At 47.0% G+C, this 71,849-nt stretch overlaps 3 long non-coding RNA genes across 4 annotated transcripts in view; 2 read left to right on the plus strand and 1 right to left on the minus strand.

Moving 5' to 3' along the window:
• LOC144221374 (uncharacterized) overlaps positions 1 to 1,880 on the plus strand; it is a 3,236-nt gene extending 1,356 nt beyond the window's left edge. Inside the window, exon 2 of one of the 2 annotated variants that reach the window (XR_013332053.1) lies at positions 1,706 to 1,880. This is a non-coding gene — a long non-coding RNA (uncharacterized LOC144221374). The remainder of the gene's footprint in view (positions 1 to 1,705) is intronic. The other variant, XR_013332054.1, reaches the window with a different exon arrangement.
• A 20,053-nt stretch (positions 1,881 to 21,933) lies between these two features.
• Positions 21,934 to 27,688, minus strand: LOC144221375 (uncharacterized). Its single transcript, XR_013332055.1, has 2 exons — positions 27,576 to 27,688; positions 21,934 to 22,690 (listed from the first exon to the last, which is right to left on the minus strand). It is a non-coding gene; the product is annotated as an uncharacterized LOC144221375 (long non-coding RNA).
• A 1,933-nt stretch (positions 27,689 to 29,621) lies between these two features.
• Positions 29,622 to 52,087, plus strand: LOC144221376 (uncharacterized). Its single transcript, XR_013332056.1, has 3 exons — positions 29,622 to 29,898; positions 49,085 to 49,140; positions 51,907 to 52,087. It is a non-coding gene; the product is annotated as an uncharacterized LOC144221376 (long non-coding RNA).
• The last annotated feature ends 19,762 nt before the right edge of the window (positions 52,088 to 71,849 follow it).

Below are 71,849 nucleotides of genomic sequence, written 5' to 3' on the forward strand. Positions count from 1 at the left end.
AGAGAGGCAGGAGGCATGTCAGAGTCCGCCATATCCCATTGGGAATGAAGTGGCACCGTGGGCCGGAGAGCCTGGGTGTTTTCTAAGAAGGGGGATATGTGTTGAGTACAAGCTTATTTGAGGGAAATCAATACCCAACCAACCTTTGATGGGCATCATACATTAGGTGTTTATTGCTTGGGAGATAACCTTTGCCTGCCTCATGCTTAGAGTAGTTTCTCTCAAAATGTAAAGCTAGGAAGATGTGACCAATGTAAAAGGTATTTCATTGTGATTGAGATCTTTTTCTCGTGTGTATGGGATATAATAGCCCCTATGGCTCAGCTCTGATCCTCGCCTGTAAACCTCTGCAGATGTCACAGCTTTGTCAACATGGAGGGTGATTATGAATTTTTATCCAGATAAACTTAGGGATCCTTGACTGATGTGTCAGAAATCTTTTCAATTTTTGGTCCTGTTTTGGATCAACTTATTGCCCTTTCAGCTGCAGAGAAATGAATGTTCTCTGGGGAGAGTGATCCTTACACACCTCTTGCATTTGCCACTGACTGCTACATGGAGATAGCCACTGGGCACCGATCCATCAATCCATCCCATTCTCCTGGAGCCCTCTGGGTATCTCCCATTCCTTGCGACTGCTTGAGAGTCCTTCCCCACAAGCTTGGCCATTGATTACATGCTGCCTTTGGAAGAGATGTGTCAAGATTACAGCATGATCATAGAAACCATGTGTGCTCACTGGAACAGAAATAGAAAAGCTCATGCTGGGGTGGCTTAGTTGGTTAAGTATCCCCTCTTGGTTTTGATTCAAGTCACCATCTCACGTTTCATGAGTTTGAGCCCTGCATCAGGCTCTGTGCGGACAGTATGGAGCCTGAATGGGATTCTATTTCTACCTCCCTCTCTGCCCCTCCCCTGCTCGCTCTCTCTCAAAATAAATAAATAAACTTTAAAAACTTTTTTAAAGAAATAGAAAGCATTTTAAAAAGGGAGAGAATCATTTCTATTTCCTAAGTGTGCCCATCCCTCAGATTCTGTAAGATCAGATAGCTCTTTAGAAGCCTTCTCTGTTGAGCCAAACTGGTAGTAAATTTTTCTTTCTCTGAATTCCTACGGGTTTTATTCATTTAACAATTGTTAAATGCTTACTAAGTGTCAGGCACTTTACATGCATATTTATTTTTACCAACAACCCTGCAAGGTGACCATTATTATCCATCCATTCCCATCCCTAGCCTACACTACCATTAAAAAAATTTTTTTTAACGTTCATTTACTTTTGAGAGAGAGAGAGAGAGAGACAGAGCGCCAGACGGGGAGGGGCAGAGACACACAGAATCCAAAACAGGCTCCAGGCTCCATGCTGTCAGCCCAGAGCCCAACACGGAGCCCCAACTCACGAACCGTGAGATCATGACCTGAACCAAAGTCGGATGCCTAACCAGCTGAGCCACCAAGGCACCCCCTTACACCACTATTTTAAAGATGGAAAAATCGAGGTCAAATAAGCTAAATAACTTGATAATGATCATGCTGCTAGCAAAGAGTTCAAGTTCAAACACAGGTCAAAATCAGACAGAAGATCTCACTCTTTCTATAGAAAAAGGCTGGCTGAGCTTTCTGAGCCAGAGACCTCCCCGTCTAATGGAGGAGATAGAATTTATTTGTATATTTTATTCTTAACTACCACTTTTTAACATATTAGGTCCCATATTAGACAATTGGCTCACGAAAACCCAACTCTGTACCAGGTAATGCCTGTCTTCTTCGAGACTCTACAGCCATGCACCGCAAGCACCTTGCAAGCACTCAGGAAGGAGTGATGGATAGATCTGTGAATACGGAAGGAATGAGTGAATAAATAAATATACTTCACGAAGGATCATTGCCCACTTCTGTTTGCTAGTTTCTTTACAAACATAGCGAATGATCAATGTGTTTAAAGTACTGTCGTTGTTTTAGAAGCTATTAGAAAAAGCCAGGGAAAGGAAATCTGAAACCCTATGGTTTATATACCTACAATTACTAACAGGTCACACCCCTGACTATGGTAATTTCCATGAGCACAGAGACTATGATAAGTGCAAGCAGTCTAGAAAATAGCAATGTATTGTACAACTTGTCTAATATTCAAGGAGACTGTAAAATGTTTTTTCCTGAAGCGGAGGACATATATCTGATTCTGCCTGAACTTGACAACCAAGTAACTAACAAAGGAACTGAAACTTACATGGATTGTACTCAGAAACTTTTACTTCCAGGTGAAGCCCAATGATATATTTTTTTATCATAAACATAATAAATGTAAAAATCAGATGAAAGGAATTCTACTCAGAAGAAGGTCTTAAAAACTACCTTATCAATATTATCAATAAATGATAGCCAAATACCAAAAAATGTATAAACTTCACTGAAAGAAAGCCTTATCATTGCCATTGTTCTTTATTATTCCTTTTCACTATGCTTGGTTTTCCTAGAGATTTGAGATATTTGACCTAAGGACAATAGTTAAGCAGTTCTATTTGGAAGAGAGTTTGTTTGCTACCAAATATATACTTATGGTGCTTAGTGTCATTTTATTTCATGTTATGATGTGAGCTGGGAAGTGTGATTTTATTCATTGCATGAGCACCATAATTAAAACCCCTTTGGTGCTATATATGGAAAGCAATGAATGGGCCCATTAAACATGTTTAAATCTCCATTCTAAACTTCAATACACTGAATCAAGTTTTTGCAAATTTAATTTGTCACCATTTTGAATGGATCTTTCTGGGCCTTTTTTTAAAAAAGTGAATTAGATAACCTGATTACATTAAGTGAGGTTTGTTTTTTATATATGTTTATAAAAAGAGCATTACCAAACCAAATATTCAACCCAGGTGGATCATTAAAATACAGAACCCCTACAAATTAAAACATATCTTTAAAACATCATAAACCAAGAGAGATAGTACAGGTACTTGAGAAACTACCAAAGAGGCACTTTATTTCCTTCTGGTATTTTACATGAGAAACGTGGGTCTGGAATTTACCCCCACGGAGGAGGGCTGAAGTAGCAGGAGTAGACAAGATTACCAAAGAAGAAAGTATGAAGGAGGGAGGGGGACAAAGGATAAAAGCTCAATGGAAATTTCCCCAGCTGGGTGTTGAAGGCAGTGGGCAGAGGCGAGAACACCAAAGGACAAGCCAGAGAAGTTGGAGGTGATTTGGGGGGTGCAGTCAGTAGAACAGGCAGCGAGGCACACCGGTCACTCTGGGCGCTGGAATTTAGTAGACTAGAGAGAAGGCGGCGCCGATTGCTGGCATCTGGGCAAGCCAGCCCAACAGCTGCCCACAGACAACACATCTCCCGTGACACATTCACATGTCTTCCTATGGGCTCTCTCTCAACAGGCTGGAAGAGGAGATAATATTAGCATGATGGTGTTTTCTGTGGAGTTAAACACAAACACCAACAAGGTAGAAACCATACCCTCTAGATGGGTTTTCCTTCTTAAAGATGTGTCAGTATACCTTAACGGTTATCAAATATATAGTAAAATAATATGAATGACAAATAACTTAGTATCTATTCATATACATATACGTATCTATGAAAATGCCTTAGTAAGTAATATTCTTTGGCCAAAAAAAAAAAAAAAAAATGCAAGGAAGTGACACAAAGATATGTGAGTAGCCCGAGGGCAGGTGAAATCCAGTGTGAACATTGTAGTACGCTACGTACTGTCCCCGCAAAGGATCCATGTTCTAATGCTTGGAATCTGTGAATGTTACCTTATATGTAAAAGGACGTCGCAGACGTGATTAAATTAAGGATCTTGAAATGGAGAGATTAGCCTGCATTATCTAGTGGACCCTAAATGTAATCACAAGGGGCCTTATGAGAGCGGGGAGGAAGATTTGAGTAAAGAAGGAGAGGAGGGCGTGAGGGATGCACCAATGGAAGCAAGAAGGTTGGGGGTGAGGCGAGGAAGGGTCCACAAGCCAAGGAACACAGGTAGCCTCCAGACTCTGGAGAAGTCAAGGAAGCAGATTCTCCCTTAGATCTTCCAGAAGGAACAGAAGGAACTGGCTCTGTGGCCTGGCTAACCTTGATGTTAGCCCTGTTTCCAGACTTCTGACTTCCATGCCTGCAAGAAGATAAAAATTTGTGTTCTTTTAAAGTCACCAAGTGTGGGACCATTTGTTATCGCAGCAGCAGGACACTCATGCAGATGCTTCTTTGGAAAAATACTCACACGTATAGCCCGACATACCATCAGATGTTTTTCTCTAGGGGGAAAACCACAGGCACACCTGTCAGCCTCTTTAATGGATGTTCCTTGAGCGGAAGCCTTTCTCTTTTTCCTGCCTGTTCCGCTGCACACAAGCTGGGGTTGGAGTCTGGTCCCAGGTCAGCAGCCGGACCGGGTACTGTGGGATGGGGAGAGGGAGGGGTGAGGGGACCCGATGAAGCTGGGTGAGAAAGAGGGGGCGGGAAGCTGCCCTGCGCAGATCAAAGCAGAAGGGGCCCCAGCAACAGGCCACTTTTTGTTTGGGGCTCAGAAGCTCCAAACAGGAGCTTCAGGCTCCAGCTCCGGGAGCAGAGGCTGAGGTCAGCAAGCACCGCACTGGACGGTGGGAAAAGCCCCAGAAATGCTGGAAGCCTTGAGAAAACGTGCTGCTTCGTCTTGAATCGTCATCAAAGTGCTTGTCGGCCTCAGGAATAGTATTGACAATAAAACAAAAAGAACGTTAGGAAACTCACGGTATAATTCTTCTCGAAATAACACCCCCAGCCCAGGACGCAAGCCTCCACAATGACCCGCTGATGTCTGGGCCTCTCCAAGGCCCAGAGGAGGACCCTGGCATTATAAGAGTCGCGTGGACACAATGTGGTGTGTGTGTTATGACCACACAGTGTGAAGGATGCACGAAAAGCAGGTGAGAGGGTAAAACCACCCACAGAAAGCTGAGAGAATTGGAGGGGAAGTGGCAGGCAACGGGAGGGCACAGCGTTCAAGGGCAGCAGAACAAAAGACACTCAAGGAGGAGAAAGGAGGCTTCGAGAGAGCCCGGAGGGAAGAGAGGGGTGCGGTGGGAAGTCTGAAGGCCAGGGGACGGCTGCTGGCAGAAGCAGAAGACCAGAACAGAGCAATGACAGCAGCAATGAGGGAGTCACGAGGGTGCTGGGAGCAGAGCCGGGGGCAGGGGTGGGGGAGGGAGAAGCAAGCTGGGAGAAAAGAAAGGAGGTGCCCGCCCAGCTGGTGAGGAGCAGAGGGAAGACCAGTCCCCGCGGCGAGTCAAGGTGTCCCACGCCCGGGGTGCCCCGTGTTGTGAAAGGCACCCCGAGAAACGTGTTCGTATTCATGAATACACACGTGTGCAAATGAGTTCCTTTCAGAGGGAGGAAGGGATGGACACGTTAGAGGGGATTAACTGTCACTCGTACTTATTTACATTCTGAAATGATTTCTGGAAATAGTGGAAAGTCAGAGCTGATGCAGTGGGAATTGCCCATGATCCTCCTTTTAGAGGAATCCTTCTGGTGGAAGAGGGAAAACGGAAATGCAAGACGGGTTAGGAGGCTGTTGCAGGTAATCCAGGAGGGTGATGAAAGGGAGCCTCTTCACAGGCTGAGGAGAGAGGGCACCAGGGATTTACCAGGCTCTGGGAGGGGCTGCGGTGAGAGGATGAAGGGAGCACCCAGGCCGCAGGGCGGAGGACGCGGACTCAGGGAGGGGCTTGGCCGCCAGGCTCCACCGGGTAGACGCAGACTGTAGGTCGAAATGGGAAGTGACAGAAAGCACCGGATGACCTCAGTTTTCTCGGTGAGTCACCAGGTGAGGCTGTCTGCTGAGGGTGAGGGGGCAGGAGTTAAGAACGGGTGTTCAGAGGAGTGCTGAGGTCTATAAATAGTCTTCTGATTCGCGCTGAGGAGTGAGAGTGTGAGTCTGTCTGGGGCCTTAGAAGCCTGACTGCAACCGCTCGCTGGGTACCAGACACCCACTCAGTGTCCGCTGCTGGCGGGGTGAGCTGCCACAGAGGCAGGAGGGACAGGCTCAGCTCAAGTGCCTGACTCACAGAGCTGTGCAACCACGGAAGCCTTAGCCATCGTTAAATAGTGGTAAGACCTCGAAGAAGCTGTTTATTCCAAAGTGGTTTGGATCGTAGCTGTGGATTTTTTGCTTGTGTTTTCAAAACATATGGCTTGTACACGTATACAGACTATACATATACTATACACATATACAGACTATATATACGCATATATAGAATGAATCGTTGCTATAAATACACACATAAAGGCACACATAAATAATTACAGAAACCATTGGTTCAACAGGTACTTGCTGAACGCATTCCATGTGCCAAGAACTATGCTAGACACTGGACAGACAGTAATGAGCAAGGAAAGATGGCTGCCGTTATGGAGGGAACAGCCTGAGGCTCACTACAAGGGGGCACTCAGACTGATGGAAAAGTATAATGTGATTAGCGCTGTAAAGAGCCATGCACAGCACAATGAGAAGGTACGATCGGCACAGTTCAGGGGTTGAGGAAGGGCTGATTCTACCCTGCCTTAGGTCACGGACTGGCATGCCCATGTTCTTCTCCCTAACCATTATGATCCCTTTGAAGGTTGTGAGGACCACTACCTACTCTTTTTTATTTGTGACACCTGACACATGACCATGCACACAGCAGGTGCTCAATCAATGCGTGTTTGAGGACTAAGCTGATGCCATGGGTTATTCATCAGCAATGTTAGTGGCCTTCCTTTTCCAGGAAAACTACAGATGGACATCTTAGTAATAACGGAACATCCCCATTATCTTGAGGACGTGACAGGAACTACACATTCACGTGCCACTAGGTGGGCTGGCTCATCCCTACAATGTAGTGTCGTTGACACTTTTCCTTTTAAAAGAGCACAAACCCCAGTGTTCTTTGCACTAATGTACATTGAGGATCTGTGTACTTGTTTCTCCTTATTTTTCAAGGCAGCTTCCTTTGACTGACACAGGTTATAGGGGAACAGGGGAATACATGTTTAAGGGGTACAGAATTTCTGTCTGGGCTGATGAAATGTTCTGGAAATCGATAGAAGAAATGGTTGTACGAGATTGTGAACATACCTACTGCTGCTGAATATACAATTAAAATCGTTAAAATGGTAAATTTTATGTTGTGTGTAGTTTACATAATTTTTTAAAATCCAAGAATAATTAAAGCTTGGAAATTTAAGAAACAGAAAAATATACTGGTTATGAATAAGTGTCCCCCTTTTCTTAAAGCTCTTCGTGTTGATCTGATTAAATCCCTGTCACTATAACCAAGCTCCTGAACTGGGTCCCGCTCCTCCTGTGTCCATTCTTCTTATGTTCCAGTCATGGATTCTCCCATCATTCATTTCTTTCAGATGCCTCAGCGTTTTACTCGCACACATTCCAATCTCTGGGATGCTATTCGCAGCCCTAACCTTCCCGCTGGAAAGCACCTTCTCCGGTACCTGAGCTTAGCCTCCTCTGGAGAACTTGTCCCAATGTCCATTTCAAACCCTCTCCACTCCCACAGGGAAATGACTGCTCTCTGTCTCTGTCTGTCTGTCTGTCTGTCTGTCTCTCTCATCCTCTCTTACCCCTGTGTAGATCATTATCATGGCAAATATTACATCTAATGCAGTAGTTTATTTATAGGTCTGTCTTCCTGTGCTGTACCATGGGGCGTGGGGGCAAAACCTTTGTCTTATTTATGTAGCATGATTTTAAGATCTCTGACTCAAGCTGCATGACCTTGAGCAAGATATTTAATCTCTTCTAGATCAGTTTCATCTTCCATACAATGGGAATAATAATAGCCTCTATGCCATAGAGAGGTTATGAGGACAGAGTGAAATAATGCTTGTGAAGGGCTCAGAGATGGCCTGACACACAATCAACAATGAAGTGTTTGAAGAAAGGACATACGTAAGCAGTGACAGTTGTTCAGTGGTTAAAAGGTTGAACAGTGGAGGTCAAAAGTTGACAAGAATAAGAAAAATCCTAATCCCAAACATTTATTTGGAAAGATGCATGAAGAAGTTGAATTATTTGGAAAAAAAACAACACGAAGAATTTCTTTTGGTGTGGGCACCAAACAATATGTAGTCAAAATACTTCCTGGGGTTTCCCAAGTTGTTCCATCGTAAACTCTTCCATTCCCTCCAGGGCCAGGCTGATCAGGCTACAGAGGTCCTTAAAACTAAAATACCATAGTCATCTTAGGAAACAAAAACAAAAACTCAAAAAAAAAAAAAAAAACTCAAGAAAACCAATAAGAAAGCCTTATTGTAATAAGCTTCAACACCAAACCAGTGGAGGATCTTCATGATTTAAAGAATTTAAAGTGGTCCAGGAGCACCTGGGTGGTTCTGTTGGGTAAGTGTCTGACTCTTGGTTACAACTCGGGCCATGATCTCGCAGTTTGGGAGTTTAAGCCCTGCATTGGGCTCCACACTGACAGCATGGAGCCTGCCTGGGATTCTCTCTCTCTCCCTCTCTCTCTGCCCCTCATCCCCTCTGTCTCTTAAAATAAATAAACTTAAAAAAAAAAAAAAAGTAAAGTGCTCCTGCTACAGACTTTGAGATACTTTTGAGTAAGTTTTCTATACCAACTTACTTACACCAAAACTTTGGCACACTAGCCTCAGTGCTGGAAGTTAAATCAGAAAGTAACCATTTCCCTAAGTCAGCCTGACCTTGGAGGTGAATTCTTACTTTACATGAATAGATGCTGGCTATTTTTAAGGTGTGCAGCTGACTTGTTCAGCGGAGACAAACATTATGTGACACATACACATCATATCTTATAAAGCAACACTGACTGCAGTGATCATTGCCAGAGTCCTCTAGGTCCGTACCTGACTCTTATGCGCTCCCATTAAAGCTGACTCCACACCGGCCTCAGGGGCGGAGCTTGTGACCCTAAACCATCAGCATGTCTCACTTCCTGTCCACTGACTTTCATGTATCATGCGTGGCCTCATCAGAGCCAAATGAGATGCAGTGATATTTTCCCTGAGTCTTTTGGGAAAGAGACTCTCACTCATAACCTCTGACCTAAAACATAGGAGAATGAATCAAGCTAGCAGGCACCTTTCTGGTACCCATAAAACTTAAAGCTGAAGTCAACCTAAAAGAAGCCAGAACAAAGAAATGGAGTTTAAAAAAATAAGCAGGTGTTACCGATCTGCTTGAGTCCTGAATAGAGTTAAACCCGAAGTTAGCTCTTGCAGCTTCTGAGTCACCAAATTCCCTTTTTGACTAAGCTAGTTTGGGTTGGGCTTTTCTGTAACTGCAACCAAATAATCCCAGCCGGCATTCATCAAAGCCACTCTTTCCAAACAGGAGCTCCATACTGTGATTCCCTAAAAAAGATAACTGGTTTCTCTAGAGAACTCAGATATGAATGAATCAGGGCATATTCAAGAGAGTAAGCATCTGGGTAAGAAAATCTCCCCTTTGGGGATGCCTGTGGTTCGCGTTTCTGTGTGGGCCAGGAAACCCCTATAAATTTCACCTGTTGACACATTTTCTTTGCAAGCATTTTGCTATTTCAGGGGGAGGAGCCGGAAATAGAGGTGGAGAAGGGAAGCATGAGGCAAAATATGAATGATTATGCAGGAAGCAATATAACTGATGGCCTTTCAGCAAAGGGCTGGCATGTGGGTACATGCGGTGTGAATTCATGGTGGAGGAACTAATCAGGCAACGTTATCTGATCTGGAACGACAAGAAAAAGAAAGAGCCTCTTTCCTTTCCCCCTGGTTTGATGTGTCTGAAAGCCTTTACCCAGGTGACAGGCTGGTAATGGACGTATCCAACCAGAAACTTTGCCTTTGGACTGTACCGAAGTGGGGGCCTGGGATCTGGGTTGTTTCATTTCATTTTCAGAACGAAGCTGGATTTTTGTTCTATAAAAACAGGGCAGGTTCTGGATTGAAAACAAGAGTCAAACATGCTGATGCTTGAAGATGAAGAAGTACGGAGTTGCACAAATTCTTCTGAGTAATAGAGGCTGGTCTCAAGACTGAGGCTGAGGAGGCTGTGGGAGCAAAACCAGAGTCCGTGAGGTTATGTATTCCACGAAAAAAGAAAAACCCAGAGCAATCATCTGAGTAATCTAAGATCAAAGCTGCTCCCATGGAAGGCAGCAGAGCTTTTCAGGAAGGGCTTAAGACTTCGGTAGTGGGACTAGTTGCATAATTTGTTCCCAAACCCTAACTGGCTCTGTGGCCATAGACAAGTTAGTTTTCCTTTCAGAATCTGTTTCCTCATCTATAAACGTCAATTAGGTTCTTGAGAGAAGCAAGTTAGTGGAATTACATCAAAAGTCCTTGGGCGGGGGTGGGGGGGAGCTCAGTCTGTTGAACATCCAACTACGGCTCAGGCTCAGGTCATGATCTCAGGGGTTTGTGAGTTCAAGCCCCACATCGGGCTCTCAACTCTCAGGGAGGAGCCTGTTTCGGAACTTCTGTGTCCTCTCTCTGCTCCCTCCCCTATTCAGTCTCTCTCTCTCTCTCTCTCTCTCAAAAACAAACATTAAAAAAAATTTTTGTTAAGAGTCCATGGGCCATAAAAACTCAAATAAATGGTAATTGTTCAATGTCACTGAACCCAGGGAGACTTACACTGAATACGGGGGTACAGGCACCTGGATGTGGAGACCTTGTTCTCATTTGGCAGGCAGAGGGGCCACAGTTCAGTCTCATTTTAATGCAATTTTTTCGCAGAATATCAACAGAAAAACATCGATTTGAAGCCAAATGTCTGCATTTCTGTAGATTCGTCTAAGCTCAGCAACACTTTGTTCCTAAACTGCTGAAAAGCCAACCCTATAACTTCAGAGTGGTTAGGCATAAACTTAAAAGATTTTCATCAGATGATCTATTTCTCAAGAGCAAGATTTTGAACCGTATTCCTCTTTTAGACAAGACCCACCACACGGTGCCTTATTTATTGCTAAAAAAATTTTGTTCTCTTGTCTAGAAAAATGAATTCACCCTCAGGACAGCCAAACTGAACTTCTGTTGGAATGTGCTTGAAGTTGGAAAGAAAGAAGAAGATATTAGTTAGGGTAAGTATAGCTGCTAAAGAACCCCCCAAATTCAATGGCTTAAAAGAAGAGAGACATTCCTTTCTCTACCATGCAACACTTCAAAGGTGAGTGGGCTTACTGCACAAGGTCTTTCTGAAAACCCAGGGCACTGCCCTCACCGGCGTGACCAAAGCTAGATCAGTGGCTGGAGAACATAAAAGAGAGCTGGAGAACCACACACTTCTACCCATGTTCCATGAGCAAGAACTCAAGTCATAGGCCATTTCCAGCAAGAAGAGAGGCTGTAGAATGGTTGCACATTCGTTGCTAAGACGAGCCAATGATATTTGCAAAAGCATATATCTGATAAAGGTCTTGCATAAGCATATACAAAGAACTCTCCACACTCAGTAATTAGAAAACTAACAGCTCAAAAACAATGAACGAAAGATTTGAACAGCCACTAAAGGATATAAACAGATGGCAAATGGGCACATAAAAACACGTTCAACATCAAGCGTCATTAGGAACACACAGGATACCATGACACATCTATTAGATGGGCTGAACTTACAAAGATAGACTTTGTCAACTGTTGGTGAAGACACAGAGAAACTAGACACCTCATACATTGCTAGCGTATGAATCCAAAATGATACAGCCACATGGAAGCAGTTTGCCAGGTTCTTCCAGCATTAAATGTGTATCTACTGTATGACCCTGTCTTTCTGTCCCCAGATATTTACCTAACAACAGCAGCAACAACAATAAAAGCATATGTCCGTACTCAACCTTATACGTAAATGTTCATTGCAGCTTTATTTGTAATATCCAAACCTGGGAACCACCAAATGCCCATCAAAAGTTGAACAGATAAACAAATCTTGTAATATTCATCTGATGGAACACAACTCAACAATAAAAAGGAATAAACTCTCTAAATACACAAGCGGCATGGGTGAATCTCAAAATAGTTATACTGAGTGAAGAGAGGCAAACCAAAAAAATAAAAATTACAAAAAGCGTATATGCTACATGATTCCATTTATATAAAATTCTAAAAGATGCAAGCTAATATAATAAAAAGGAGACCAGTGGTCATCTGGGGAAGAGGAGGTAAGGGAGAAAGGGACAGAGATGGGGGAATCACAAAGTGGCACAAAAAATTTTTTTGGAGTGATGGATATATTCTCTATCGTGACTGTGATGATGTTTTCATGGGTGAGAGATATGTCAAAAGTACTAACTTGTACATTTGCAAAATGCGCAACTTACTATAGGTCAATTCTACCACAATTTAAAAAGTACATGTCCTTCATTTTTAAGGATAATTAGAAAAATGGAATTTGGTGGTCAATCCGAAGTCTCCTCCACCTATAGTTTCCTTGTGTTACTTTGACATTAAATTCTGGGAGATTTGGATGATGAGAAGAACAGAGACGCTGAAAGGAAGATTCCTGTTGAGAAATAAGACTTAGGAGAATGGTCTACAGCTCTAGCCCCGGCTTCTGGCTCACATGCTTCTCAAGCACCAGCCAAGCTCCCAACTCTGGCCCCAGTTCCTTGCAGTGAACACACCCCATTCCCAACAGTTCCATTAAAATCCCCACCCACTACCAATCCACAGCACCAACTGCGGGGGACTTTGCACTCCAGCCTCGGCTCTGCCTGCCACACCGCACCTTGTACTTAAGCCCTGCCGGCATGTCGGTTCAAGTCCACCGGCCAAGTTTCTAGCTAGGTCGATGCTGACCTGGCCCACTGGGTCATTTCACTTTCCCCGACCTTTCCGACAGAAGAAAGCTACTGTATCTGCATCACACTGAAAACTTGCTGAAGACATTTCCCCCAACTTTAGGTAGCATCAATGAGACTTTCTCTCCCCACACCCCTCCAAAAAATGTTTTCAAGTCGAATCCCTTTGGCAGTGGTGTGCTTCTTGCCCACAGCACTGCACATTCATTGGAGCACATTCATTGGAATCTTCCTACATGAAAGACTGAAATATATAAATGCATCATAAAGGAATTCTAGAGGGCTTGGGCAGGATTATTCTACGAATTTTATCCATCCACTCCAAGAAATGTCTTCTGTTGATCTTTAGGATTACTATTGAAACAACCAAGGCTTTTGCTGATTCATCCCAGAATATCATCCTTGTTGGTGCAGTGGTATTGCCAATGCAAAAGGTTGGGTTGTTGTTTTTTTTTTTCTCCCTTCTGACTGGCTCAAAGTGGGATACCAGAGCTAAGTTAGAAATAAGCCTGTATAAGGTTGAGCAGATTTAAGGATTATAACTGGTCTCATAAACTCAGTTCAGGAGACCTGGGGGAAGTGATCCTCATCTTCCAACACATACTAAGCCATAGTCTGAGAGAGCAAGAGAGAGAGAGAAGGGGTTGGTTGAGTTGATCAATGGAAACAGTGCCCACTGGAGTAGATAGATCCTGATGAATCAAGGAAATGTGTGAGAGAAGAGACAAAGCACAGACAATGCCAGACGTTAGCTAAGTTGAATTCTGGGACAATAAGATCAGGGCTCTCCTGTTGACCGAAAGCCTTACCTCTTGGGTTTGTGGAGCAGAATGGGCAAAAACAAACTGCAGAAAAGCCTTTTCTTTAGCCAGAATTCTTAGTAGGCAGTCATGTGGGGGTAATTGCTCCTTTGTCTGGCTCCCACGCCCTCCTCGCGTTCAGCCCCTCTGACTTCTGCCTGAATGGAGAAAACTGTTGCTGCAGCTGGAGCTCAGTGAAGTCAGTGGGGTCGGGGAGAGGGAGCCTCACTCGTAGAGGCACCTCCTTTCTGACAAAGGCCCCGGTGTCTTACCTTTCCCTGCGTGGAAAAAGGCAGGAAGGAGACTGGGAGTGATTGATATCTCGCTGATGTCAGGCTCTGTGCTAGGTGATTTCTCCTTCAACAGCTGCCTTAACTCTTGTGATGCCCCCATGAGATGGGAATTATCAACCCCACTTTCACAGAATAAGGGGCCAAGGAGAATAATTTACACGATATCAAGCCTCAGGAAGGTTGAGGAAGCTGTAGTTCATAGCTACTCTACGGTGTGCTGGAAATTTGTTTCCCCATCTGCCCCAGTGTGGGGGCTGACTCATCAGTGGTAGGGAGATCTATTTGCGCAAGGCCCAGTGTCCTAATTCTGACAGTCAGGTACTGAGTGATAAATGATACCCAGGACTCACAGGAAGGAGAAGGAAGGAGAGATCTTGGTTCTGTCTGCCCCAGGCCACTAGAATATTTTGGTGTGGAGCCTTTCATTTTCAGGTGATTTACCAGAAAACAAGGTCAGGTCAACTTCTCTTGCTATAGATTCTTTTCTTTTTGTAGTGTTTGGAGATGTTGTCGTGGATCAAGATTTTCAGATGTTTAATCCCAGTCTAGAAGCCAATGAAATAAAAACAGCAAAGCAAAACTGAGTAGCAAATAAAGGACATTAATTTAATAACAGAGTTTGCTCAGTCTCTTGGGGGCCTGCCCCAACGAGTAGTCCCAAATACTTTTGGAGTCAGAGCATGGCCACTGCCTGAGTAAAAAGGCTCTTGATTATGGCTACAGAAGGCGGAAACCATATGTGTGCCCAGCGCTGGCACACAGCTAAACGACACTTCCCAGCCTCCCTTGCAGGGAATTCCATCATCAGTCCCGCTCTGGTCGGTGGGAAATGAGCAGAATTGACATGCACCCATCCCAGGTCATAAAACCACGTGCAAGTTTCCATGTGCTTCTCTCTCCCCAGCTGGCTGGAATGTGTCAGCTCTGGGGACCACCTTGGGAGCCACGAGACGGCAGGAGCCCAGGCGCTGGAATCACATTGTGGAGGAGAGCTATCCAGAGAGACGTGCCCGCCTTGGACTGTTACAGATCATGATAGAAACTCTGGGTATGTGAAGCTGCTAAATGTGGGGATCGATGTGCGAGAGCCGCCAGCACTCTCAGAGCCAATATTCCAGAGCCTTGATTCTGCTCACCTTCCCAGAGACCATGATGCGAACCCAAAAGCACCAGACCCCGGAAAATGATAAGGACTCCTCCAGAGAGGCAGGCCTGCCTACTTCTGAGCCTCCGGGACTTTTCTTTCCTGCAGCTTGCATTCCACCTTCAGGAAGTGTGGAGGGATTTTGCAAAACATTTTCTTTATGTGACTTAGAAAGCAGAACTCCATTGAGGCACCAAGAATATACCTCCTTGAAGGGTCAAGTCATAAAGTAAAACATTTGTTTTCAGACCAATTGTGGGAAGAGACCAAAGTAAATTAGCTAAAAAAAAAAAAAAAAAAAAAAAAAAAAAAAAAAAAAAAAAAAAAANAACAGTGAGAAGAAACAAAAGAAAGAAAGTAAAAAAAAAAAAAAAAAAAAAAAAAAAATGAATGATAGGATTTTTATGTGGTTGTATTGCTGTAGATAAGAAGTGGGCAAAACAATCATTGCCTGCCAGAAATCCCCAAAAACTCGATTTCGTGAATACAGAAGAGGTACGTGTACCCAGACGTGTATCAATTGTTTGGGTACAACATGACTTTTTTTTGAGGGGGGGTGGGCAGGCAGAGAGGGAGAAAGAGAATCGCAAGCAGGCCCCACACTCAGCTTGGAGCCCAACACGGGGCCAATCCCAGGCCAGGACCCTGGGATCATGACCTGAGCCAAAATCAAGATCCACCGACTGAGCCACCCAGGCGCCCCAACAATGTGACATTTTAAAGTGCTTGACAGTGTTTAAAACAATTTTTCCTTTAAACACATTGAAACTCACCCTTCCCTTAAATGGGCTTAGTCTGGTAAACACTCCCTGTAATTATCTGAGCAACAAGTCAGGTTCATTTCGGCTTCTGTCAAACACTACAAATTTCCAATGTGCGGCACCACACTTAACGAGGTTTATGAAATTGGTGTCCTTCATCGTGCGAGACGGGGGTGAGGTATGCGATGGGAAGGAGGTCTCAACCACAGTCAGGTGATGAAAGGTGGGCCTTCTCCAAGGATGGAAGAAATCCTGAAAGGGAAGCAAGCAATGGGGTGCCAGCTTGAGACGAAGGGATTTCTAGCCTTCGCTGCGCGGCTGCGGGGGGCTCTCTGAACGTTTGGCCGGTTTGCCCAGCGTAGGCAACCACGGATTACCCCCGAAGCATAATTTCTCTTTGTCGGGATGCAGAAAGGGGAGACTGGGGCTCCCCCCAGGCAAACGCATGCACCTGCCCAAAGACAGGGAAGCCATGAGATGATCTGAGTACCCGGTCTGCACACAGACCCAGGAGACGTGTGAAAACAAATTGCTTTCCCTCTCAGTACACCGAGAAGACACCCAAAGGTGGCATGCTGGACCTTCACACAACACAGGCATAAAAGGACCTGTGTTCTGCTCCAGGTGCCTTTAACACGCTGCCATTTGTGTGTAGCTGGCCCTTTAAAAACAGCTCTAGGCCAGAGAAATTCACCCAGCAGAAATATTCCGTTTGTTTTAGCAACTGCTTCCCGAGCCCTGGTCTCCCATTACTTCATCTGCATTCCCCAGATGCTGACCCATCCCGTCTAAGCCCACAGCGTTCCCCCACCCCCGCCCCACCCGCGGGGACTCCCAGTACCCGGCCCTGGCAGCCGCGAGGGACGCCACCTCTGAGGTCACCGGTGGAACCCGACGCCCTTCCCCAGCCTCGCTCGTGCAATCCTACCTGCCCCAGATTTCGGGCCTGCGTCAGAGCCTGCCACAGGAGGAGGGACGGAGGTGGCCCCGTTTTGTCCTGCCCCGGGCCGTTTCAGACAGCTAAGAAGAGTCCTGAATCCAGGTGTTGCTTCGTAAGCGTTGTTTAAGGGACCGGCCCGCAAGGATGGCCAGGGTCTCTGACCAGTGGCTCAAAGCCCTGTGTCGTCAGTCTTTGCTTGACCAGCGAGTCAGCAGCGTGCCCTTCTTCACACTCTGCCCCCACCCCGTTGAGCAGCGCATTTCAGAGACACCTTCTCGGATTAGTTAGAGCACCTCTGATGCAAGAGACAGGGGCCGATTCAAACTAGCTTAAAATAGTTTATTGGCTAACGAATGAAATGGAGTCCAAAGGAGTAGCCGGACTTGAGCAGAGCTACAGCCAGGCCTGGTTCAAATGCAGTCCTTGGGGATCTCTCTCTGTCTCTGTCTCTGTCTCTGTCTCTGTCTCTGTCTCCACCTTACACGGAGTGAATCCACTCGACAAGCAGGGTATCTGTGACAGGTCAAGACTTACATCACAGCACTCAGCAACCCAGAGGGGGGAGCCAACCTGTCGTGACAGCTCGGGGAGAAAGTGTCTGCAGAGAAGTCTCCTTGGCCCCCTTCTGGGTCACATGCTCATCTCTGACCCAGTCACTGCGATTAGCCAGACCCGCTGCAAGCCCACCCCTGTGGCTAAGGTAGGGGCCAGGAGCTGCTGTCACAGCACATTGAGGGGGTTTCTCCGCAGAAAATGGGGCTCAGCGGTAGCCTCTACTGCGCCATGACCAGTCACGTTCACACCTTGCCTCGGTCGCCATGGATAACCACTCCTTCCTCCTGGACACGCCGTGTCTGGTGTCCAGCACACCCGCCCTCCTCGTTGCCTTCTCGCAGGGCCTTTCCCTGGCTTTCCTCATCTCCTCCTGCTGCACCCCTGAACCTCAAGACGGACCTCTCTCTCTCTGCTGCCTTCCGTGTGCGCTCCGAACGTAATCTCCTTCAAGCCTGTGACCTTATGTGACACCTACTCACTGCGGGCACCAAGTTCATATCTGACTGCTGTCCTCCTGTGAGCTCCAGACTCCATTTGGAGTCCTCCCCACGTGGGTGACCAACAGGCATCTCAAGGAAAGACTCCAGCACTGAGTCCTAGTTGGCACCCCCAAAGTGCTCTCCGACCCCTTCTCCTTGCCGTGAATGATTGCAGTCGCTCAGACCAAACATCTCAAAAACGTCTTCGTCTCCATTCACGCCCATACGCCACATCCAGGTGACCAGCAAGCCATGGCATCCCCCAAGGATGGACTCTATTACTCACGGCCTCCACCATTGCCTGTCCGGGCCAAGTCATAGCGAGCCTCACCACGGGTGTGATCCCAATCACCTCCTAACCAGGCGCCTGTCCCTGCCTTGTTCCCGCAGTGTTCGTGAAAGTCAGCAGTCAGAGTGAACCTGGGAACATAATCAGACAATGGCCTCCTCCAGCTAAGACCTGAAGCGACTCTCAGCTCACCCAAAATAAAACTCTTCAGAGCAGCCTGCAAAGCCCTACCTCCCCACACACCCCTCCCACTTCCTTCCTGACAGTTGACTGCCTTACCCCACTCCATCAGCTCCAGCCTCATCAACTTCCTTGCCATCTCTCTCATTCACCAAGCACAATTATACCTCAGTGCCTTTGCACTTGCCCTTCCCTCTGTCTGGATCCCTCTTGCCCCAGACTTCCTTCTTCATGAAGCCATGAAGATGGCTTCCTTCTTCATGCCCATCATTAAATATCATTCATTAATATATCCCTCATTAATATAATAATATATAATATATACAATAATAATATATAATATAATAATATATCCCTTCATTAAATATCCCTCTCCATGCACCCTTCACTGGCCACCCCGATCAAGAACTGCAAACCCCCTCCGGACTCTGGCACTTCTTGTCTTCTCTAACTGCTTTGTTTTTTTCTCCATTGTAATGATTATATTCTAACACACTTATTTTTTAGATATATTTTAACTTATTTATGTAGTTTAGTTGGTTACTTATTTATTTTAGTCTTTGTCTGTTCCCCCCGCTCTAGACTCTGCTGGGGAAGGTGATCTTGTCTGGGTGTCCAGTGCAGTATCCCCACCACCTCGGGCTGGTATGATGAGCCTTCAACAATTTGGTGAGTGAATGAGACGGAGTGACTTTCTCAGTCCTCCGATCTAGTCCCCGCGGGGGCCACCTTCTTGCCTCACGCTCTTGGTCTCCTTGGCCAACAGTGTGCACGTGGGGCCAGGAGGCAGCACAGAACTACTACCCAGGTGGAGGTAAGATGGCAGCATGCGGCCAAGAAGGGTGAGGCCAGACCCAGGGGGCAGGTAGGAGGGTTGGACAACAGGGAAATGTGGGTGGCCTGTGACATTCCCTCATGGATGGGGCCCAGTGGGCGTCATCAGGTGGGCACAGGGCAGCNTAGCCAAGAAGGGTGAGGCCAGACCCAGGGGCAGGTAGGAGGGTTGGACAACAGGGAAATGTGGGTGGCCTGTGACATTCCCTCATGGATGGGGCCCAGTGGGCGTCATCAGGTGGGCACAGGGCAGCTGCCGGGTCCAGGCAGGGCAGACCAGGGGACCGAAATCATGAGACCCGCTGAGGTCAAAATGGATCGGGGCCAGAACACAATGTCTGGCAAATCCAGCCATGGAAGCAGGCGATCGGTCATCCTTTCTGGTCGGGGCTGATGTGAGATCTTAAAGGATGCCAGGCTCTCCCTGCAGGGCAGTGCCTTCTCTTCCCTTAAAGGCTCAGCTCCTTATTTCTTTCACTTGACAGGCTGCACCTCTCCAGGCAGAATCCCTGGTCTGGAAACCCCAGGGTGAGGGGTCGCCTCCACTGGCCTGGCCCATGGGGGGGGAATGCACCACCCTACCTCCCCCACCTACAGCCAGGCCACCAGCTTCCCAACTCCCCAGCACGCAAAGCAAAGTTTTTAGCATTATAGAGTGTAAAGGTACCTTAGAGACCTTCCAAGCCCAATAGCCTCATTTTATCAGTTGGAAACCAGAGGCCCAGAGCCCAGGGGGTTGAGGCAGCTGCATGGATAGCACCCAGGGACAATGCCTGGCCGCGGGCTCCTTACCCAAGACCGAGCCGTTGCAAGTAGCCTCCATCCCAGCGGATGGGCTGAGCACAGGCCCAGCCTGGCTGCTTTACCTGTGAATTAGAAGCTCGCTAATGCTCCAGGAATTTGCAGCGTGATGGATGAAATTGTGCAGCTGACTGCAGAGGAGTGTGTTTACCCCACTCTCTCGCTCTTCTCTCCATTCCCCATTTTGTGATGGGATCGGATGAGGTCACTCTTCTGCCTGATGAAACCCTCGGCCCTCGCCAAGCTGCTGCTCTCTCTAAGCTCATTATCTGACTGGCTCATACTTTCCCAGGGGTTGCAAGGAGGAGGAAAGGTAATTAAGTGTTTTGCTTAAATGGCCTTTTCAGTTGACAGAAATAGCTGCCCAGGGATGTGGTGGACGCTCCTTCCCAATTCCCTCCCTGCAGCTGCCGGGCGGCGGGCCGAGTGCAGGCACCAAAGGCCAGGGAGGAAGCCAATGACGGTGCAAAGGCCAAATGGACCAAGGCCGCTGCCTTCCCCCACTAATTACTAAAGTGGATCATCTGCAGGCAGATAATGGAGAAGAGTAAAACAAGCCCAGGTTGGCCTTCTCCCCTCGTGCTCAGAAAGCCTCCGATTCCTGTGCATGTGTGACCTTGGGTGGCATGTGTGATCAGGCCAACACGAAACAGGGTTCTCTCTGGCCTCCCATGGCCCTCTGTTGGACCAGCATCCTGTGTCTAAGTCTATTTGGTGATTTTAATGTCCCTTTACAGCACAGAGCAGTCGCTACTATGTAGAGAATGTGTTATTTCGGTAGAAACGATCCTGCCAATATGGAGCCCTTGTAGGTGGGGGATGGGACGGGAGACGCAGACAAAGTTCAAGGGTGCATTTCCCCCAGACTCCGTGAATAAAGACATCAGTCAGCAATGACCTCAGACAAACAGGCAAAATCACATTTCCACATAAAGAAGAATTGGATGCAAAAAGAGTCACTATAAAAACACACAAGGAAAGAAAGAAATCGAGGGTGGACACAGAAAAAATAAAATAAAAACAAGAATGTGACTTTCTGGTGTCGGAAACCACTGCTAGGGCTGTAAGGAGCCGCTGAACTCAGACCACAAGGAGTTAAGTCTTAGCGAGCAGCACTGACTGATAAGTCCAGGGCACATTCAGCATTATTGTGTTAAAGAGAATAGCAGTCTTATTACAACAGAGAGCTCCATACACATTAGTGCCCACACAATGTCACCTGGCTGTGAATTCAGCAGAATTTTGTTCACAGAATAGTACAGTTTTACCATTGTTCTGGCTTAGAACTACACGTTCATTAATAGAAACAGTATCTCTGGCACGTCTCTGCAAAGCTAAGTTCCCAAAAAGGCTCATTATGGAATATGGCCCCACAGCCAGTAATGGCAGTCATTACGACAATGTGCATTAATATCAAAGGATCTGTGATTCTTTTTACATTTCATCAGTGGTATCATCAGTGATTCTCTAAATTGTGGATCTCTCTTGGTGTAATCAGGTGTCCTTGTAGCCTCTATCCATATGCAAAATTTCATTGCAAGTTGCTAAGGTTTGCAGAGGATATGCCCAATAGAACGTTGGTTAGCTACCATTTTGTTTCAAACTGAGATTCAAACTGAATCTCAAGTCAAGGCGACTCTACTATCATTTAGTGGTATTTAGCCCAAATCAAATCAATCAGGTGCTTCAGAATTTATACCGAAGACAAAAATCTTTCCTTTCTGCATATGGGGCTGGGATGGTTTGGGGTAGCCACCGAAACTGGAGAAAGGAGAGAAATTGATACATACAAGAAAACTCCGTGGGAAAGAAAAAATGACTGCCAAATTTGTGTTTATTACTGTAGAGATTCCTAATCTTACCCACATCCGGTTTTCCCTCCCTCCCGTAGGTGGGCGATGTGATAAGCCCTAGCCCATGAAACAACCATGGAAATTGACAGTTGTTTCTGGGCCCAGTTATAGAAGAGTATATGACACCTGTACCCTTTCTCTTCCTTTTCTGCAATATTCTTATAAAAATTCACCAAGCCAAAAAAAAAAAAAATTCACCAAGCCATATATTTCAGAGTGCTTTTCTGTGCATGCATTACACATTGTTTAAAACACCATAAAAATGAGAGGTGGTCCTGAGTAAATTCTGCCATCCACGGAACCTTTCGCTTCTAAAACTTCTGCATTCTGGTGGCTTCATTCACCAACATTCTTATTTTTGTCTGTGGGATAATGAACAGAATATCTTCTCCCCAGACCCAAGGGCCAACAGAGGGAGAAGATCAGAGCCTCACCAGAGTTTTAGGTGTTCAGGATTTATTGAGGAAGTGTCTTATAGAAAAAACTGGTGAAGGAGGGAGTGAAGCATGGCTGGGGTTGGGGGAGAGCTGAGCAAGGCTGTTATCTCAGGAAAGTCTGTCCTTGGCCTGATCTGTGGTAGGGGGTGAAGGGAGCTCCAGAGCATAAACAGAACTGCAAAGTTCTCACTCCTGCCTTTCATACCCCCTTTTTCAGTTAACCATTGCCTGTGGGCTCCCCCATCCTGGAAGTCAGTGAAAAGTCTCTTGACAAGCCTGTTCCCATCAGTGCAGGCAGATGTTTTAGAGAAAGGGACAGCTGATACCTACGAGCCACTGACCTACAGCAGTGGGGCATTCAGGCCCAGGACAGCGGATCCGAGCACGGCAGCACAGAACTGATTACAGTCCACCCCTTTCGTTATTCATGTCCACTTGCTTCTCACAGCAGGTGCACTCCATCCAGGCGTGGCTTCTTCAGGATTTTGGGTCACAATTCCTAAGGAAACTTACAAGAGGATGGTTAGCGAAATGAGTAACAGCCCCCATGGCTATAGCTGGTCCCAGGGCCATACGTACTCATCACTGTTGCCCATATTTAGTCATCACTGTCGCCCTCCTCTGCCACCTGGTGTAGATTCTCTTCACGTTTGGGTAGCACTTCTGTGGTTCCAGGTGACTTTCATGCAGGATCTAAGTTCTGACCACCCCTGTTTCCTCTACTTGCCCAACTGCAATTTGAATTGAGGCTGAAAGCACCAAGAGTCACCTCAAGAGGATCATCAAAATGCCAAACACATGGTGCCCGGTTCTCTACATGTACCAGCAGTCCCTCGTGGTGGTCAGAGTCAGTTGTTCCTCCTAATACATTTTTCCTTGTCCAGTTGTCTATTGTCATAAGGAGACCATGTGACCAGAGAGGCAGCTATAGCTTTACAATTACCAGGACCCTTACGGTGTTTCTCAGTGTTAGTAGCCACCTCTAAAACATCAGAATATCTAAAATTGTGTGGATAGAATTTGAGCACAAATTTCTCAAGTCAGTCACGAGGATGGACATGATGATGAATAAAGCCATGTCTATTTCCTGGAGCCATGCGTATACCTCTTACAGATGTAGCATGTGTATATTGCATTAGTCTAAAAAGTCTCTGGGATCTTGAAATAGTGCCTTAACTCACTCATGGTCTCACATTCAAGCTGATGATTCAGCTGCTTTATGGAAAGCCTTTTCCACTATTCTATCAGGTTGGCAACTAGTGAATGGTGTGGTATGGGGTAGAATCAGTGATCCCATGGTCACGCGCTCCCTGCCTCACCTCCTTTGCCATAAAGTGAGTCTTTGATCTAAAGAGATGCTGTGGGCAATCCCATGTCAGTGACTCAGACACTGCCTGGGCCCTTGTATAATGTATTGGCCAAGGGCTTGTGGGCAGAAAAGACAAATACATATCCAGCATATGTATCAATCTCAGTGAGCATGAATCACTGCTTTATCTAGGATGAGAGGGCACTTATATAATAGACTTACCACAGTGCCTTTCTGGTCTGCTCAAGGAACTCAGATTTGACTTTCAGAAGCGGCAGTAGCTAGATCAGCTTCGGTGAGAGGAAAACCATGCTGTTGGGCTCATGCACGGCCTCCATCTCCGCCTTCAGAATTGTTCCACTCAAGAGCCCATTGTAAGGGCAGAGGCTGACATCAACTGGCCAAATCATCCTATTTGTTTGAAAGTTGTTTAGCCCTTCTGCTATGGAAATTCTTGGTGTGTGGCCATACACAATACATGGAGATCTGGGCCACCAGCTTATTTGCATCCTATGGACCCGCTCAAGCCTAGTCCAGTATGTTCCCCTTCCATTCTATAATGGATGGATACTGGGCCTGTTTGACCTTATATCTTGGTTGGAGTGATAGAACCCAGGTCACAATAGGTAGTTTGGCATGTGCTCAATTGATATCTACTCCATATTTAGATGGTCTGTCTCTACCAGTACCCAATAACAAATCAAGAGATATTTTTCAAATGATGTATGATACTCTGCTACAGGTGGTAGGCCTTGCTCCAGAACACTAGAAGTCTGTGCTGGAATTTTCCTTTGGGGGTTTGGAAAAGCCTCTAGTCAGCAGTTCTTTCTAACCAGATACCTGCATGATCATGAAGTCTGCTGGATCCTATAGTCCAAGACAGTGGGGCTGCTGTTACTATAAGGGCTTTTCTTGCTCTGGGTCCAATGCAAAACTAACAACATTCCATGTCACTTAATTAGTTAGAGAAATATTCTCAAGTATATAGTACACTGCTTTAAAAACCCAAAAGGCCACGGTACCTAGGTGGCTCAGTAAATTGAGTGTCTGACTCTTGGTTTCGGCTCAGGTCATGATTTCACAGTTCATGGGATTGAGTCCCACATCGGGCTCTGTGCTGGCAGTGCAGAGCCTGCTTGGGATTCTCTCTCCCTCTGCCTCTGCTCCAGTTCTTCTCTCTCTCTCTCTCTCTCTCTCTCCTCTCAAAATAAATAAGTAAATAAATAAACTTAAAAAATTAAAAAATAACAAAACAAAAGTTTAACAATGGTCTTGCTTCTTTCTTAGTAGTGGTGGGTTCAAGGCACCCACTTTCCCCTTACTTTGCCCTTACTAAGAACAAGGTACTTGTTTGTTACTTCGGAGAGCCTATCCTGGCACACCCCAACCCACTGGACACCTATAATCCTCACTGACGTGATGGGTCCCTGAATCTCTGTAGGAGTTAGCTCTTACTCTCTGGAGAATTTATCTTTCCAAGGTTTCCAAAGTACATGTCATAGCGGATCGATATTCTTCAGAATGTCCAGCCAATCCAGATCCTTTCAGACTATATATGACAGAGTGCAAGAGAATGAATATATCCCTCAGACTAGATCATGACTGTATACTGTTTTCCCTCCCATATGCAGGCTAACTGCTACCCTTTCTCTTTCCTTATAGAAACGAATCACCGTGAGATGGACCAGAGCCATCACCCCCATAAAGGCAGGAATCAACATTAACTCAGACCTATAACCAACAGCCTTTGACCAAGCTGGGTATAACCTATTCTGACAGTAAATTGCTTTAGGTTTCTTTAAGGAAGTACTGGGAAATCACTCCTTTATACACTTGCCTCCATCTTACAGACTCTTAAGAGACTTGATCTTCAATCACTGGGTGTCTGAGAACTGGCTCCAATTTGGAAATTGGGCAACTGATCATGAGTTTCACCTGGGACCTCAGGTTTCCGTTCTCTTCCTCATCCCTGTTCTCTTATGATGTCATATTTATCAACTACTGGATAACCTTTGATGGATGCCAGATGTTGGAAATGTAGAGGTGAAAAAGATACAGCCCATAGCCTCCTGGAACTTTTCCCTGCCACCTTCTTTAGATCACTTTCTCTTAGCCGCATAGGCTAAAAGTACCAAATATGTAGATAGAGAATGTTGTGGATTCTTAGCAGCTAACATATTTGAAAGGAAAAAAAATGACAATAATAAGAAAGGTTAATACTGAGGAATTATATTCTTTGATTTAATCCTCAAAATCCTGTAAGAGAGGCTTTTTTATTTTGTGGGTACAGAAACTCGTACTTACAGAAGTAGCCAAGGCTAACCTGTCTCCCCGAAGCTGTTTGTGATCAAATGAATATGAGAGAGATCAAAGTAAAAAAAGAGATTCCAGCTAGTTGTAATTCGGACCGGAGGAAGCCAAATTCCCCAGAATTCTTAATTCACCTGTCTAAACAACTTTTTTCTCTTATGATTCAAGCCAACCTGGGAATGACAAGAAGTTCAAAACTCAAGAGGGTGTCACCTAATTCAAACATTTTTCCAGGGGAAACATATGCCATGTACTGAGCCCTGAAGACAAAGAAAAAAATAAAACCTCTGTCATCCTTTACTGAAGGAGACAAAGCCTGTTGAGATGAACTTGTATACACTGAACAAGTAATGAACCACAGAAGGCTCAAAGGCCTTGTTGCACACTGTCTTTTTTTTTTTAATTTTTTATAGCATTTATTCAGTTTTGAGAGACAGAGAATGAGTGGGGAGGGCCAGAGAGAGAGGGAGACATGGAATCCGAAACAGGCTCTGAGCCATCAGCACAGAGCCCGATGCGGGGCTTGAACCCACAAACCGTGAGATCATGACCCGAGCTGAAGTCGGATGCTTAGCCAACTGAGCCACCCAGGCGCCCCTGTTGCGCACTGTCTTAACCCTGTCCTGAATCCTGACAACATTTCAGTAGGTTTTGACTAGCATTGGAAAAATTAAATGGAACATAATTAAAGAGAATAGTATTAGGTAGAAAATACTAGGTTGCATCTCCTATAGGAAGAACACATGTTGGTTTTGTTACTCTGGATCGAGGAAAACATATTTCTTGTTGTGGGTTGTGGTCAAATTTTTTGAAAAAAAGCTGCATAGAACCTATATTAAAATACCTTAACAAACAGACAAAACAAGCAAGCCTCAGATCAAGGGAAAAGGAAACGCTGAGTTGGTATCAAGAAAAGCGAATGACTAAAACAGAAGTACCCTATTACTTAGCTATCCGAGACTCATAGAACTACAAATGTTTCTCTCTCCTACAGCATCATCTCAATGAAAAATAACATAGATAACAGCAACAACAAAAGAGCTTCATGCTTCTAGATTTTGACTGTGACCCTCTCTCAGGTCCATCTAGGGGAGATACGTAATTGTGAGGGTCCAGTCACTTCAGTTCACTAAAGAACCTCCCTCTACCACCACTCACACACTAAACACTCACTTTATGGAGAAGGAAATGGCTTTGGAACAAGCCAGAGCAAGAGAGCCGCAGGTTAACAAGCGAGGGGAGAGGAGGCTGACCCGGGCTTGAGATACTTGCCAATGCTGCTTAAAGCAAGCAGCTGTCATTTTTAAAAGTTTATCTATTTAGTTTGAAAGAGAGAAAAAGAGCGAGCATGAGTGGGGAAAGGGCAGAGACAGAGAATCCCGAGCAGGCTCCACACTGTCAGCTCGGAGCCTGATAACGGGGCTCGAACCCTCGAACTGTGAGATTATGACCTGAGCTGAAATCAAAAGTCAGGAGCTTAATCGACTGAGTCACCCGAGCGCCCCTACAACTGTCATTTTTTATTCCCACTTGCCACCATTCTGATTGACCATACAAAAATCCAGGATTTCTTCCTTAGCAATCCATTCTGCAACATAAAGTCTCCTGGCTTGAGAAGTATTCCAGTATGGGTCAAAAAAGTATGAAATGAAAAAGATGAAATGTGTAGGTTTTCAAAGCATTTTTTATACAGAAAGTGCTCTCCATGAGACATGCTTCATATTGAGACAGCACTCCTCTTCCCAGATGGTTCCAAGACCCTCACCCTACTTACCGTTGCCTCCTATTTGGGAAGCACCAGCAAGGATCCTTATTACAGTTTCCTCAAGGCCCCAAGTCGTAAAAGAAGTCTGGGTTAAGTGCAGCCCGGAGAAGGACACTCCTGCTTCTAACCACCTTACGCTACAATTCCAAAGTCACAAAGTATGTCAATAGCAGGTAGTTTTATGCTTGACTCATAAACTAAAACTCTGAGCTGTTGGAATGTTAGGAACTCAAGTCACACTGAGCAACTAGAAACACAATCAGAAACTGATCTGAAAAAGGGCCGTTGGAAAAACAGTCGTGGAGTTTGGCCCAGAACTTGTTTGTGCTGTGTCCTCACCCAGAAGTTTCTACGCCCTCACCCCCCCACTCGCCTCTACTCCATACCAGCCTGGCTTCTCATCCTCACACCTCAGCGAAATGTCACCTTGTCACAAACCGTCCCTGACCACCCTGCCTGAGTCAGGTCACCCAATCAATGCTTTCTCAGTGCATCCTACTCTTTCCCTTCACAGCACTGATCGCAGTGAATAATTATATGCTGATTGATACGTTCAGTTGTTTAATATCTCCTTCCCCAGGCGACTGGAAACTCTGTGTCAGCCTGTGGGTTCCCCCTGGACACCTGGCACTAGAAGATAGTGAGTGTTTATTGAAGGAGTAAATGAGTTCTGTTTATGAAATTGTAATTTTGTTACCTGTTACTGACCAGTAAGCAATTGGTTTGCTTTTGAATTATTATTACCAAACTATTAAATATATATGTATATATATATATATACACACATTCGTGTTTATAGCAACATTATTTACAACAGCCAAAAGGTGGAAGTGACCCATGTGCATTGACAGATGAATGGATAAATTATGGTTTTATATCAATGGAATATCATCAACCTAAAAGGGAAGGACAATGTGACATGTCCTTGGATAACCTTGAGCACATTACTATCAAGTGAAATAGGCCAAATAGGCCAAATATTGTCTTGATCCACTTCAAATGAGGCATAGAAACAGCTAGGGGGAGAGAAGAAGGGAATCGGTGTTTAATGGGTCCACAGTTATGGTTTGGGAAGATGAAAATGCTCTGGAGATGGACGATGGTGATGGCTGCACAATAACATGACTATATTTAATACCACTGAGCTTCACACTTAAAAATGGTTGAGATGGTGAATTTTGTGTTACGTGTATTTTACCATCATTTTAAGAAATAAACTTTAAAAAGACGTTGAAAAGTATGAAGTATTTATTACTACAGTCACGGATACCTTTGGTATTGTGGCAAAATAGAACATATTTTGTATAAATGTTAATGTATAAATACTGAGAATGTTGGTCACATATGGAACGAAAGTTTTGTATTGTGGCTGATTTCAGTGGAAGTTTCTTCTCTTCCCTTGTCCAATCGGAGAGGCCCTCAGGCCAGCCCTGTTCCTGACACACGGCAGGTATTTAGATGTACACGCTGACTGCGCAGCTGGAGGTATTGCATGACGCACACGGGTACACACAGGTGGGTAAAGAAAAGGATGTCCGTGATACAAGAAGTTGCTTAAAATGTGTTCAGGAAGCCAACATTCATATCCTAGATTTCGGTAGGATTACTTCCTCAACCCACTTCAATTCTGTTTTCTGGGGAAAGGATTTAACAATGAATGTTTTTAAATAACCAAATTTGGGGGAAATCTTAAATAAGAAAGGTAGAAGTTTCAACTGTGTTTATTTCTGAAAGAAGTGTTTGTTCAAAAGATTCAAAAAACTGATCCTCATAATCTGAATGGCAGAAATGATTATTATCACATCTTACAGAAAAAAACTACGTGCGGCAGACAGAATACAGTCCCGTGCTTAAGGGCAGGGCAGAGAAAGTAACAGAGCAGGGGCACAAGCCGAGTTCCATGTTGTTAACCAGGAAGTTCTGCAGCATTCTGGAAGGGACAGGAAGTAAAGGGGAGAGGAAGAGAGGGGAGGGGCAGGAAAGGAAAGGAAGGGGAGGGGAGGGGAGGGGTGGGGGGGACCTTCTAATTCATCTTCTTAAAACTGAAAAGCCAAGTCAAATCCAACGATTAGGGTTGAATACAAACAGCTCGGAGAGGGGCTTCCGCACCTTCCTCCAGGCCAAGGCCGACTCCCGCCCAGGGAGTCTCCCGTTTCCAGGCCGTGGCCCCGTGCAGCTGAGAGCCGGGTCCCAGGACACGCATGGCCTCGCTCTTCCTGTAACGGGGGAGAACTTCCCCCGCACTCCACAGTTTCCAGAAGGCTGCATTGTTCCCGAGGCCCAGTTTGGAGTTCCAGAAGACCTCATTTCCTGCAGTTGTCCGGCCGTCCCGGTAGGTGGGAACAAAACGCTCCCATTCTCCTCTGCTCCCATTGACCGCGTCCTAACGAGCCTCAGAAACGGTACTGAAGGCCCCCCGACACCGGCAGCCTCACTCACTACACGCTTGAACGCTGCGGGAGTGTAAGGTGCGCGTGGGCGCGGTGGGTGCTGAGGGGCAAGGCCGTGGTGGAGGTGGCAGTGAGGAGGAAGTCGCTGAGAGAGAGACATGGTAGGTAAGAAAGTCCCTGGTGACTGTGTCTGGACGGTACCAACTTACCTTACCCTTAAAAGACTTGATGGCGGGGGGCTGGGTGGCTCAGTTAAGCGTCCAACTTCAGCTCAGGTCATGATCTCACAGTTTGTGGGTTTGAACCCCGCGTCAGGATTTCTGCTGTCAGCACAGAGCTGGCTTGGGGTCCTCTGGCTCCCTCTCTCTCTCCGCCCCTCCCCTGCATATGCACACAGGTGTGCGTGCTCTCTCTCAAAAATAAATAAACATTAAAAAAAAAAAAAAAGAAAGAAAGAAAAAAGAACTCAAGTATACCCGAAAGTGCCATTGAACTGAAATTTATTCTAATAAATAAGTCTTACTGATATCAAGTTAAACCAGTTTATACATAAGGGTAACATTTAAAAAACAGCAATTTTAAAAGAAAAAAAAAAAAGAATGTGATGGGGGTGGTATGTTGACTAGCACTTTTCTCTCTTTGAGACATAATTCATCACCATGGCAGGGGTGTCTGCCTGATCGGGATGCTTTAAACAAGTCTAAGGAAGGTTTTTCCGTGCCCCCGAGAACTGGTACGTGTGTACCCCGGGCAGACACCTGCGGCCCTGGGCCCCGATTTAGATTACACTAGCCAGACCTTCCTTCTTCCCCTTTCTGAACTCTGGCCATCCCCTGGCAATACAGACCGGCTCTCGGTAACGGTGAGACAGGCCAGACCCCGGGGGCCCGGCCACCAGGAAGCCAGAGCCACTGCACCAAATACTCTTCAGGATCCCATTCGAAGTATTGGCAATCTCTCTGTGAGGCCTGGACGTCTTCAAATTACTCTTACAACTTTTAAAAAGAATAAAACAAAAAACCTAGAACATCAGACTGGGAAACGCAAGCAATAGAAGGAAATGATGAGGACTCTACGACGTTTGAGCTCTAGGGAACAGGGCAGCCTTAGCGACAGAGGAATTTCAGACTCTCTCCCCTCCTCCACTCCACAATCTTGTTGAGGTCAAGGTAGAGAAGCAAAAGCTGCAGTCTCTTCAAAAACCCAAGAAGTTCAGGGTTTTATTTTTTGCTTGATGCAATTTGCATCTCTTTTGAACCTTTAGAGTAAACAAACAAATGTCAAGATATTCAAAAAATAAGACAGCGTAATGACAAACGAACTTAATATACATGTTCAAATAATAAGCTGGATGCTTCTCTTCAACTTCTAGATTCTCTTTCAGATGACGTATCTCTAAACTTAAAGCACTGGGTTCAATTATTTGTCTGCAAAAGCGGAATATATCTACTAGCTGAACATCTGGAAACTCAGGGAAAGTTGTGTATTTACTGTATCTTTATCCAGTGTATCTTGAGTTTTGGGACCTCCTGTATTTATCTCTCTTTTTCTCAAGTCCCCTGCTTATTTTTTCCAACCACCAGATGGGATTCCCTCAGGAACCATGGAATACAGCTCTCACTAGAGCAACTGCCAGAAAATAAAGTCGCACTCAAAGTTTACCTGACAGTGGTGACTGCGTGAAGTGCAAGCTCTCTAAATGTCGTAAGAGGGAATGACTGTTAGAGACTTGATAAAACTTCTTAACCAATGATTCTTGGTCTCCCAAATGTTGAAAGGTCAGTCCTGGTTTCTCAGGCTCCAAGNTATTTATCTCTCTTTCTCTCAAGTCCCCTGCTTATTTTTTCCAACCACCAGATGGGATTCCCTCAGGAACCATGGAATACAGCTCTCACTAGAACAACTGCCAGAAAATAAAGTCGCACTCAAAGTTATACCTGACATTGGTGACTGCGTGAAGTGCAAGCTCTCTAAATGTCGTAAGAGGGAATGACTGTTAGAGACTTGATAAAACTTCTTAACCAATGATTCTTGGTCTCCCAAATGTTGAAAGGTCAGTCCTGGTTTCTCAGGCTCCAAGGAATAAAGGGTCGCTGGTTTCTGAGGCCTGGAGCTGTGGACCCAGGCTCTAAACTCTCCCCTTGAACTTGGGAATGATAGAGAAGGCCTCGCAGAGTGGACCCAGCCCGAGGAGCCGTGAAGGGACCACGTCTCCATCTCAGGGACCCAGCCCAAGTCTCTCAGAGGTGATTTGCAGGGTGGTGTTGTTCACTCTTGAGTTTCAACTTCAGGCTTCTCCATGTTAAGGTCATTTATTCTACAACTTGGTTCTTGTGTCAAGGTCTGTCCAGCCCTGATGTATAGCAGAAAACACAGCTCTCCTTCACCAGCCTGACGGAGCTCCTCGCTTGAGCAATAAGCAAGGGAACCGAACCCACTGTAGCCAGAAGTGACACCACAGCTGCGTGGTCTCACCTGAGCTCCTCTCCCCCCCACCCCACCCCACCTCACCTGAGCTTTTCGACCAGACACTGTATGGCTGTTCCAAATCTTGGCTGGACTGAGGACAGGGGAAGTGAGGAAGGACGGGCCCACACTCACTCCTGCCGGAAGAAATCCCTCAGCTTTCCCTCCTCACCCAGTGACGAGATCAGTAAGACAGGCTCTCCCTTCTGGGAAACCCATTCTGCTCTCGGTTCTCTCCCGAGCCCCTCCCCCCGCCACCCACGATTCCCCCTCTCTGAGGGGAGTCCTCAGGAAGCTCTCACTTGGTCAAACCCAAGCTCCCATGTAAAGGAGAAGGGACAGGCGGTTGCTCTGCTGCTCACAGAGACACACAGTAATGGAACAACCCACGTGCGGTGCTGGACGGGGGTTCTGATACGTCCCTTCCCACCCTCTGTCCTGGAGCTTGGCAACACCCCCCACTGTGGGCAGGGTACTTCCCCGCCTCTCCCTCCACGCTGGGCTCAGCCCCGTGACTCACTCGGGCAATGGGACGATAGCCCACACGGCGCAAGCGAAGGTGTTCACTGGCTTGCTCTCTTGCAGTCTCGCCACTGTCATGAGAAGGACAAGCCAGGGCTGGCCCGCTGGCCCAGGAGGAAGAGGAAGGGCACCAGGCCCAGAAGCATTTCCAGCTGGAGCTCAGGGCCTCAGACTCATCAGAACTAATGCAGGACTGTTGTTTTAAGTTCTTGAGTTCGGGGGAACTTTGTTAGATAGCATTTTGAGGCAATAACTGACCGATACATCCTTTTAGATTTTCCCATCTGGGTCTGCAAACTTCTTGGACTACAATTTCCTTAAGAATAGAAGACACTTGGGGCACTTGGGTGGCTCAGTCAGCTGAGCGTCCGACTGCAGCTCAGGTCATGATCTTACAGTGCGTGAGTTCGAGCCCCACATCGGGCTCGCTGCTGGCAGCCTGTCAGTGCAGAGCCCGCTTCCGATGCTCTGTCCCCTTCTCTCTGCCCCTCCCCCACTTGCGCTCTTTCAAAACTAAATAAATATAAAAAAAAAAGAATAGAAACTTTAGAGCCACTTGAACGAGAAATAAATAGCCTCTCACTTATTCTCAGCCCTTCCTCTGTCACATGACAGACTTGCCAGTGGCGGAAGTACCTGCACACAAAGAGAAGCAACCCTCTGGCTGCCTTCATTCATGTCCAGCTTGTCTTTAGAGGCGGGAGGCCCACAACAGGTCTGTCAATCCCTCAGGACCTAATTGGTGATTGACGCCTCCCATCGAGAGCCATCAGCCCTTCCGCCGGCACCATTTCACTCTGGACTGTATCACACACATTACCCATAGGGGGTGACAGAAAGTCGCTTCAGAAAGGGATCCTGACCCACAGAGAGGCTATGGAAGACAAGGTATCAAGACCCTAGAGAAGCCACAGCCCATTGCCAAGTTGGTTTCATCCTCTTCCGGTTTACTCTTCGTCTAAAAAATCGACCATTAGGTGCTTAATGACGAAGACCACGGAGGCAGGGATATTTTAACACAGGACTCGGCACCCGCACCTCTTTTGCCACCCGGCATGTCCTAGCCCCCAGGGTACAGGCTGTCCCCTGGGGAAGGAAGCAGGGCTTACCGATAGCATCATCGTTTTGTTATCCTTGATGCCGCACACAAGTCCCGGGCTCGGGCTCTGCTTTCTGGGCCAGCTATTTCTGGCTGAGTTACACAGCCAGCTCCCTCACCTCACTCTCTCCAATGTCCAGTATCTCTGAACCTCTGGGAAGATCAGGTATCTTTGTCTGAAAACCTAACCCTTCCATCACTCATTGCTTCCATATTTATCTTATTTGGTCTCCTTGGCTCCTTCTACCCAAATCCAGAAGACTCTGAGTATTCTATCTTCTCTGTCATAAAACCTTAACTTATAATCTCCCTCCACCCCCATTGGCTGCTTTCATTTAGAACATATGCCAATTAGTGTTTTCTTGCTTTACCTGCACTTCGCTCCTCCTAAAAGCCCACCCGTTTCTACAAAGGATTTCATCAGGAAAAGCCACGAATCACCTTGTCCCCATTTTGTAGTGAATTATTTATGTCACTCACGCTGTTAGACTTCACGTTCTTCAATGGCCAGGAACTGTGCAATTGCTTTGGTTTGTTTCCTCTGCTCTGCAGTTCTGTGTTCATTTACTACTCCAAACAGAAAATAATGAGAGAGCAACAGGGTAAAACCCCAAGGAATAAAATGGTGATTTTCTTAAAAGGCACAGAAAAGAATTGGGACATTGTGGATTGTTCTGGTGTTTTTCACCCTCGAAAGTATGACAAAAGTTGCCCCTTTAAGCATTTTACCATGGACAAGTCCTAGTGTGGAGATGGATGGAGCTGGGGGTGGGGAACCCAGAGGGACAGTGGCCTCTGGGTGGGGAAGGGTCCATCCCTGGGAAGATGGTACCAGAAATCCATGCTAAGAGCCCAGCAAATGCATACTGAGTGTAGTGTGGGTTCCCAATGACCAGGCTCCACGCCAGAGCAGCTACTCTAAAAGCCCCAGAGGAAGAGCAGAATTTTGCCCAGCGCTCCATGTGTAGAAGGAGAAATGTGAAGTGTGCTAAGTACACCCACGTGTGCAAAGATGCAGTCACCTTTAATGCGTCATAATCAAACGTAGCTATCTCTGGAGCTCCCCATCTCCACTGATGTCAAAAAGTTCAGTCTTGCTAATTTCATGATAATTTAGTCAATTCTAGATTATTTCTTTAAGTCCCTTTTGGGTACTCAGTCAATTCAGACATCACTTCCCATGCCTTTCGGTTCCTTCTCCCCCAAGGGTGATCTAAGTTCCGTGGAAAGGAACATTTCTCCTATAAGACTGAAATTATTTCTGAATAAAATGGTTTAAAACCATGGTCCCGTTAGTAGTAAGCGCTCCGGTCTGGATGGAGACAGACGCGTGGATCTCTGAGGCTTGGCACGGGCTTTTCTCGTCGGGCGTGCAGAGCCGACTGCCACCGAATGGACAGCCCAGAGGTGGATTCTGCAGCTGGGCTGCGCCAGGTCTTCACTGAAGATTCCAGTGCTTTCTGGGGTTACCGCAATCCCAGACTTTAGACGTAAATACCTTTCAACAGAGGGGATGGGGGTGTAAGAGGGACTTCCCTCCGCAGACACTGTCGGAGATCCTACCCTGACTTGACTTGTAGGAGCTTTACAATCACACTGGCTGAGTCAAGTATGAACTAAACACCCCTGACCTTCATCTGTGTTTTGCACCCTGTGTTAGTTAAGGGAACAAATAAGGACCAGCATGTGTGTGGCTTAACACAGTCAAGATTTATCTCTCACCAAGACAACTGTCCAAACGAAGAGCTCCTTCCTGCTACTCCCCTTTCAACTCAAAGTCCTTCTGTCCCCTGGCAGATGGGGAAAGAGTGCTCAAGGCATCGCTGGTTCTCAGAGAGTGTCACCTCAGCCCAGAAGGGACACGTTTCACTTCCACCTGCGTCTCAGTGGCTGTCCTCTCTGCCCCTCCTCCCTCCGGCTGTCCTTCACAGTTGACCCAGTTTCTCTGTGCAGCTGCAGGGGCCTCGCAGGAAACCAGACACTCAAAGGGAAGCCACGCCCTCACCGGCACCAGGTGGAGCCTCATGGCCACCTCGGAGCCCGAGGTTAACAGCCAACCGTCGGTGACAAATAAATCCGGGTTAAAATCTCAACCCACATCTAATATGCTAGGGTAACCTTGAGGAAATTACGGGACTTGTGATTCAAAGGGCCATATCAACATACACATAAAGCGTTTAGCACAGCATTTGGCATATGGTACGTGCTTGATAAACATTAGCTATTATGTTCAGTGTAGTCTCCTAGTCAGACTGCATCGGCCACAGCAAGGTCCCCAAACCCTGTGGCATTTACTTCTGGCCCCTGAAACCATCTGTATGGAAACCCAGTAGCTGGGGGAGAAGAGTGAAGCCCTTGCCTCTTTCCTGTCCTCTGAGGTGACATTACCAAGGGAGTTGAAGTAGAAACAGACACAAGTAAGGCCATGGAAGGGAAGGGAGCATCTAGGGATAACAGAGGAAGGAGGGAAGCAGATGGGCAAGAGGAGAGAGCGGGTGGGGGTTGGTCAGGAGTCTGAGTGAGCCCTAGACCTCTCCCGGTCCAGCACCCATCCACTTCTCAATGGTTATGAATATGGGTGCTGGAGATCGTCCTGTCCACACTGGGTTGGGATATGTTCACCAAAGCATTCATCTCAAAAAAGCACTTATGCTACTCACCACTTGTTGGAAGTTAAACTGTGTCCCCTCCCCCACCCTCAAGAAAGATATATTAATGTCCTAACCCTTGGTACCTATGATAGTGATCTTATTTAAAAAATAAGTTCTTTCCGCACAAGTGTAGGTAGCGTGCTGCATACGGGGCAAGTCTGTTGCTAATACCACGAGGGTCTCTGGTCCAATGAGTTGGAGTGTGTTAGTAATTCTTGCTATAATTTAAAAAAATAGGGTCTTTGCAGATACAGGTTCAGATAAAGTCAGCCAGGAGTAGAGGCATGAGCAGAATCTTTCTCTGAGCCCCCAAGAAAGATCCAACCCTACTGACGACTCTGGACTTCTAGCCTCCAGAATTGTGAGAGTGCATTTCTATTGTTTTAGACCCCCCAGTGTGTGGTATTTTGTTACAGCAGCCCTAAGAATCTGATGCAGCAGTCACGCAATTAACAACTATTGTTAAGAATCTATTATCCTTCGGGTATTAGGAAATTAATAGATGTGGTTCTTTCCCTCATAAAGTCTGGTGGGGAAAATGGACATCAACCAAATAGCTCATTACGAAAGTCCAAGGTGTTCCCTCTCCTTTGCTTCCATTGTGAGAGCAGAAATGGGATCTTAGTCACCTTTTATCCCTAGACCTTAGCATAGTGCTTGAAATATTAAAATTAATTAAAAGTAGACCACATGAAGCTCGGTCATCTCATGATCATTCTCTCTGCAGTGTCGTATTCAAACAACACTGCCTCCAAAAATTTTAAACAAAATGATGGAAGCTTTAGGCAAGAATCCTGAATGGGGTTGGGGGATGGGGGGAACGACTTGTACCCTGAAACACACAGCAAGATTTCCTCAAGTCCTCCATAGCATTTCCTTCTTCAGAGCAGCAGCTCCAAATTCCTTGCTCTCTCCCCAACTCCTGGTCTTTGTCATGCAAAGAAATTTGACTTCTCTTGTCTTCTCAACAAGGGTTCTGCTTGATACTGGGAGAAGAGAGAAGCTATTTGATATGTCGACTTCATGTCTTCTTTTTCTCATGGGCTTATGAATTTTCGAATGCATGAGCCAACAGCCAGCTCCAAGGTCTCAGGTCTTTGGTTTTTGCAAAGCGGGAATGATTCTGAATTATTTAAGAGGGCCCGGAGAGCCTAGAACTCTAACACGGTGCCAGAGCCTTCTCCAGGGGCAGGAAATTAACCCATCCATAATGTATTTCCAATCATTCAGTGTCTTACTGAATGGTCAACACCCTTGCATTTTCCTCCCAGCTCCCTGCTGGGTGAAGGTGCCCTGTTGGAGGTCAGAAGGAGGAATCCTGGCCTGGGGATTTGCAGGTGTGTGCACTTGGCCACGTTCCCCACTCCTTTCCTACAGTACACATGAAAACTGGGAGGGTGCCACTAGATCCCCTTGAAAGCCAGAACAAACTCCAGAATGGAATAAACTTAGACCACCAGCAGGATCGAGAAGATTAACCAAAGAATAGAACCTCCTTTGGGGCATCTTTGCAAGTTCTTTGTTAACCAGCATCTAATGGTTCGTTCTAGTGCATCAGCATTGCTCTGATAACAGTCTGCTCAGGAGACTCACAGAGCAGCCAGCACCCATGGAAAAGCAATGACCCAGACCCAGCGGAGGCAGAATGGCTAGGGGAGAAACCTCACACCCAGCCAGCAGGGAAACTCACGCTGAAAGACTGTGGAACTTCTAAAATTGGGCTTCACGTGACAGCTCAGCAGTGGCCAGGGATTTGCTAGGTAGCCTTGAATGCCTCAGTACCTGAGTGCCTGAAATGCTAAATGTCTTGTTGGTATCAATTTACCAAGTGTTCATTATAATTACCCCACTCCTAGCGAATTCGTTCAGTATGAATTTGGACACCATATAAGCAGTGCTTACATAAGAATTACCATATTAATTAATTAATTAATATATCATAATTAGTCATCTTCATTAATCTATTATAATTAATTAACCTATCTTTAAAGTGATATGTTAACAATCACTTCATATCCCTTAAGATCCTTAAGCCACCGGCAGAGCCTTTGTTATAATTATTTATGCACTGTGCAAGGTATTTTCACATACATGTATTCACAGATTTCTCCCTGTGCCCTATCTATACATCACTGCTGCCTTGCCAAATACATTTGTCTAATCAATACCTCAGTGTCCTTATCTTTAAAGATGTCACCTTGTGTTTGCAGCTGTTAGCCCATCGATACACGTAAAGATTTCTGAGCTGCTTCCGTAGCCGTGAAATGTATCATACATTTCTTTACACCACATTCATCTCAAGGACCATCCAGATAGGAAAAACATCAGGACCTTTTCTATTAAACCATGAAAATTCTCTCTTGATTGCTTAACACACTTTATCACCGAGGGCTCGATTCACCAATAAGCAAAATCATATTTTAAAATGTGAATGTTAGAATCACATTACTCTGAAGGGAATGATATTTTAAGTCCTAGGACTTTGTATGGGCCTATTTACTATATCACCTTAAATATCTTGATGACAAGTGAAAAATGAAAAACAATGCAGATATTTGTCATATTCTTAGCAGACAATGGATTCTGTGAATATACGTAGCCCATCGGTTCTCTGGTGCAAATGGGAATGGAGAGAGATGAAACACACCAATGGCTGGGAAAAGATATTCAGAAAAGAAACCCAAAATGGTAAATCACTGGAGTGTTGACACTTCTTGAACTTGACCTTAAAGATCTTAACAGCAAAAGAGAGTTATTTTTAAACAGGTCAAACTATAAACTTAATTTATGTGGGGTCTAGAGGTACAGACCCGAAGCAAAGGTGACATACATATATAATTAGGAGTCAGACAACTCTTTTTATTCGTTTTATTAATGCCACTTCAATTTTTGGCATTTGATTAGCCTTCTTTGTATTTAATTCCCAAATCCCAAGAGCAAATGCCTAATATCTACTGAACTCTTTTTTATTCCAGTGTGTGTGTGTGAGTGTGTGTGTGCGCGCGCGCGTATGTGTGTGTGTAGAATACAACCTAACACAGAATAGCAAATAGTTTATTGTAAAGTACAGGATCCATATTAATGCGCATTCTTGTGAGCTTCTATCAGGAAGACAGTGTGAGTCTCCTTGAGATGATGTTAGTCTCACTCATGGGTGTGACAGTATGACACATATGATCTATCACACTCATTTCCTTCATACGTTCTCTGCCCTATTGGAACAGGCACGAGATGATGGCAATCTTATGAAAATGCAACAGGATTTGTTTATTACTTAAGGTTTATTTAAGGCTGTCACCATGACCTATATCCATTAGTAACCTCGCAGGTTCTTAAAGTGACACTTGTAAAAAATACCCGATTTTTAAAAATTCTAGTAAGGTTAGTAAAAGCCCGTGCAAAAGGTGTTTCTTTGCTGCCTTCTCCACTGCCTTCCCTTCCCTTCGGAGATTCATTTGGAAGACTTTTTTGATGATTATTTATTCATTTTGAGAGAGAGAGAAAGAGCCCACATGCAAGCAGGGGGAGGGCAGAGAGAGAGACAGAGACAGAGAGGGAGAGAGAGAATCCCAAGAAGCCTCAGTGCAGAGCCTGATGCAGGGCTCGATCCCACAAACCATGAGATCATGTCCTGAGTTGAAATCAAGAGTCAGACGCTTAACCGACAGAACCACCCAGATGCCCTGAGATTCATTTTGAGTTTCATCCACTTTTCCACAGATTTTAGGACTTCAGTAGGCCAGTGTTACATACATAGTGAGGTGCCCTGAAGAAAATAAAAATAAAAATGCCCTACACTCTTTTTCAGTGAGATTGAATTCTTGTGAGTTGACTTGGTTCTGAAATGTTTATTTACTCCCATCCAAGTACTAACCAGGCCCGACCCTGCTTAGCTTCCGAGATCAGACGAGATCGGGCGCGTTCAGGGTGGTATGGCCGTAGACCTGAAATGTTTATTTACTAACATGGGAAAAAAAGCCTCACAAACCGAGCTGAGAGTTGTGGCTGTTTTCTCACGTCTGCAAAACCAAACCCACCACATGCACCAGAGGAGATGTCCTCCAGAGAGCCAGCAAGCGCAGCTTCTGAGGCGTTACCAAGAACACCGTATGGGATCAACTCGATGTCCGTGGCATCTAACAAGGAATAAGCATTTGACCAAACATTTGCTCCCCAGACAAAACAACTGCATGAATAAAAAGGTGGATCAGGCAAGTCCTCAACGAGCATTTACGGATGAAGACCTCACTTTAGAGCGGACAAGCCAGGAGCTCCCGCCGGAGCCTTCCGCCTGCCTGACGTAGATGGGTGTATCAGTCCTCGGGGAAGGAACTTGCAGGCCCATTGCAAATTTAACTCCGTTCAAAATCATGTTAAGGAGCTGCAAAGGATGCAGAAAGACTGTGTTCTTCAAGTGTCTAAGTTTCAGCATGAAAGTGTTTATTGTGTCCAGATACATGAACCTAACTAGAAGACAGTCATATCCATTGTTACCCAGGACTTGCACACGCCAATAATGATTTGCAGACTTTCCTGCCACTTGCTGATTTACCCAAGATTCAGCAGTTAGTTAGCACCAGGCTGGAGACCTCCGGGGGCCTCACTGGGGGGTAGAGCCCTTCCCCCACCTAGCATGCCAATTTCCCTGCCAGGGAAGGGCAGCCTCAGGCTCTTCAAACTCACTGAAGGCATTCTGTAAAACCAAAAGGCACCAATGGCTGAATTCATTTTCTCACCTTCTGTATGAGTTTGCAAGAGTTGCTGTAACGAAGGATCACAGGGGGTCCTGGGGGGCTCAGTCGGTTAAGCGTCCGACTTCAGCTCAGATCATGATCTCACAGTTTATGAGTTGGGGCCCTGTGTCTGGAGCCTGCTTCAGATTCTGTCTCCCGTTCTCTCTGCCCCTCCCCCATTCTCTCTCTCTCTCAAAAATAAATAAATAAACATTTTAAAAATAAAGGTTTAAAAATAAAACAAAACATTAACAGAAACTTACTGTCTCAGAGTTCTGGCAGCTGGAAGGACAAGATCGAGGTGTTAGTAGAAGTGGTTCCCTTTGAGGCTCTGAAGGAAGAGCCTCTCTCCGTGGTGTGTAGATGGCTATCTTCTCTGTGTCCTCGCACGGCCGTCTGCGCATGTCTATGCCTAACCTCCTCTTCTTACAAGGATGCCACTTCAGTCGGAGTAGGGCCCACCCTAATGACCTCACTTCACCTGATGAGCTCTGTAAAGACCGCATTCTGGGGCTGGGGCTTCAACAGGTAAATTTGGCGTTGGGACATAATTCAGCCCTGAACACCTTCCTATAGGTGTTTTGATGTCAGGTAGCACAACAACCTTTCAGACGCTTCGTTTCTGGTTCCCTCCATAGAAGAATAAGACAAATTAAGGATCGTGTTTGGGGGAAGCAGTCCACGCCTGTGTTTTTTTGCCAACTCCTTTAATCTCAGTAGAGTCTTAAAAAACCCCCCACCAAATACGGTATTAGACCAGAGCTAGAAAACCACAGTAGTAAGTGGGGAAAGATCAAGGCCCACAGGACAGGGCTCCCGGAATTGCGTGCTGGCTGCTGGGTAAAGACTTGCAGACCCTGGACGGAGAGCACGACCACCCCCACAGTGACCCACCCATAAAAGCCATCTTGGGGCGCCTGGGTGGCTTAGTCGGTTGAGCGTCCGACTTTCGCTTAGGTCATGATCTCGCGGTTCGTGGGTTCGAGCCCCGCGTCGGGCTCTGTGCTGACTGCCAGCTCAGAGCCTGGAGCCTGTTTCAATCTGTGACTCCCTCTCTCTCTGACCCTCCCCTGCTCACGCTGTCTCTCTCTCTCTCCTAGAAATAAAACATTAAAAAAAAAAAAAAGCCATCTTAAGGGTAACAGCACCAACAAGACATGTACCACAGGACCAGCATGCCAGAAGGGCTTGCCTTCAGTTACCAGACGCAGTGCAGACGGGTCCCACCTTGAAAGTGAACGGCCCGAGAGAAGCGTCCCTGGTTTGTCCTCACACCCCTGAACGGCAAGGAGGAAGGCTCAGTCCTTCAAGAGCGGGATTCTCTGCAAACTCAGTTACACGACCATCTAGAACCACTCAGTCTATTTTTCCTGAATCAGATGAAGACCGTGACTCTGACGCTTTGACTCTTGCTCCGAAGATAAAATGGTCTTATAATCTTCAGAGATTTCCAACCTAGCACGTGCAGAAGAACTATACATTATGTGCAACCTGACAACTGGTTCCTTACACTCCTATTTTGTACCAATATCTGAAGAAATTGCTTGGAAATGATGGGGAATGGTGCTCCAAGGGGGGAGGGGAAGCTGCCTGTTAAGGAGAGGGAAGAGAATTCCTTTTGAGGATGGGAAAAACACATTAACACCGTTTGAGCCAAGGGTCTTAGTGAAGTAAGCTTAACTTTTAAAAGAACGCTCGCATATCGGGGCATCTGGGCAGCTCCGTCTGTTAAGCGATCAGCTCTTGATTTCAGCGCAGGTCACAACCTCACAGTTTTGTGAGTTCGAGCCCCAAGTTGAGCTCTGCACCGACCACAGGAAGCCTGCCTGGGACTCTCCCTCTCTCTGCCCCACCTCCTGCTTGCCCTCTCTCTGGTTTTCTCAAAATAAATCAATAAACTTAAAAAAAAAAAAAAGGTTCTAATATCTCAGTTGAACTTATTAATAACAGAGAGGATTTATCGTCGAAATCTTCCTGAGAAAGCACAACATAGACCGTCCCTAACTCAGCAAAAAGCCTAAAACACCATCTGTTGCTATGATGAACCATTTGACTGGGGGAGAGGGAGTGGAGAGGGCTGACAAGTTGGAAAGCACTCCCAGGCACATAAATATCAACTCTGAGTCCTCGGTTTGGGAGCCCAGAGGAGAAAAGGAACCTCCTTCCTGGATGCTTGGTTGGGATGCTTGGATCTCAAAAATGTGTGAAAGCATGTAAGTGGCACACTTACCCAACCCTACCGAAGCAAGATACATTAAACAAAGGTGTCAGAGAAGTTTGGAATAAGGAATATTTTAATGCCGCTTTGAAAGGATTTCACCCTAAGACGCGCACAGCCATCGTTTGACGGTTGTTTATTTATGAAACTATTAAACTGGAAGTACATTTAAACCAGCCTCTAAAACACCGTATGGTGTGCAGTCACCCCGGCCATGGCAGACTTCCACCCCATCGCAGAAGTGTTACAGGGAGAAGATTTTCCTGCAAACGCGGTACTTTGGTAAAGCGTAACCCATGGCAACATTCAGCATGGCCTTTACCCGGGACATGAGGCCTCTGGCACGAGCCGTCTCAGCATCAGCGTCCTTTCCAAGCGGTAACATGCATGAGCAGAGAATGGCCGTGGGTAACGAAGGAAGGGCCCCCCAGGTCTGCCGGGCGAACGGCAGCTTGGTTAGATCGTCCGGCCTTGGATAAGGCAGGATGGGAGCCGCACAGACCAAACGCTGCGTCTGCGGGAACAGCAGCGAATCTCTCCGGGCTGTGTCGCCGCGACTTCAAGGTGACCCACGACGACAAAGCCCACGGGAGCAGTCAGCGCACGAACTGGGAACTGGGAGCGTCGTCCAGTCTGATGTCTTACGGTGACACGTGCGCGGGGCCGCCCTGGCTCTCAGGACTCCGGAGCCGGCCGCTGTGCCCGAATCGGCCGGTAGGTGGCGCGCCAAGCTACNGGGAGCCGCTCGGGCCGGCCAGGCAGGCAAGGGTTTTGATTCATAAAAAGCATAAATTCTACTTGATGAACAATAATAATAAAGGAAATGGAGTACTGGGCACCATAGAGATGAAATTTTAAAGCCCCGAAATCAAGTTATTTGAGATTATTTAATTTAATTTACTAAATTTGAATAACTGCGCGATGTAATGATGCATGGCAGGGCATTTAGGTTTTATAGCTTCTAAATGCTTCTCTTTAGGGTGATTGCACTCAGTTGCACGGTCGCCAGAGAACTCTGTCCCCATCTCCAAGCTGTGTAAACAAATTGAGGGGAGAATAATGACACATTGGGAAAAGGGAACGGAGAATCTATTGAGGAGACAGTTACAAAATGTCCCCCCCATTTCAGGTAATAAACTACCTCAAAGGTATTCAAAGGTCAGTCTTAAAATTTTTATTAATATTAGCACAGCAGCTAAGCCTAAGCGAAGCACTTTCCAGGTGCTTCTTGAAGTGCAGTCCTCATTTCATAATAAAAACAAGATCTAGGGGCGCCTGGGTGGCTCAGTTGGTTAAGCGTCTGACTTTGGCTCAGGTCACTAACACACAGTTCGTGGGTTCGAGCCTCGCGTCGGGCTCTGTGCTGACAGCTCAGAGCCCGGAGCCTGTTTCAGAGTCTGTGTCTCCCTCTCTCTCTGACCCTCCCCTGCTCATGCTGTCTCTCTCTCTCTCTCTCTCTCTCAGAAATAAATAAAACATTAAAAAACAACAAGATCTATACCAATCTTTAGATCCACATCTAAATGTGTCAAGTTGGTGTATGTTTACTTCTAGTAGCTTCTAAACTGACAAATTAGGACACTGCAAAATCTAGGAATTCTGTGCATCCTTTGATCCATGAAAATTTTCTGCAAGCTGACATAAAAAGTCCTTTGATAAAAATGCAGCCGCACATTGTCCTCAGCGGAGCTCCGGGGCACGCATTCGATATTTGCAAAATGTGCCTGCGTGTCTGCCTCAACGTAGGGACTTGCACACCCACCGTTTTAACTCGAGTATCTGTGAGTGTGTGCACAGATACGGTTATATACACGCTGTCTGTGCACCACTCTTCCTCTATTGTTTTCAGCATAACCGATTTTGGCACCCGCTTTTTAGCACTTTGGAAGGGCCTTCATTAGCACTGGGATAGTATCCAAAAAGAATCCAGAAAAATCAACACATGGCTGCTCTTGTTCTCACGATAAATGACAGCTTTGGTGGAAAACAACAACAGTCAAGAAGCAAAACAAAAAGCAAAAAGCGACAAGAGTAGCAATAACATGAATAGAGGAAGTCAGACATCACTAACGCAGATTTTTTTAAATTTTAATTTATTTATTTATTCAATTTTTACAACTTTCTTCCTTTACCACCAAGCCTCCGGGTACTTCCACGCAACTAAAAATATAAATAGTGAAAGTATATTAAGAGCCCTGGGGGCGGGGGTGGGGGGTGCCAGTCACGAGAGCTTCCATCTCCTTATAGACACATGCTTATTATATATATAAACATGCTTATTATAGTCTTAAAAATATGTGAAAGCAGGTAAGTGGCACATTTATCTGATTTGATTGATACAGTACAGCAAACACTGCCCATGAAGCTATACCAGCCACCAAATTGAAGGCTGTCCATTGAAACGTCCACACCAATAATCCACAATGCTTTGGAACCAGAGTTCTGAAGAGATGAGCCTTTCTTAGAAAACAGAATCTCCCTAATTACCTGAAAGTCTTATCTCAAAATCATCAATAGGAACTCCTGGGTCATTCAGAGGCCATGAGAACGTGTAGGGAAAGCAATGATCTCCAAGTTCATCAAAAACTCCGTAATATCCAGTGTGTGTGTGTGTGTGTGTGTGTGTGTGTATGCCCTCACACCATGCCTTAATAGGAAGATAATAAATCACACTTCACAGAAAAGAGGTACTCAAACTATCGAAGACCTTGATTCACAAAGTTAATTCCTTTGCCCTTTAGCTGTCAAAACAGTAGTGGAAAATTGAAGTGTGCACGGCCCTTTAAGACCGGCGGCTCTGCCCCAGAGACCAGACATCAAGGGGGAAAACCCCCTTGGGTCTTCAGAAAAGAGAAGTCATGGTGCCATTCATTCCTCCACTAGCCCCTTGCCTTCTCTTTCCTCAGTTTCTCAGATCTTGTGAATTCTTGGTACTGGAGGGTCTTGAAATTTTTCCTGGAAAGGAGAAGAAGAAACAGGAAAGCAGGGAACTGGTACTACTACTACTGTTACTACTTCTACTGCTACCACTAGAACTACCACTACTACTACTAATAATAATAATAAAAGGGAGCAAGTGCATGAGATTTGTAGGAACACACTTCAGAACAGGAGAAGGATACGAGAAGAATGGCAAGGACCAGCTTTATGAGGAACCCTGCACAATGGCCGGTGAAGGTCACCAGCAAAAGAAACACTGAAAGGGCGAAATCTTAAGCTTAAGACATGCTAGAAGTGTGGCTCTAGAGTAATTCAAAACACAGGAAGAGCCTGAGATTATAGATCCCCGCAGACAGTAAGCAAAGCATCTCCAAATGAATCCATTCAGTCTACAAATATGTGTTAAGTGCCCATGATGTGACAGACACCATACCAAGCAAGAGGCATACAGAAGCAAACAAGACGTGTCTTCTGGACGCCTTTCTTACGTAGAAGCATGGCCACCATTTTGTCTGACTTTTACCTTAGTGCACAAAATCCTCTAACTCAAGAAGCAGATGTTTGAAAACCTTGTGAGTCTGTGGATAGAGAGGAAACTGAGCCCCAGAGCTGAGTGTCCCTAAGGTGGTGGTGTCTGCCTGGAACGGGCTTCGACTGTCTTCTCTTCTCCCCCCGAGCCCTGCACGCTGAACACAGACTCTCTCGGGGGCTCAGCAGTTATTCCACACTGTAGCCTAAGGATCCGTTGACAACACTTCATCCTTAGAAACAGCTCCATTTCAGCCTATGGCTGATAATTATTATGAATAAGCTAACACAATCTCATGTTTGACAGAATTGTCTAACTCCCCAAGAAGGGCCAGAAAGCCGATTGTGAGGCTTCCAAAAGGAGGAAAGATTCCAAGTAGAACTGAGGCTACTTCTCGACAGCCTATTCAATAACCCTTCTCTCTTTCATCTCCCCCAAGATGAGAGAAGCAGCCTGGCATTTGGCAGGGAGACCAATGTCAGCACTCTATATTTACTTATTTATCGGCAGTTTGGAAGGCAGCCACCATTTATGGTCCTTCATTCCCAAATAGAGGGAGCGATGACTCCTGCCAACAATGTCTCCATGCCACCTGACTGCCCTCTCTCCTCACCAGCCGAGAGGGGAACGGGTCCAGGACATTCATTGTTGGCCGCCATATTTATAACACTCTGGATGCTGCCTATACTCTAAAAGACCCCAAATGGAGAAGACAGTCGGCTGCAATTTCCCAGAATGGAAAGGCAGAGCCTGACTCTATCCACACCCAGCCACACAACCCTAACATGGATGTTCTGTTTGGAAATTTGATAGAAGGACCTTGGAGAGAGCCCCAAAGAGTTTCAGGTACGCATGCGTGATGTATTTGAGAAATCGTCCTTCTTCTGAGAAAAGACCGCATAAACTGGGATTTGTCTGGGGAGCAAAAAGAGACAGCTAGGGACGTAGGACCTAGACTAGTCTAGAATGATATTGGGAGAGTGAGATTATCTTTGAATGAGAGCAAACAGCGATTTTCAACTTCTCACACAGCTAGAACAAGAGAAATCAGAACATTTTAAAGCCAGATAGCCCCATAGCAATGATCTGGTCTGACCTTTTCATTAAGCAGATGATGCAGCATCTCCTTTAGGAGAAGATTATGGACAAGATGGATTAATGCCCTGAATCCAAGCAGAGTGCTAGATTCTCACAATCGACTGACACCAGCACCAGAAAGATGAATTTAGACATTATTAAGAGCACAGACATGTCACCAAAGGTACTCGAACTGCAAGTTAAATTCTAGTCAAAAGTAAGCAAGTTCGTTGGGTCAGGAGCACAGCACAGCTCGGGGCCAGGAGTCCTCCTTCTGATGAGATCAACAGCTCTTAGTGGACCCATCAGACTGCTTTTGAAAGCAATCTGACTGTACAATAGGATGCCGAGCCAGTTCTACCAGTCGAGGGCCTAGGAGAATGCGGTTTTGTTAATTGCCGGGCCTAGCCTTGTGGAGAAATCCAGGGAGCCTTCTAGACAAGCATTTCAGCTGCTGCGGCTCCCCAGGTTGTCCACACTTACAGGCAATTTCACGGGAAGCAGGTTGTGGACACACCACGTAAGTACGAAAGCTCAGTCGGCCCCCACCACGGCTGCGGCATGAAATTTCCCGTTTGCTTCGCAACCTCCGAATTCAAAGCAAAATTGCCACCAGCTGTGCTTTCAGCTTTCTCCAACTGCAAGGGAAAAGCAAACCATCTTTGATGATAATGTGGGTGGAGGAACATTTAGGGAACCCCTCCTCCACCGAAAGTTAGTCAAGGTTGAGGAAAGTCAAAGTCAACGGTACCAGCAGAGTCGTCATCTGCTCTCAAACATGGTGTCCAATGTAGTCCCATAGATGGAACTGTGAGACTAGACTGGAGGTCAGAAAAGGCTGGTGATCTTACCTTTCCTGTAAGTATACAATCAAGATATATGTTTGTCCACAGGAAAACTGTGACCCGGACGTCCTCAGCAGTTTAGACATTAATGTGGCAGAAATGAGGTAGGTGACAGACTTTCCACTTCCCAAACACGTAGCTCTCCTTTCCACCCTGTATCGTGCGCACACCCTGCCCGCTACCATTGCAAATCCATTTTCCATCCCCACTTGGTCAATTCCTGCCCATCCTTTAAAAGCCAATGCAAATATTGTGTCGGTAAAATCCCCCCATGTCTCCAAGACAGAATTAGGCACGCTGCCCTCTGTGATTCCAGACATAAAACATTAAGTATTGTACATATATATTTGACACTGATCACATTAAGCTGTATGACACAGGAAGACAGGACAATAACTGAGCTTTGGGGTCAGCGGTAAGAAATTCTATGCCCCAACTCTTGCACTTACAAGCTCTGTGTCCTTGAGCAAACTGTCCAATCTTCCTGATCCTTAGGGCAATTCTACCCATAAAATGGGGACAATCATGCCTAGTTTGGAATAGTCTTGTGAAGATGACATGAGAATGGCGAATAAAGCCCCCAGCACTGGGTCAGACTCAGAGCCAATACTCTACAAATCAGTCCCCTCCCTCCCTTCAAGGGCAAAAGCATGCCTTTCTTCACGGGTCCTCAGTGTTGAGCATAAAACATACCAGAACGTTCTAGGGACTTAATACGTCAATGAATGTGATACCTCAGGACAAACAGGGGCCAGTTTTTAATCATAGAATGTCGAGCCTAGGGAGGACCCTAAACCAATAGCACTTGACCCAATGATCATTAGAGAGGAAGCTCAGAGAGGGCAAATGTCAGGGCCGGGTAAGAGCCGCTCCTCGCCTGCTCCCAGGCCAGGACCACCCCACTGTTTCTGGCTGCCTGCACAGGCTTATCTGCTTCGAGGCGGTGCAGACCAGAAGCGGCGTGCGCCCTCCTGGGAATACATTTCCGCTGGCCTCTTTGCCCATCGATCTGGAGACCAGCGCCAGCCTCGGTGGCCAATTCAATACGAGTGCCCCCCAGCTATCAGTGGTGAAAGGCACTTTCTCGTCCTCCACACTAACATGGCTTCATTCGCACTGGAAATGATAGATGATTCACAGGCATGAGACACCGTGTTGTGCTACATTCAGAAAGGATGCAAATGACAAAAACATGTTGCCTTCTGGATAGGCAGGGAAATGGCACAGAGCAGAGCGCACCCGGCTCCTTGCTCCGTGTCTGGCTAGGCGGTTTTATGGCATTGAGCGGCACTGTGTGAAGGCACCCACGGCATACCATAACTCTCACAAAACAGCGTTTTCATGTGCTAACGGCAGCTGAATCAGAAACACATGGATTTAATTTCCTTCAAAATACCCACGGGTATAAAAATCAATGCGGGAACGCCATTTGGCTAACTGTATTCGGGGCTTTGCTGAGCCCAAAAAATTGGCGAGACAACGTTGGAGATGGCTGGTGCAGCCCCACATCCCACCAGGTCCAGCCCACCCCCGAGCACAGCCCTGGCCTAATGCGATGTGAAGCCCCGGCTGTCTTTCTGGAGAGAGGCAGGTGCTTGCTGTGTGGTACCTTAACGGCTGCCACCTCCGCAGATTTCCTGCTTTCTGCTGTTCGTTCATTTGCTCAGCCTCTCCCACCCCACAGCCGTCAGGGAGATCTCATTTTGGCAGCAGATCGGGATCCCTGCCTGAAAGTTGATAGAGGTTGAGCTATTTGCAGAAATAATGCTTTCCAGACGTACTAAACAGTACCCCTCCTTCCAGATGGAGTGGCATTAGTGTTGCTCGCAGCCATTTCCTCACCTTCTGGTAGACTTGTCAGTTCTCCCATATGCACCACGAGCCTTCCGTATTCTGGGGAATCTCGGAAAACTGCTCAGGCCCCCAGCTTCTCAGCGCTCGCAGGCACAAACGTGCGCGCACACACACACACACACACGAACACGCACACGTGCATTCATAGAGCCTCTGCTTTTATGTATGCACGTGCAGTTTTCTTCCCCCACCCCCTGGGAGTCAACTTAGATTTTCAAGGGAGCTAATCACTAAATGTGAGAGCTTCGCAGCCCAGGGAATTAGACAGGCATGAATCCATGGGAGACCCAGAAGCCCCTGGGCTCTGGTGGGTGTTTCCACCACTCTGGTCACCAGTGGCAAGATCATTCACAGCTCCTTTTGGTGGCCTCTAGTTTTGAACGTCGGAGGGGGCCCTCGGTGAAGAGGCTACTCCTCTAGAGAGGAGCCTAGGGGCTTTCCCAACATAAATCCATTGAGGGCTGGCTTAAGCCTCTTTGTGTTATGGCCCATACGTAGGACACTTTGTTTGGATTGAGGGACCCCATAATATCACACCCATGTGCTATTTCCTTACTGGAAAACTATCCCGCTTGCCATATTGTATTTGCTCTGGGCGATTTAAACATGCCCAGGCCAGAACCCAAGTTACTTCAAACAGGTCATGTATCAGAGCTAGGAAGGCTCTGAGATCTGAAGCTCCCGGGGCACCAGAGGGGGCACTATCTTTATACACTCATGTCTTCAGTCTAGTGGTCAGACGGGGCACTACACCCCCCCGGGGGCAGGGGGGGGGCGGTCCGGTAGGGAAAATGGCCCCATTTTCCTACAACTGTCTCCTTTGGTTTGCCTTTCTGCTTCCTTTTCTAAGTCCATCCTGAAACGGAGCTTTCTTTTTCAAGGGGGGAAGCCGAGAGGGGACGGGAAGGTTCTACATTCGTGGAGAGCTTCCCTCTCCCCTTGCTATCCTGAGTGTGTTCAGGATAGATATGCTCTCCCCGCATAATCTAAGATCTGCCCTGTTTCTGTTCCCACAGAAGAAAGACCCATGCACCCCAAGTGGATGAAGGGGTTGAGGTTGGCTTCTCAGAAGATCCTGACACCCAAGGCTCTCAATGCTACTACACCCTGTGAAGGTCAGGTTGAACAGCCGAGGCCAATTACCAAACATAACAAAGACAAGAGAAAACAGAAAATGCATTTTAAAAAATACAGAAACCATTGGATATAACTGATACCTTCCTCCTCAACTCTTCAATTATCACAGAGTCAGTATATCCTGTGTGACCTTGGGCAAGTTACTTAACCTCTCTGCGCCTCGGATTCCTCACCTGTAAAAGGGAGCTAGCACTAGCAGGTACCTCATAGATTTGTTGTGAGGATTAAATGAGATAAGGCATATAAAGTGCCGAGAACGAGATTGGAGTAGAGTGAGTGGTTTCTACCTCCCGGAAACCTTACTTCCTATTTCCTTCCATGCCGGAAAAGACCTTGGCTGTCAACCCAGCCATTGCCACTGGTAGGTGTGATATTTATCATACTTCTGGGCCATTGTTGTTGATGCCCTTGTCCTTGTTGTGTGAGTTGAGTTACTCAAGGCTAGGTTTGTTCCTGGGACATACGGTCCTCAATGACGGGCTACTTCTTCTGGAAAGTTCTTCTGGAAAGTCACTGTCCTGGCCATCTCAGGAAAGATCTCACACATTCTAGCCTCATTTCTTGATCCCCGCATCCCTTGACCTTGCTGGAATGACAAAGATAAGATCACTTTGCAATTGTTGTACCCAACTGTGCTCAGAAGACATATTTCTTCCAATAGAGGAAAAAAGAGAGCTTAACAACCAAATAATTGCTTTATTTGTTCAACTGTGCATCTTCCCGCCTGATCAAGTCTTCACAGGCCTTGAATCTCTCCTCCGAGAGCCTGGCAGATTTTGCCACGTTTCTTAAAAGCCCCAAACCTTTTTTCTTTGATGATTCGAAACACACAAAAGCAACAACAAAATGCTTTTCACAAGTTACAGCAATTTTTCTTAGTATTTCAAAATGCATCGTGCTGCTTAATCACTGTGCCTGTATAGTTTACAAGTACAGATCAGCTCTTCCATAGTCGCTTTCCTCATGTCCGCCCCTCTTCCATTTTGGAAGTCCCCAAAAAGCAAAATATCACCCTCTCTAATTCTTTCTTCTACTGCTGCTGATAAAAGGAAACGAAACATATTAGTCACCTCCCCTCAACCCAGGCTCCGGATTACACTGTGAGCCTTGTTCATTAATGCGGGTATGGGATGCCGGGAAGGAGGGGGTCCACTCAGCCCGGGATGAGAGTAACAAGTTGATCGGCGTGACACACCAGCTCCGCAAGGGGGAATACCTTAAACAATCCCATCAACACTGATTTACTTTAACCAGGTGATATTTTAATGATCCAACCCGAGCGCTCCCCAAATGACTCCTCAAACTAAGAGCGCACACCACTTTTAAAAGGGGGGAAAAATCACACACACACACACAAAACAACCCAGAGAGTTGACACTTGCGGATGAGTCTAATTCCCTTTGTCCTGTGGGCATGCGCTGTGCCTGGAGAGAGCTGAGTTTTGCTGTCATCGGAACTGACCCTCAGGCCCCCGGGAGGCCCACAGCCTGTCTGCTGCAGTGACGGGGAGAGGAGCCAAGCTTCAGCTTGGGGTCCTCAGACGTGTCGCACAACAGGCTACATCCAACTCTGACGAGGGCAGCTGGATCCCATGAATTTTTAAAGTAAAACAACTGATTTTGTGGTGGGGGGAAGAGGGTAGCGGGGCTTGCTTTTCCCCCCTGTGAAGCCCCCACGGAAGAAACGCACGGGCCGGCATGTTGATTTTGGCATCCGCACACACAGTCCCTCTGTTCTGAAGATGAGCTGACGCGTGCAGATTTGCAGATCAGCTATTTCAAAAGGTTAATTAAATATTACCATTGTTTTCCCAGCTATTAACGTATGTTCTTTCTTCATGTGAAAGGCTTCTCCCCACTCAAAACTCAGGGTTTGGATTTGCCTCCCAATCCCTTCCCCCTTTTAAAACCTGGAAAGAGAGTGACTGAGGGGCCTAGAGAAACAGAGAGACAGAGAGAGGAAAGAGAGAGAGATTCCCAGGCCGGAGGCAAAACACAGTTTGGAGCTGAGGAAGGAGCCACTGTGGCTGGCGTTTGTCGGAAGTGCAGCCCTTGAAACACATTGTCAGCTGCAGCTGGGGACTAGAATTATGTCATTCACGGAAGGTTCTAGAAGGCGGCCAGGAAGGAACCCCTGCTCTTTCCACCGTTATTTATCCGCTGACCTAAGTGACCACGCTGGGCTCAGGAGGGCGAAGCCGTGGCCTTCAGCGGTGCTGGGAGAGGGGAGCCGCAGGACTGAGGCCGGGATGCGTCCCACCTCGCAAAGTCTGTCTGTCTCCTGCCACTTCCAAGTGGTGTGGCTTTCTGTCCGCCCAGGCACCCGGGGGTTGAGGACAAGGCCTGAGCGCAAACCCGGAGAGGGACTCCAAGATGGACGACAAGGGATAATAAGCCAGAGGTCAGGGAGAGGACAAGGTTTCTCTCCGGCAGGAAGTGCCACCCTCTGTGACTGCAGTTTACAAGAACCGCGAGCCAGGATGAGCACAGCAGTCCGCAGGAAATCTCTCCAGACAGCCCATCTTCCAGGGCAAGCAGCACATGTTTTGTTTGCAAAGTAATAATGCCTCCCTAGATGAGGGGTGGAGACAGCTAACCCAACAGCAGAATGAACGGAAAACAGAGGGGCAGAACGGAAGCGGGTGGTGAAGGGGTGCCGTGGGCAGGGCGGGCCGCGGCACCGGAGGAGAGAGGAAGGGGGACGCGGTACCAAGTCTGACCATGGATCGCGTTCGAAGAGCGCGGTCGCTGGCTGCCCCGAGTCCCTGCCTGCCCACGCGTCCGTGTCCATACCGTGCGATCTGAAATTTCATCCGCAGAGGGCCAAATGGCAGTATAGGGTGTTGCTTACAAATGCACACTTTGTAGTCCCAAGATCTGGGTTAAAAGCCTGTTCCCATCACTCTCTGGCTGGGTTTCCTTAAGGTTTTTCATTTCCTAATGTCTCCACTTTTAAATACAAATTGCTGCACTGGGCGGAGAGGTGTTGCTAAAATGATACAATGGGGGAAAAAAGTGTGCAAGGCGTCCAGTGCAGGTAAGTGCTCTTGAAACGAAAGGAAGGGAGATCAAATCCTAGACAAGCGGAGGGGAGAGGAGGAGAGTCCAGCAGGAAGAAGGAGCGCAGGGGAAGAGAAGGCCCGGATGCCTTCGCCCTTCTGGAGCCATCTGTTAGCAAACCGCCCAGGATGTCATCGGGGCAGCTTCCCTGGGTGAGCTCACTCTGATCTCCTGCGGTCTTGACCCCGTGTCCTGTCCGCCGCAGCTGCCCCAACACGGTCTCCCTCGTGGGTAGGATCACCTAGACACGCTATCACCCCCCAGAGCTAAGCCCCCACGTACATGTGAGGCTTGGCGGTGACCAGGCAGGCAGGGTGGAAGGCGCATGCTCGTGCAGACGGACGCTGTGAAGTAGAAGGAGACGAGCACTCGCCTCCTCAGCGTGTGAAAGTGCCAAGAGACAGCCTCAGAGAAAAGGGCTGGACCCCCTGTAAGATGGTGCCGGGGGGCCACAGGTATGGAAGAAAACCATGGAGCAGATATGAGGACTCGGGGCTGAATTCCGTCCAGCCAGGTCCGTACTGGCGCCTAGCACATGCCAGACCCTTAATAAAGTGTCGCAATGCATTGCAGAAGCCACTGACCTGCTCCTGCTCCTCGTGTTGAATCACAGTGCAAGGAACAGAGATTGGGAGCCACAGAGCACGGTGCTGGAGAGTAGGGGTGTGATCAGGTGCTCAGCACCGGGGGGGAGGGGGTGGGGAGGAGAGCAGGTAGAAAGCCCATTCAGGGCCAAGGACCCGCTGGTGTAAGTAGCCAGGGATGGGGTTGTCTGCTCAGCCTAGTAAACACCTCCACCCCCACCCCCACCCATTAGCAAGTGAGCAGCAGTGAGCACACAGTCTAGCCCACTGGCCACCACTAGCTGACATGAGGGTGGACAGAACCCCAACCCCCTGGCTCTGGGCCACTTGGTGTAGAGCCGACTCCTGACTAGGGTTGCCAAACTTGGCAAATAAAAATATAGGCTGTCCAGTTAAACCTGATTTTCAGATAACCGATTTATAATTCTTTAGTGTAAGTGTATCCCATGAAACTTTGGGGAGATACTTATAACTAAAAAATGATGAATTGTTTCTCTGAGCTTCTAATATATATGGGCATCCCATATTTTATGTGGCAGCTCTATGCCTCGCCCACACTGGACCTTCGAGAGAGGGCCTCCTCTAGGATGCAGTTAAAACAGAACTGAGTCAGCCCCTCTCCAGGAGCTGAAGGTGCAAGATGTGTACTGCCCTGGGAAGAAGGCCAACCTACTAAAGGAGAGAATGAAATGAAGTCCGAAGTCAGTGAGAAGCAGAGACAAAGGGAGCAAGGGTACAGATGGCTTTTGAGGCCATCAGGCTCCGGTCTCCTCCCTGCCCTTCCTACAGCTTGGCACTCTGCCCCTCTACTCGCCGAACCCCTCTTCCCCGCCCACCACACCATCGCTTCCCGCTCCTATAGACAGGAAAGAAAACAGAGGCATTTAAAATTGTATTTATTTATTCATTCATTCATTCATTCTGAGAGAGAGAGAGAGAGAGAGAGAGGGTGAGAATCCCAAGCAGGCCCTACACTGGCAGCACAGAGTTCGACTCGGGGCTCCATCCCACGAACTGTGAGATCATGACCTGACCCGAAATCAAGAGCCAAATGCTCAACCACTCAACCGACTGAGTCACCCATGTGCCCCAGCAGAGGCGTTTTAAATCATCAGCTTAAAGGTAACAAAGTCAAGCAAACACACCTTCAGTACAAGAAGGCCAGGGTTATGGTCAAAGCCATCTTACAGGAAGAAATAACATTCCTTATATGGATCAGACTGGGTGTTTTTCAAAAGGCAATTAATCCTCAGGAGGCTGAACTATATTCCCTTTCCAAATTTAAGGGGAATACAAGCCAGAGTTGAAACACACACCTTCTCCCCACCCTGTCTACTTAGCCAGAAGTTTTCTTGTAAACCAAGCATAAAGCTCACTGACGGAGCATGGATAACTGAGGAGCCTAAAATTTGTATGACAAGGTATTTGCCCTAACCCATACACCCTGGGTTTCTATCCTATAAAGAAGCCCAATAAACCTGTAAGAAAAACACAATGGGCCCCTCCTTCCAAAAAATAAGCAAGAGGAGGGGCGCCTGGGTGGCTCAGTCGGTTAAGCGTCCGACTTCGGCTCAGGTCATGATCTCACAAGGTCTTGTAGGGTCTAGCCCCGCGTCGGGCTCTGTGCTGACAGCTCAGAGCCTGGAGCCTGCTTCCAATCCTGTGTCTCCCTCTCTCTCTGCCCCTCCCTTGCTCATGCTCTGTGTGTGTGTGTGTGTGTCTCTCTCTCTCAAAAATAAAAGATTTTTTTTAAAAATAGGCAAGGAGATAGCAAAAGAAATATGAATTTTTAATAAAAATATGGAAAAATATTCAGCCTCATTAATAACCAAATAAATATAAATCAACTATAAATTTAAAACATCAGAATTCCTTTTTTAGGGGCACCTGGGTGGCTCAGTTGGTTAAGCATCCAACTTTGGCTTGGGTCATGGTTGGCCATGAGTTCAAGCCCTGTGTCAGGCTCTCTGCTGTCAGTGTAGAGCCCACTTCAGATCCTCTGCCTCCCTCCCTCTCTGCCCCTTCTGCCCTCTCTCTCTTTCTCTCAAAAATAAATAATCTTTTTTAAAAATTCCCTTTTTAGGCTATGAAATTGGCAAATTAAGAAAATCAATTCTACTGAAAGCTAGCCAGGGTACAATAGACTGAGCACTCTTTTGCACTAATGGTTTATCCCTAATGTGCAGTATATTAAAGGTATACCCCTGATATACAAAGAACTTCTGCAAAACAATAAACAACAATAAACAACAAAGACCCCAATAAAAAAAAATGGGCAAAGGGTTTGAACAGGCAATTCACAGAAGAGGTGCAAGTGGTGAAGGTAGGTTTAATATAGACATAGATTTCCATTTAGATGGGGATGTGGATTTAGATAAGCACTCATCTTCACAGGGAAGGTCAGGTTGAAACAAGATACCAGTTCTCTGATATCATAAGTACTGATAACTTCTATTCCTGGGAAGGACTTTGGGGATTAGCCAGTCTTGAACAGGCTGTTGTTAGGCATACATTTTCCTACACCATTTTTAAAGAGTAATTCAGCAATGTCTATTTAAAGTATCTGAAATCTCTGAGCTCTCTCTGTTTCCTCCTTGGAGACAGAAAACTGTTGTTTACCCTCCTCCTTGTAAAAGAAAATTCCCAATTCTTACTATCTCAGGAAATAATCGTTACCATGTGGTCTCCTCTCTTCTAATTTAAGTTTTTTTAAACATTTATTCATTTTTTTTGAGAAAGAGAGCAGGAGCAAGTAGGGGAGGGGATTTTCTATTTAATTTATTTTTTAATTTACATCCAAGTTAGCATATAACTAATTTAAATTTTTTTACCGTTTATTCTTTCTTTCTTTATTTATTATTTTATTTTTTTGAGAGAGAGAGAGAGAGAAAGCGCGCACACAAGTGGGGGAGGAGCAGAGAGAGAGGGAGACACAGAATCGGAAGCAGCTCCAGGCTCTGGGCTGTCAGCACAGAGACCCATGTAGGGCTCAAATTCAGGAACCCTAAGATCATGATCCGAGCCCAAGTCAGACACTGAAACAACAGAGCCACCCAGGCGCCCTCCCCGCCCCCCAACCTTCTCTAACTTAAAAACCACATTTTAAAATTGGGCAAACAATGGCGTTATTTTCCATTTTCGGTGTTTTGATCCATTTTATCTGTATTCCGGGCAGGCTCCGATGACTCATCGGAGTCATTTTTTAACACTCCATTAAGAATGTGGTGACCAATGTGGGCATAATATCATCCTTAACAAAAACAAAGCTTTAAATGCCAAAGACCGTAACAGAGTAACAACGTTTTCAGCAAAGATGGGGAAATAGTGCTTGTGTTCCATTTTGGGGGGGGGTGTGTCTGACATCCCGGTCACCCGAGTGGCCCCGCTAAACACGGCCGTTCCTCTTCCTCCTTCCTTGGAATTCTTCCCACTGCCCCTTTAACTGAGCACCAAACCCCCTCCTTCAAGGTTTCCTTCGTGTGCCTGGAATCCTGCCCCGTGCCATCTCGGCAAGCTGTCTCCTGCAATCACTCTACCCGCTCCTGAGCTCCTGCTTCCGCCACAAAGCCCTCCCCAGCCGGGAGCCAAGTGACTCTGGTCCAGCTTCCACCTGTTCTGCGCCCCCCGCGAGCCCCTGGCTCCTGCTTCCATTGTTTGCACAGAACAGCCGTGGGCTCCGTGATGTGTGCCTGCTAAACGGCTGCAGCGTCCGGCTCGGCCTTTTCTCCATCCCTCTGCCTCTGCGACCGCCAGAGACCCGAGTCTGTAAAGGTGCTCGGTGCCCATCAGATGCGAGAAGCTCTGGAGGGACCACCTTGGGTGGCGTCACCAAGGATCAAAGTTCCGTGGCTTGGTAAACCGGGCTCACGGTGAGGGTCAAGTGTGCTCCCTTTGAGACGTCCTTCAACCTTTCCTGGGCCAAAGGCCCGAGTGTCCTCGGAACAGAGTAATGCTGGCTTGAACTGGCCAGCTCTGAAAATTAAACTAATAATTGTGAGTGTAGCGGAAGGGGAGGGGAGAATGGCTTTTTTTTTTTAAAGTGGTTAAAAATATCACTAACAACTGAATCTAAATATTAGAATCCTTCTTCCCGCAATTATATTTTCCTCTTCCGTGATTCAGCATGGTTTTAATTGAGCCGGATCCCCTAAGACTAAAAACCTGGTATCTAGGACTATCTAGCACCGTCACTGGGTAAAATAGGTGGGAATCCTTTTTTAGGTTTTGTTTTTAGGTTTTGTCTCTATCCACCATTAAAATTAATTTCACACCCATTTTCCCCCTCGTTCCTTTGGGAAAGGCGCTTTCCCTTACGGCTTTCTCTTAATGTCAAAACAAAAGGTCCCTTATACTTCTTGGAATCTCAAGATCCCTTTCCAACAAAAAGGATAACAAATGTGCCAGAATTAAGGCAACTTGGGGAAGTAGCAGATCGCTGCAGAACAGAACTAAGCATCTTCAACTTCTGTGACTAGCCGCTCTAATATTAATAAACAACATAAAACAGGAGAATGCCAAGGATCGCCCAATTTTCTCCCTCGCTTACTTTTAATTTTTCCCTAAAGCGGTGTATGGATTTTTGTAAGCCACGATTCAAACGATTTGCAGTTTCGAGTGAGATACAAAGCCATCTTTACAATAAATATCATATAAACCTGCAGCGTGTAGCCACCGGTGCTCTGAAGAGCAAGGGATTTTTTTTCTTTCTTCCCCCGCCCCTCCCCTGAAAGGGAATAAGAGAAACAGGTCAAACTCGGGGTCCAGATCTCTGGGCCGTGTGAGTAATGTGTTCTTATTTTATAGAGGCTCTGATAAAAACACTCCAAGGAGGACAAACAATAATATATAATAAATTATAGACGCCGCGAAACTGAAGGACATTATGCTTCAGCATTTCTGTCTTCTAATAAGCCAGTGGGATGAGCTGCCCTTCTTCATCTGTCTGCCCGCAGAGTGTTTGTTCATTCACACCCACTGCGTCGTGGGTCACCCGCACAGGACCTCAGCAGACAGACTGTAAGAGGTGAGTGGCCGCTGACTGCTGAACCCTGCCTCCCTCCTCCTCGGGCCGTCTGATTTGGTCCAAGGGCGTCCTTGAGAGTGGGGACAGATGAGCGATGATTCTCCTCTGGGTGGCGAGGAGGGGCCGTGGAGACCACAGTTTCCTAGCGTCTGCAGAACCTTTGTCGAAGGCAAGGTCTCGGTCCCTCCCACACCGAGCTGACAATCCCTTCCCCAAATCCAGAATATCAGCAATAATTGATTTGGCTTCCGGCCCGCTCCCTTCTGGTGCAAGAGCAGCAGCTCAGTTCGCTAGCTCCTTCCGATTCCTGCCTGCCCTCCCTTAAAGAGAACTCTCGTGTCTGATTAAAATCGGTAATGCGCTGGTCCTGGAGTGAAGCGCTGCTATTTGTTTCTGTCAAGTTCTGCTTGGAAGGTTTGAGGCTTCCTCCTACCAGACATTTTACTAGTAAACAGAAAAGTTACCCATATTGTCATGCCTGCCCTGACCTGCAAGCTAGTGAACAATAAATCTTAATTACAGTTAAATGCCAAAATGTTCAAAGAATGAGACGGCCCTAGTCAACTGTGAACCGGGCCGATCCTGCCCGGGGTTGGGGCGCAGCTGCAGGAAAACATAAACTAGTTTGTGATCTGTTTGTGCGGGAACAATCAGTCCAGGCTGTTTCTTAAGAGGGTTTCCGGCGTCAGCGGACGGCGCACTGGCACACGTCCCCTGCCCGTGTCAGAGGCAGGTGGCATCTGGGAAGTTTTATTTTAAAGGACGTTCAGCATTATGCCTGGGTTAATAAAAAAGCGCTGTTTCTGAGTATCTCGGCAGCGTTCCAAACTAGGGCTCGGCCTCCCGTCATCTGCTCTGTCCGTACTCGGTGCCTTAGGGTTTATTCGGGGAAACTGTGACATAACCTTGTGTCGCTGATCTCCTTTCTGCACCAGCACAGGGCACAGGGCAGCCAACCCTCAGGAGCTTTAAAAAAATATATATATGGTTTTTTTTTTTCTCTGCTGCAGGAAAGCTCACGAGCGCCTTTCGGTATTCAAGTGTTTGCTTGTCACGATGCTAAATAAAGCCACCCTGTTGTCGCCTTGCCTGGGTCCTCTTGACATATTGGCATCTGTATGCAAGAATTAGAAAGGTGATTGCAGACATAACTCTGTTCAATGGCTCCAGGCCGTTCCATCAATTCTGAGACTGACAGGAGATGGGAGATGGGACTCGGGAAGGAAGAATGGAGTTTGGGCTGCCGGGTGCTTTGTCCCATGAATCAATCTGCAATTTACTCAGATTATTTCAGATGCAGATCCCGTTCTCACGGGGGGCCCGTCATCCGCTAGATGCCCTTACCGGCCGTTTTCTAAAGAAGAAGGCAGGCCCTGCTTCCCCGGGATTCTGGGGGATTCTGGAATGGGGCGCAGGGTAACGGCAGGCCCCGCCGTGAGGTGCTGTTTCACTGATTACGAGCTGGCTGTGTAAGTGGGTGAGAGGGAAGTAGAAAACCCCCTTCCCAACAGAGGGGAGGAGGAGGGGTTACGAAAGAGGCAGAAATGGGTTCTGTCTGTTGTGTCTTTAAAGAGCAGAAAGGCGGAGCAGGCGTTCCCAGGCACTTAGACGGTGATGTCAGTTTCGCTGGGGACGCTGTGGCCCGGGCTGCCCGCCCCCCAGGTCCCCCGCCCGGCGCTCCGGGCTCTTCCCGGCCCCGCTGGGCCCCATCCTGTCACCAGGGTCCCGCTTCCTGTTTGTGTTGCTGCTTTGCTGCTTCCTGGTGGTCAGCCTGCGCCCGCCTTCTGTTGCGCCTCCACCCCGGGACTGGCTCCCTTCCCAGCTCTCTCTGTGCTAGCAAATCTGTCTCCGGCTCCGTCTGAGCCCACGTTTTTAAAGGACCCGTCCTGGTGACCCGGTCCTTGCCCCCCGATGCCCCCTCCCCTGGGTGAGGGTCTGCCTCTCTCAGGCGCTCTGATGACCTGGGGACCTTTGATCGCAAGACCTGACGACTGCACTTGCTTCCCCCGCGCCTGCCCTTTCCCGTTCCTTTGAGGAGGGGACTAGGGTCGTTGCCATTTTCTACTGAATGAGAAAGAGGCTCAGAGAGTCGGAAGGACCTTCCTGGGGAAGGAGGAGGAAGCGCGCAATCTGCTCGCCCAGCCTGCACACAGGGGCCTCCTCTCTCCCGCTAGCTCCCACCGCGGGCCAAGCCTCCCCAGGCCTTACTGGATTTAATCTACACAAGCACTTCGTCAAGTAGGTGTTAGTTTTATTTTAAGCCATGGAAGGGGAGGTTCACAGAAGCTATTATCTTGCCCAGGGTCATGCAGCTGGCACATTTGTCTGATTCAACCCTTCTCTCTGCAGATGCCACACAGCTTCTCCCGGTGACGCCCTTATGTCATCTGGGTCTCTGCTCCAATGCCCCAGCCTCCATGAGGCTGCTTAGATTGAGGGCTCTGCCTCACACAGCTCTGTGCTCTGTCTGTCCCCTCACCCACCTTCACCTTTCTTTGGAGCATTTATCACTACCCCGCATTATGCGTATTTACTTGTCTGGCTGTTGCTAGCATACCTATGAAGTGAGGGACTTTGACTGTTTTGCTCACTTCTAGATTGTTCTGGTGCAGGGCAAGCACATGATAAATATCTGTTGGAAGGAGGAAGAGAGGAAGAGAGGAAGGGAGGAAGGGAGGGAGGAAGGAAGGAAGGAAGGAAGGAAGGAAGGAAGGAAGGAAGGAAGGAAGGAAGGAAAGTAGAAAGAGAGGGAGGGAGGGAGGGAGGCAGCTTTATTTCTTTCCAGCTTGAACCTAAAGTAGTCATAAGGTTTGGCCAGTTTGCAAGAAATGACAAGCAACAGCCCCATCTACATATGGAAAACTCAAGTCCAAGGTGGATTTGCTCAAGGTTCTGCAGTAAACCACTGGTAGATCTAGGTCCAAACCATCCAGTTCTGACTAACAGACTAGGTCATTGCCAGTTACCCCTGTACTGGCTCCCTCCACCCTGTAGCGGGGAGCTGTTTTATTAAGCTTCTCCAAGTTTTCTCCCTGCGTTCCTTCCTTCCTTCCTGTCTTCCTGCAAACTCTCGCCTGTACAGCCATCACTTGGGTGGTCCCTGGAAAGCCTGTCGAGTTGATCCCTTAGACAAAACAGGGATACTTTTTTTAAAGGTCAAAGAATTTAATTCCTGTGTTTGTCTGGATCCTCAGAAGTGACCCTCCCCTCCCCCGTTTCGGTGTTGAATGCCCCTCATGCTTAGAAGATCCAAGAAGAAATGTTTGGAGCAGGACCCTACAAGGGACCCCAGGAGAGTCTACAGAGCAGGCCCCACAAGCGCAACAGAGGCCTTCAGAAACAACTCCTTCTCCTTGGTCCTTTAACGCTTTATGTCAGAGCTGCAGAGAGAAGGAAAGCAGCATAAGTGCAAATCCATTCCTGGCCTCTGCTTCTGGGCCCAGGAAGAACACATCTGCCAAAGTCAAAAGGCAGCAGACTCAAGGTGCTAGACAAGACCGATGTACTAAATTCAACAGTTCTCTCTTCTTTTTTTTCCACATATGGTCTCTCAACATATACAGTCAATAGAAGGGAACCCCAAAAGACCTCACCCTGAACTGATTACTTCCACCGTTTCCCAATCATGGTGGCCCACAGGAGGCAACGAGAGGAAACTTAATTGCAAGTAGTGGGTGTAGGGGGCACAGTCTCCTACGTCAGCTTCAAGGAGACAAGCATTGGGGAATAGACTAGAAAACATGTTAAAGTGGATCGATTGGGGGGCACCTGGGTGGCTTAGTCGGTTAAGCGTCCGGCTTTCGCTTAGGTCGTGATCTCGCGGTTCGTGGGTTCGAGCCCCGCGTCGGGCTCTGTGCTGACTGCCANACCAACGTGATTTAAAGGATCAAAAGAAAGGGGAAATTGCAGTTGAGGAAATGGAGAGAGATGTTATGGAAGAAGTGTCTTTTCAGATAAATCTTGAAGGAACGGCAGGATTTTAACAGGCGATGATGGCGTGAAGGGAAAATGCACAGGATGGAAGGAGTGACATTTCACTGGAGACAAGAAGTGATAGTGGGGCAAAGCCTGGGCAAATCTGGCTGAAGTGTGGGGTATACACCCAGGAACTGAAAAAGATAAGGCTGCAAAGGAATTGGGGTGCAGAAAGCCAATTAAAGGTGTTTGCACTTAATTTTAAAGGCAAAGTTGGGGGGGGGGCGGTAAGTGGTCCATTCCTTCAGTGGGATACTACTCTGCAATAAAAATGAGATCTTTAAAATTTGATTCCAATGTAACCAGTGTAAAAAGCTGACATTTGATTCAGTTATTGGAAAATTTGGAGGTATATTTGAACAACTCAGTCTGTGAATCTTCTCTTATAACTGTAAATCTTATGAAAGCTAAATACAAATTAAGTATATCTGATTAAATTTAACTCCCCAATTGAGATGTGCTGTAACTGTGAAGTACACGCTAGATTTTGAAGCCCAGTATAAAGAGAGGATATAAAATATGCTATTCATCATTCTGATATAGGTTACACTTTGCAATGATAACATTTTAGATTTCTTGGGTTAAATAAAATGGTCATAAAAATGAAAGCCAAAAAAAGGCAAGGGGAGCCATTGAAGGTCTCGGAGCCAGGCTGTCACATGATTAAATTAATAATACTGATAATAATAATAAGTTTGAGGAAGTGAATTAAACAGATTGCAAGGGAGGGCTCCGGGGAGAAGAGCCAAGAAAGTTTCATTGAAAGATTTTTTTTTTTTAGTGGTTACATCAGAAATACCTGAGCCAGAGACTCGGAAATAGGCTCTTCAGTCCCCAGACATGGCTCAGAAGTGTGCTCTCCGTTGTGAGGGATATTCCCACTGGGCTAACACTAACCTTTAATCAACTGCCCAAATGCTTCGCAGGCAGGAAAGTTACGGGTTCTGTTGGGAGGCACAGTAGCCGTGAAGGATCAAAGGTCACCCTGAAGGGCCCTGGACCAAACCTGAACCCTGGTTTGACTTGGAGGAAAACCTGACAAAGTTTGTTATTGCATTTCGGGCTGGAATTTACCATTGGAAATGCAGCCTTTGTCACTGGCACAAGAAGAACTGTTTTGCATCTGATGACATTTTCAAAATGGTGTGAAAAAACCTTGACGTTTTTATTAGAAAATCTATAAAGCCCAAACAAATGGTTTCAAGCTGCTTTGCCTCATTCTTCATAGGTTGGTGGGCAATCCATCATCCCTCCCACCTCTCCGGTGCCTTCCCACTCCCCTTGAACCCATCGGCGATGTCTTGCCCATGAACAAAAGGACTACTCGGAGAAACCCTTTCAACCTTACTTGTCCTTTGCCTCTCAACTTTTACCCCTTAAATCAACCACAATCTTTCCATTTTCACTTGTCAAAGGCTCTCTTCCCAAAAAGCTAAACAGTGTCGTCACCTCCTCGCGAATAACTAGCTCCCCTACTTCTCATGACACCGAGTTACAGAAGCTTGACCTGTCCTCTCTTTGGTTAGAGATGGAACTCTCTCTGGTCCCCGTTGCATGTGAGGAAACTCCCAGTTTAAACAAAATCACTGGATTCGGAGCAAATACGTGAAAGTGTTCTCTCCAGAAGAAATTGTAAGTCCCTTTCTTCGGTTACCGTTTTGAACCAAGGTCTTATCTATCTTGAATTTCAAATAAGGTAACCTGCCTCGTTCTGCCTCGCTTTCAACTCTGGTCCACGCAGGCTCACTCCGTCTGTCCGTATGCAACTGCCCACCTATGCCTCAGTCTCCCTCAAACAAGCCGTGGCTTGGCTTTCTCTCTCCACCGTGGCTTCTTCCCTGCTGACCCCCTCCCAACCCCAGCCCCCCACTCATCAGCACCGGAGCTGACATGTTAGCTGTGCAAGCACAGGTGTGGCTGCTCATTCACTGGAGCCCGTCACTCCTTTTGCGTCTTTGAATGACGCCGCTGCCTCTGCTGGCACCGTCACCACTTGGTTCCTTCTTGGTTCTCGGCCTAGCTCCCTCATGCCTACTTAGATCAATCATCTTTTCTCCGTATTCTGTTTTAGGCTCACCGACTTCTTTCTGTCTTTCTTCAACCAAAGTTGTTTGATGGTCACTGTTGGCCCAGGAGTGTGTTGGCATGAGCCTTGGCTTATGGGTTTTGATGGGTTTCCGTGGAATTCTCACAATATCCTTGTGAGGTGGGATGGATGGAGATTATCTTTGGCTCTATTTTAAGTTATTTTTATGTCTTTTATTTATTTTTGAGAGAGAGATAGAGACAGCATGAGCAGGAGAGGATCAGAGAGAGAGGGAGACACAGGATCTGAAACAGGCTCCAGGCTCTGAGCTGGCAGCACAGAGCCCGACGCGGGGCTTGAACCCACGAACCGTGAGATCATGACCTAAGCTGAAGTCGGACGCTTAACTGACTAAGCCACCCAAGTGCCCCATCTTTGGCTGTATTTTAAAGATGATAAAATGGAGACTTAAAGAGAGTATATCCCTTTCCTAAGGCTCCCCGGCTTCTAAAGGGCAGAGGTGAGACTCCAGTCTTCTGCCTCCAAATCACTGGGCTTTTTTGCCATACCCGCCATTTTGCTTCCTCATCGATGGCCATTCCACCTTCTCACTTCTGATTTCTAGCCTCTCATCTCTCCCATCAAGCCCCTGACTGGCTTGGTTTCACCCACACTGCCTCCTCTCCTCTGCACCCCCCCAGTCCCTACATGAGCTCCTTGGCCCAGAATTGCCATCCAGTGGTCTCGCATGGGAAGCTGAGTGCAACATGTCAGCGAGGAGTCTCCTTCCGACTCAGAGCAAACTCCTGGGCTTGGCTGTGAGCTCTTTAAAGTAGGACTGTGTCTGAAATGCTGTCAATGGTGGCCTTCATCCTGCTCTCCACCCCCTCTGCCTTCCAGACACCTCCATCTCGCACAAGCCCATCGTACCCCAGGACACTGGCTGTTTGATGGTGTGTCTGTCCCCCGCGTTCCCAAACCACCATGGACTGTGAAACCTTGGGGGCTCATTTGTGTTCTGTCTTCTCATCTTCAGTGTGGTTTGTAGCACTCCCTGGGAGCACTTAGATACTAGAGGGAAGAAAGAGAAGGAAGAGCCAGCAGGAGGAGCCTCTAGCAGCCCAAGGGCTACCTGTGCCAACTCGACCGACACTAAGTGAGACAGTCAACAAACTCGTACTGCCCGTGAAGGGAAATGCTGCCAACAAACAAACAAACAAACAAACAAACAAACTGCGTTGTCGTGCGCTTTTTCTTTTAAACTGAGACTTTGAGGGTCACGTTTACCAATTTCCCTCCCAGACCAGGGACAGACCCAAAGAGCGGAAGATGCAGTATCGCTCGAAAACACACAAATTAGCCAGAAGCCAGGGGAGGTAGATGGAATGTCTGCAGTACCCGAAGCCTGGCACCTGTGTCACCCAGTGCACACAGAGCCATGGAGAAGTGACACCCCCATCGTCACCACCAGGGGCAAGCTGTCACATCTTCCTATGAGACTTCAGTCAGGTATCCTGGTGTCGCACACAGCATTGGAATTAAGGTCAAAGTTCACAGAACAAGAGTGAGTGGTTCAAGCTTGAAGATGATGTTGGGATGGGCAGGAGGCAGGTAGGTGGTGGGTGGACGCCAGCTAGCCCGCACCCCCAGAATGACGCGGCACCTCTTTTCCCCCCTCTGCCTGCTCTCTCAAATTTCTACCAACTAACAGCCTCAGCACTGGCAGCAAAGGAGTATGACCAGCTCCCTCTCTCCTCATGTCTTGTGTCCTCCCTGAAAGAGCTGTCAACTCAGAACCCACTACTTGGGTTTTTCTTTATGGGGGATGATGGGCAAATCAAACCCTCAGTGTCTTGCCTTTTTTGAAAAAGAGGAAGATACAGGGCACCAGGTGGGTCAATTGGTTGAACGTCCAACTCTTGGTTTCAGCTCAGGTCATGATCTCATGGTTCGTGGCATTGAGCCCTGCATCGGGCTCTGGAGACTTGTGGATAGCATGGAGCCTTCTTGGGATTCTTTCTCTCCTTCTTTCTCTGCCCCTCTCCACATGCCCTCTCTCTGTCTCTCTCTCTCCAAATAAATAAACTTAAAAAAAAAAAGATGATGCCTTCCTTTCTACCTATTCCCAAGCTTCTTGCCATCACACACACAGATACACACACACACACACACACACACACACACACACACAGAGGAATCCTGAGGGCTAGTAAGAATCCCAACAGTGTGATAAGTTCCTTTCCATGAACTCTACATAAATACTAGAACATCTTCTTTTAACAGTGACCACCCGGCTGTCCCGCACTGTTTAAAAGAAAATGTCTTAGGCTCTTCTGGGCTCAAGAAGACAGAGCTTGAGTAGGGCGATAGTCTCACCTTTCCTTGGCGGCCCAGCTTCTGCGGAAAGTAGACAGCTGGCCCCTGCCTGGGCTGGGCTGGGCTGGGCATTGCCAACACTTCAGGAAGCCGTTCCCGTCGCAGGTGGGAGCCCGGGACTTGATCCCAGGAGCAACACGGGAGAGTTGACAATGGATGGGGGCTGGGAAAACTTCCTCCCCATTTGGTTTTACTCTAATCAGCACAGATTTCACAAATGTGTGTGTGTGTGTATAAATCATATATACAAATATATAAGGTTTGTACACGGTGGCACACCCTGTCTATATGCTAGATATATGTTTGCTCTGAGCACACGTTCCAGACACTGAGACAGTATTGCCTGTAGACCTGTATTTTAGGCAAGGTGTTTCTAGATGCTAATTGTGATGGCTTCCAGGATTCCCAGCATGTCCGCCCGCTCCCTGAAAGCTCTGTGAGGGCTTCTCATCATTAGAATTCCCTCCGTTTTCACTCCTTCTTCACAAGCCATCTGGCCTCTCTCTCTTGCAGCTGCAGCCGGCCCTCCCCTGCCACTCACACCTGAGCCTTTGACATCCCCCACCTGAAGCAAATCCATCCATCAAGAAAGTCCAAAAATTGCAACCAGTAACGGTTTCCCCCAATATCTAAACATACTGTGGTTTTTCTCTTTTAAGACTCCATTAGGTTTCGCGCGTAATTTTTTTCTCAAATTCATTATTCATGGTCTTGCAATATCCAAGGGGGGAAAGGTATCTACCGCCATTTAATCTGTTTGCCCAATTAGCCGAGGCCTCTCGCCTCCATGGTGTGCCTCTTGAACACTTATAATTGTCATTTACTGAAGGAGCAGTGAAGGTCAGGGTGTAGAGGCCTTGGAGGGTCAAAGGTTGCTGGCAATCGTGTATGGGCTCCGAAGTCTCGGTCTGCCTCTCTTGAGAAGATGGTGAGTGCCAGCCACAAGTCCTTGCTCACAGTCATTAACCCTGGCCAGAGGGACACCCTGGGTGACAGAGAGCCCCCAGCGCACTGCTCAAAGGAACACATAACTGGTGACGGCATTTGCGGGACGCAGGAACCTGGAAACAAAAAGAGAAAATAGAGACCCACTAACAGTGTCTGCTACTGTGGGCCCGGTGATAGAATTTCCAAGAGATTGATCTGGTAAAAGAGAGCTTTTCACTTTTCTTATCTCTGGAACCAGAGCTCTTTCTCCCTCTTCGCTCTTTTTTTGTGGTGGTTGTTATTGCTGCTGTGAGCTTGCTTTTGTTTTAACTGAAGAAATACTGAAAAGCTATTTTGTAAAGATATTGCAAACAACCCAAATGGCTCAGGACAGATTTTGCTTCATTTACAAGAAGACAATTGTGAGCTTGTGTTCCAGTGACACAGGGCATGTGAGCATGAGAGCAAAATCCAGACAGGAGAGATGATGTCCTAAAACCCCTAAGGATACGCGGCCTGAGAGTTACCGAGTCCACGTCGTTCAATAGCGTTGAGGCCAAAACAAATTCCTAGCTCTCCGCTCCTGTGCCCCTTCCCAGTGGGGGCACGGCTGGGAGACAGGCATGGGATGGAAGGGACTCGTGCTTTGAAACAGAAGAATAAAGGGCCCCCGGGTGCCTCAGTCGGTTAAGCGATCTACTCTTGATTTTGGCTCAGGTCACGATCTCAAGATTCTTGATTTCGAGCCCCACATTGGGCTCTACGCTGACAGTGTGGAGCCTGCTTGGGATTCTCCCTCTCCTTCTTTCTCTCTCTCCCCTGCTCTCGCTCTCTCTCTCAAAAAATAAATAAACTAATAAAAAAATTGTTTTAAGACGATAATAAAGCCTGATTACCAGTTCAGCCAAGTAAGAGCAGCAGCAGGCCCACCCTCTCCACAAACCAGGGTCCTCTCAGCAAAGTGCAGTGTGGTGATGTGCGTCAGCATATTTAACGAGCGCTCATGCAATGCCTGCTTTATACTACGGTTTCACATACAAGCTTCTCGGTTAGCCTTCTGTGAAGGCCAAGTGGTGCTCCTGCCCCAGATTCATCCGTGAAAATCCTAACGCCAGGTATCGCAGAATGTGATGGTATTTGAAGAGGCAATGAAGGTAAGATGAGGCCATGGGGGTGCATTTGAATCAAATCCCACCTGTGTTCTCACACAAAGAGATTAGGACATAGATGTGGACAGAGGGAAGACCACGGGCGGACACAAGGAGAAGGCGGCCATGTACAAGCCAAGGAAAGAAACCTTCGGAGAAACCGATCCTACAAACACCTCGACCTCAGAATTCTAGCCTCCAGAAGTGTGAGAGAATGGACGTCTGTGTGTAAGCCCCCGGCCTGCAGCGTTCTGTCTGGCAGCCCCAGCGGACGAATGCACCTTCCCAACAGTCCAGAAGCAAGGACACAAAAGCTCAGTGATGGGAAGTCATTTGCTCGGAATTCCAACACGATGACGCGGCTGAGCAGGATGAAACACACATCTTCTGGCTTCGACTCAGGGGCCTTGAAAAGACAATGGGGCTTCCCAGCCCCCCAAGGCAGGAGAAGCACTGGACAAAAACATCCCTTCTCCAAGATGAGCAGGCACCCACTTCAATCTGCCATCCGGGAGCAGCTGTAGAGAAATAGGGAGGGGGAGGGGGGTGAGGGCTGTGGTGCGGGGAAGCCGTCTCCTAGCATTTTGGGGGAGTGCAAGGCTGTCGGCGGAGCCAAGCGATTGTGGGCAGCTTTGGTGGGCAGGTTTTTCTCTGAGAATTTCATGCCTAGCATACCAGATGATCCTCACCCCCACGCCATGAGC

This window comes from Crocuta crocuta, unplaced genomic scaffold (assembly GCF_008692635.1).
Source record: "Crocuta crocuta isolate KB4526 unplaced genomic scaffold, BGI_CrCroc_1.0 scaffold20, whole genome shotgun sequence".
Lineage (NCBI taxonomy): Eukaryota > Metazoa > Chordata > Mammalia > Carnivora > Hyaenidae > Crocuta > Crocuta crocuta.